At 44.9% G+C, this 71,871-nt stretch overlaps 1 protein-coding gene and 1 long non-coding RNA gene across 6 annotated transcripts; one reads left to right on the top strand and one right to left on the bottom strand.

Annotated features, from left to right (window-relative positions):
* Positions 1 to 26,375: 26,375 nt before the first annotated feature.
* FOXB1 (forkhead box B1) lies at positions 26,376 to 34,518 on the bottom strand. 2 transcript variants are annotated; one of them, XM_083712251.1, is made up of 2 exons: positions 34,490 to 34,518; positions 26,376 to 28,771 (listed from the first exon to the last, which is right to left on the bottom strand). In XM_083712251.1, the coding sequence occupies exon 2, from the start codon at positions 28,746 to 28,748 to the stop codon at positions 27,786 to 27,788; it is 963 nt and encodes a 320-aa protein (XP_083568377.1). In that variant the 5' UTR covers positions 28,749 to 28,771; positions 34,490 to 34,518; the 3' UTR covers positions 26,376 to 27,785. The 2 variants fall into 2 exon arrangements, with proteins under 2 accessions (XP_083568377.1, XP_083568376.1); XM_083712250.1 differs by lacking the exon at positions 34,490 to 34,518 and adding an exon at positions 29,687 to 30,073.
* LOC310831574 lies at positions 30,288 to 70,157 on the top strand. 4 transcript variants are annotated; one of them, XR_014557906.1, is made up of 3 exons: positions 30,288 to 30,302; positions 65,619 to 65,705; positions 69,902 to 70,157. It is a non-coding gene; the product is annotated as an uncharacterized lncRNA (long non-coding RNA). The 4 variants fall into 4 exon arrangements; XR_014557907.1 differs by lacking the exon at positions 30,288 to 30,302 and adding an exon at positions 62,821 to 62,864 and having other exon boundaries at positions 65,599 to 65,705; XR_014557908.1 differs by lacking the exon at positions 30,288 to 30,302 and adding an exon at positions 62,847 to 62,864.
* Positions 70,158 to 71,871: the final 1,714 nt, after the last annotated feature.

Here is a 71,871-nt window from a genome sequence, read left to right as displayed (position 1 = left end):
CCAGGTGCTCTACTCTACTGGCAACATTGAGGGACCTTGCCTAGAATTCTCCTTGGACCATCACAGGTTTCTACTGAACCTGCTAAATCTTGGTTTACTTGGACTGACCCTGGACTGCGTTTCCTGATCTTTGGAGTTGGCTTGCATAGATTGGCTTCTGGACTTGGCACACTGTCTGCCAGGTAGGCCAGGGGATCAGGACATGCTGTCAGAAAGTTTTTCCTGATGTTCAGTCGGAATCTCCTTTCTTGTAACTTGAAACCCTTGGTTTGAGTCCTACCCTCCAAAGCAGGGGAAAATAAGCTTGTTCCCTTTTCCATGTGACAGCCCTTGAGAGATTTGAAGAGGCTATCATATTTCCTCTCAGTATCCTCTTTTCCAGGCTAAACATACCCAGTTCCTTCAACCATTCCTCATAAGGCTTGATTTCCTGAACCTTGATCATCTTAGTTGCCCTTCTCTGGACATGTTCTAGCCTGTCAATATCCTTCCCATATCCTAGTCCTACATTTGGAGGGGTTGTGCAGGGGGAGTTCTGAGATTTACCAGTTTTCTCTACTCCTAAATGGGTAATTTGTGACACCCGTGGCTGTTGCTCAACTTTCCAGACCCAGAAAAGGCTGAGGACCCCTGGAATAAAGGATTTGATGAGTTGGCATAGGATAAATGGCTGCTTACTTTTGCAAAATAATCTACTGGCCCTTTTTCTCCTTTGAAACTTACAAGAAGGCTGCTGGCTTTGCGCACACCACAGGTTTGCTGTCACAGCCTCCTGGCACAGGCTCTGCCTGCTTTGCTTGGCAAACTCTTCCACACTGCCCATGTTGATTCTCCATTGCTTTGATCCTTGCACGTTGCCTGATTGCTCCAGGCCTCGCCTCACATGTGCTGCCTGCAGGCTGTACTCTGTGTAACATATGCTTTCGATTCTACACCATCTGGTTTGCAACAGCATCTTCTCCCCAGGGGCAGCTGCATTGTAACCTGCCTCCACCCTCCACCTTCTATTTTTCAGCAAAAGATGGGGCATGCAGAAAGGCCTTTTTCCTTCCATGTCAGCCAGGACTTGCTTCAGCTGAGAAACACCAACAGGGTCATGCACAAAGCAATGTGTGGCACGGACAGTCACAGAGGAAGGGTTTCTTGGTCAAATGAGAAGCTCTTGGTGTAGTTTGTGATTGTCTGCTTCCTTATAAGACTGTTTGAACACCTTGTGGCCAAGCTCAGTGCCAGGTTAGCAGAAGGGTCTCTGCCAACATGGCATTCTGCAAGAACATCGAGTCCCTTAGGAAGAAAGAGCCCAGTGCTGTAAGCAACTAGTAATACAGTGGAGGCTGGCCCATTAGAGTAAATAGGGCACAGACTCACCAGGCTCAGTGTGCCCCCAGCCACCCCTGACCTGCCTGCCTTCCTATTTACATACAGTTTGGAAAAGGTGGCACTGTCTGTTAGATTCCGCCCCAGTCTCAGTGTTTTGCCCTTGCAGAACTCAGCACGGAGGACAAAGCTATAGGTGTTATGTTCAGCCAGTCTTGGGCTCTGGCTGCACCAATCATTGGTTCTGGCTCTGCCTGTACTTGCCCTCTCTTTTCTGCCTTGCTAGCTCCAATGACCACCCACCACCACCACGGTCACTTCCATCTGACACATGGGCTTTCAGAAATGATTCCTTGTGCCTCTGGGTTACTGAAAAGGGCCAGAAGATTCTCTTCTCATGGGTAGCGCTGCTGTGTGGGATCCAGCAATGCCTTCCTTGTACTCCACAGTAGGGGTGAGTGGGCAAGAAATGGAGCATTTTTTTCTGCATGCAAAAGAACCCCAGGTTCAATCTTCAGCATCCTAAGTTGATGGAATCAAGTAACAAGAACTGGGAAATGTTTCTCTGGCCAAGACACTGCAGGGCTGCTATCAGTCAAAGTAGGCAACGCTCAGTAGGTGCTTTACCACTGAGCTCTGGCTTGCTCTTCCCCTTGGAGTCCAGCAACTCCCATCAACAGCAATGGTCAGGAATGATGTGAGTTGTAGTCCAGCAACATCGGGAGGACCACATGTTAGGCACCCTTGGTATATACAGGGTGAGTCCTTTAAAAGAGGCCCCGTGGATACAGAGTACCCATGTTCCATGGGGTCTCTTTTAAAAGACATCCTCATGATTTATGAACATTTTTGTTGGTCAAAGAGCTAACAAATGGCACCTTGGCCAAGATTCAAATACGCATGCACTTAATTCCAGTATTCCAAGCAGCCTCTGTTCTTATGCATCCCAAACAGCAAACCGATTTTGGAACAGAAGGCAGTTTTGTGACATGGCAAAGTAGCCCTCTCCATTGCGACACTAAGGTGCAATCCTGTGTACCCTTGTGAGCAAGGTCCATTGAACTCAGTGGGACATTTGAGTAAATGTATAGTATTAGGTCCCACGTATCAGCTTTTCACATATACTGTATTTGGCATGACAGAAATAAATGAACCAGCACAGTAAAGAGAATAGCTACCCCACCTGCAATAGCACACTCAGTGGTGTCTGGAAGTTATATATGGATCAGGATTTTTACTGCCAGTTGGTGGGGGGATGTAGTATTAAAGTTTTCAAATTAGTAACTCAACCAAAGAAAAATAGTTGGTGGAGGGATGTAGTATTAAAGTTTTCAAATTAGTAACTCAACCAAAGAAAAATAGATGAAAGACTTGAGTGTTTGAAGTTCTTTTCTTGCATAATAAGAATATCCTGCACCATCTTCAGTTGAGCTTGCATGATTTCTGTGCCTGAACAAATTGTTGAGAGAGAGATGGATATAAATGAAAGTGAATTTTTTAAAATAAAAATAAAAATGGGGAGGGGTGTTGTTATCCGGTAGTTCAGGTGACATGAGCTGCATATTTTTTCCTGTTGAGCCCAATATAGCTTGCCCGCTTCTCCTTTTTTAAATTCAAACTTCTTAAAAATTACTTTGTCTCTTGGGCAGGGTAGGTGTACCTCAAACTGTGGTGCTGGTGAGTCCCCCTCCCTCCATGCAATTGCCATTTTCCATTTTATATATACACATAAAGGAGCAGGTGAAGGTTTTACCCAGATTTGTCTCATGGACCTGTGCCCCAAAGTCCTTTAGGTACAGATCAATACCCCTGACTGTGGGAGATTGATTAGTATGGCAGTATGCAAATATTCTATTTTTTTTTAATAAAATTTTTATTAGGGTTTTTTACAGAATAGAGTACAAAGACAATAAACAACCTTACTTTTATCTCAACAGAGTTTCATAACTTTTTTGGACTTCCTCGCATCTCCCACTGCCATTTTCATCATCATAAATTTTTTCCAAGCAATTTATCATCTTGTTTGCAAATTTTATAACCACTTGTTTAAATATAGTCCTCTGAAAATTTGTTTCTCTTAGTCTCACTTTACATCCAATTCCAATCCGATTTTGTGATGGCCAATTATTTATGATCAAACATCCTACTTAACTTTCCACCAAATCACAATATTTTTGTAAATAAGTCTTAAATTTCCTCCAATCTTCTTCAACCCTCTCTTCTCCCAGGTCTCGAATTCTGCCAGTCATCTCTGCCAGTTGCATATAGTCCATCAGCTGCATCTGCCATTCTTCCAGCGTGGGTAGATCTTGAGTTTTCCACTTCTTAGCGATAAGTATCCTTGCTGCTGCTGTTGCGTACAAAAAGAATGTTCGATCCTTCTTTGGCACCATCTGGCCGACAATGCCCAAGAGGAAGGCCTCTGGTTTCTTAAGGAAGGTATACTTAAATACCTTTTTCAGCTCATTATATATCATTTCCCAGAAGGCCTTCACCCTGGGACAAGTCCACCAGAGGTGAAAGAATGTTCCTTCATTTTCCTTACATTTCCAACATTTATTGTCTGGCACATGGCATATTTTGGCAAGTTTAACTGGGGTCATGTACCACCTATATATCATTTTCATTACATTTTCCTTCAGAGCATTACATGCCGTGAAGTTCATCCCCGTGGTCCACAACCTTTCCCAATCCTCAAACATAATATTATGCCCAATATCCTGTGCCCACTTTATCATGGCCGACTTAACCATTTCATCTTGTGTATTCCATTTCAACAGCAAGTTATACATTCTTGAGAGTACTTTAGTCTTAGGTTCTAACAATTCTGTTTCCAACTTCGATTTCTCCACCTGGAATCCTAACTTTTTATCCTTTTTAAAAATTTCTTGGATCTGAGCGTAGTGTAACCAGTCTCGCACTTTGTCTTTCATTTTTTCCAAACTCTGCAATTTCCAATTATTGCCCTCTTTCTCTATTATTTCCCAATATTTCGGCCATTTGGCCTCCATATTGGGTCTTTTTCGGGCCTTGGCCTCCAGAGGTGATAGCCATCTTGGAGTTTTATTTTCCAATAGGTCTTTGTATTTTGTCCAGACATTAAACACTGCTTTCCTGACAATATGATTCTTAAAGGCCTTATTGATCTTAACTTTATCATACCATAAGTATGCATGCCAACCAAATGCATTGTTAAAACCTTCTAAATCTAACACATCAGTGTCTTCTAGAAGTAGCCAGTCTTTTAGCCAGCAGAAAGCTGCGGCTTCATAGTACAGCCTTAAGTCTGGCAGGGCAAAGCCCCCTCTTTCTTTCGCGTCAGTTAGTATCTTGAACTTAATTCTGGGCTTTTTGCCCTGCCAGACGAATTTAGAAATATCTCTCTGCCACTTCCGGAAACACTCCGTCTTGTCTACAATCTGCAATGTTTGAAACAAAAACAACATCTTTGGCAATACATTCATCTTGATAGCAGCAATTCGGCCTAACAAAGAGAGCTTCAAATTTGTCCAGCTGTCCAAGTCTCTCTTAATTTCAGACCAACATTTATCATAGTTATCCTTAAAGAGACATAAATTTTTTGCTGTTATATTTACCCCTAGGTACTTCACCCTTTTTACCAAATTTAATTCTGTTTCTCTCTGAAACCGTTCCAACTCTGTATCTGTCAAGTTTTTTCCCAACACCTTAGTTTTCTGTTTATTTAGTTTGAAACCCGCCACCCGACCAAAGTCCTGGATCAATTGTAACACTCTTTTTGTGCTAGATTCTGGCTCTTGCAATGTCAAGACAAGGTCATCTGCAAAAGCTTTAAGTTTATATTGTTTCGCTCCGATCTGAATCCCTTGCACCAACCGGTCCCCTCTAATCAAGTTCAAGAGCACCTCCAGGACAGAAATAAACAGCAAGGGGGAAATCGGGCAGCCTTGTCGTGTCCCTTTTTCAATCTTAAACTCTTCTGTAACCACATTGTTAACTATCAGTTTTGCCTTTTGTTCTGAGTAAATCGCATCAATCCCATTTTCAAAACCCCGCCCCACTCCCATTTCTTTTAAATTCCCCTTCATAAATTTCCAAGAGATGTTATCGAAGGCCTTCTCCGCGTCTATAAAAATTAAAACTGCTTTAGTGTTAATATTTGTTTGCAAAAGTTCCAAAATGTCAATAATATTCCTTGTATTAGCAAACAAGTGTCTTCCTGGGAGAAAGCCTGCCTGGTCTTTATGAATTATCTCATTTAAAACTCTTTTGAGTCTTCCTGCCAAAACATCAGCAAATATTTTATAATCCACATTTAAGAGGGAAATGGGACGGTAGTTCTTAAGTTGTGTCTTTTCAGTTTCTGATTTTGGTATCAATGTGATGAAAGCTTCCTTCCACGATTCAGGCGCCTTCTTTCCCTCCATAATTTCATTGCTGACCTCCATCAGTGGTTGAATCAAATAGTCACTTAATGTCTTATAGTACTTGGAGGTCAAGCCATCTGGCCCTGGAGACTTGCCCAGCTTCATATTCTGAATGGCATGTTCTATCTCTAATCGTGTTATTTTGCTATTCAGGAGTGATCTATTTTCTTGTGATAGTTTTTTGAGTCCATTTTTCTCCAAAAATTTTGCAATCTCCTCCTCATTTTGTGGCCCTTGAGTGTATAATTTCTTGAAATATTTCTGGGCAGTATGCAAATATTCTAAAGGGCTCAGTTGAGAATGATCTTTTCAGTGAAACAAGTTGTAGGCTCACTGGGATCTGTCCAGGGTGCTAAAAGTACTTCCTTTTCCCCCCTTTGGGCATAATCCAGGATTGAACTCTACATGTCCTGTCTGCACCCTAGAAGGTTAGTTAAATCAGGCTAACTTGGCATTTGAGAGTTTGTCCTTACAAAAGTGGCTCATTTGAAATGTTAGTGCATGTTCTTCTAGTGCATGTTATTTTTTTAGGGATATGAGATCTTGATTTATGTCTCCAAGACTTTATTTACACTTGGAAGTCAGATTAATTTTATGTAATTTTAATGGCAGAATCCAACCCTAAGGTTATAGAAAACCTAGGCAAATTTCTCATTGTAGATATCAAGACTAGGATACAGCAGTCAATGGCAAGATAAGTTCGGAGTCATAATTGTTCATACATTAAAACTATTTTTGATGGCGAATGTTATACAAGAGTGCAATATGAGTGTGTGCATTTTCTCTGCTGTAGTTGTCTTAATAAACATCAGATACAGCATAGCGTTATCATCAATAGACTGAATAAACAAAACTCATAGGTTAGGTTAGTCAGTAAGCAACCAAGGAAATGACATTCTTGATAGTTGCATCCAGACTATGAGCCTCCTCTCCGCTATCTCTCACACCAGAAACATTCACCCAGCACTTACTGTGCTAACTTTTTGGCACCAGGTGCAGGAAAACTTATTCTTTCCAGCTTTCACAGATAAATATGTAATGGTCATCCAGGGCAGGCTGAAGACATCTTGCCACCTGAGGTGAATGAGAAAATGCCACCTCACCTGGTATTCAGAGGTAGATTGCCGCTGTACCTGGTGCCTTTTTTTCTTCCCCTTTGGCACTCCAGTCCTAGAGAGTGCAGTACAGCAGTGTGTGCCTCAGAGAACCCAAGCCTAGCCAAACAGACAAGTGCATGGCTTGGCTGCCTGGTCAAGGAGGTCTCCACGTTGGCACTTGCTCATGGGCCTGCCCACCTGCCCAGTCAGTCTGCTTCAGAAAGCTTTGTGCCCTCCCCCAGGCCTTGCACCTCACTTGCCTGCCCACCTGACTCACCATGATGGCTGCCACGGCACCACCTGCCTCTGCATCCCTCTCTGCCTGGCTGGACAGTAGCTGTGCACAAGAAGAGGAGCACAGCAAGGCTCCAGTGCAGCTGGAGATGAGCAGCAAGTGGAAGGTGGGGTAATGCTTTCTCCTTCTTCTTCTTCTTGCAGGCAGCAGAGCAAGCCTTGAAGTTTTATCACCACAGGAGGGAAAGAGGAGTATACTGCTGCATGATAGAGGCTCCATACTACCATTGCCTCCTAGCGTATGGTGCCTGAGGCAATTGCCTCACCCACCCTAATGGCAGAACCAGCCCCGTGCTCATCTTCCTGCTACTTTACTATTTACTGTTTGTTTTGCTGCATCTTGGTACTTGCTTTAAACTATGGTTTTATATTTTTGTCAACTTTGGAAGGTTTCCTTTTTCTCTTTTGGTGGGGGACTGAAAAGTGAGATGAAAATCTTTTAAATAAAGAAAGATTTGAGAGCAAAAATTCCTTCCTGCATAATCTTGATGGTGTCATGTTCTCAGTTTGTCCTCTGTTGTGTTGCCCCACTTCTGACCTCCACTCAAGATGAATTCCCCTTTCTGCCTTCTGTTCTCAGTGTTGGTATTATGTAACTGGCCAATTACTTTGTGTTTCCAGGATTATAATATAGGTAATGGATAATAAAAGCTTGGTAGAGTCATCAAAGTAAGTGTTCGTTAAGTAGATGGCTGGTATGACATGTTACCGGAATTTAGTTCATTCATAAAATGACTTATTTGTTCAAAGCGACTGTCAGCTTTCCTTTGCTGTTTGATAATTAAATCAGCTACCTCCTAATTATTTATTTTCACCAATTTACATAGTGGGCCTTTTAAAAAATCCACTGAACAAATAGACCTCCTCCCTGTCCTCTCATAAAAAAAATTGAATGCAGAAATAAATCTAGGTTCAATTAGCAAAACAAAAAACACCCTAATGAAGCTTAGCGCAGCTAATATAAACTCAGAGCTGACTAAGCTATGAAGCTGGAACCAATAGTAAAACAAGGAATAAAGTGCTTTTTAAATCTTTAAAACCCTAAGCAGTCTAGGACTAGAGAAGGGACAGGGAACTGTAGCCACCCAGATGCTGTTGCACTACAACTCCCAGAATCCCTGACTATTGCCCATGCTGGCTGGGGCTGATGGGAGTCCAACAACCAACCCTGGGCTAATCAAAGGAACAGCCTCCTTCCTTATTAGTCCTGCTGGCCAAGTACTCTGAAGCCTTATTCCAAGTCCCCTTGCTGTTATATGTACAATTTTGGGAAGCCATGGATATGAGGTTGTCACAAAGAGTGCCTGCACTTCAGAATTTCCCACTACACCACAGGCTGGAGTCAAAAAATGTCAAGAGGGCCATAGGTTCACCACCTCTGGTCTAAGGGGACATGCCAAAGGCTTCATAAGAACTTAAGAAGAGCCAGTGGCTCACCCGTCCCAGCTCATCCTACCCTCACAGTCGCCAGCAAGATGCCTATGGGAACACCCCAAGCAGGACCTGAGCACAATAGCGCTCGCCTCTCTTGCAGTTTCCAGCAACTGCTGTTTAGACTCATACTGCTTCTGGTGGGCAGTGGAGGAAAAACATATCCACCATGGTCACTAGCCTTATCCTCCAGGAATTTGTCTAACCCTCTTCTAACAGCATCCACATTTATGGCCATCACCACTTCTTGTAGGAGTGTATTCCATCATTTAATTGTGTTTAAAAGCGGAGTTTGAGGAGAAAATTAAAAGAACAGAGAAGTTGCATCCATCTGCTATTCTGAAACAAGTCCTAGGCATTACATTATTGTGGCTGTCACCAGTGCTAGTGGTCTCTGGTGTTGAAATACATCTTTAATTAACATTCTTTCAATCCATGGGAACTGTGGGTCACATCTCACTTGGGATAAGTCATTAAAATAATAATAATAAGCCTTAAGATTCCTTTTGTGGGGGGAGGGAAAGGGGAGAGATCAAATTAGGCAACTATCTTGAATGATGATGTCCATCAGGCATTACATTACTGATGTACATTGGCATTATGATATATTGAAGCCACACAACCTTGGACAGCTTTGACAATCCTAGATATTTGTGAGTTGAAAGAGCATCAGATAGGTTGCAAACAGGATGTAATCCCCTGCCAATTCTTCTTATTACTATTACTATTTTATTATCTATTAAATCTGTTATCTATTAAATTTCTATACCACCCTTCATCCAAGGATCACAGGCAGTTTACAATATAAAAACACAGAAATACATAACATAGTAACAAAACAAAACAAAAACAATACCCCCCACAGTTTTAAAGGCCACAGGTTGTTTAATTAGCTAAACATCTGTGAGAAGAGAGATGTTTTTACCTGGCACCTTTACAATTTAACAAAGGTACCAGGAGATCCTCCCTGGGGAGAGCCTTCCACAAATGGGGAGCCACCACAGAAGAGGGCCGTTTTCGGGTGGCCACCCGCCAGAACACAAAGAGGGCCTCAGATGATCATTGCAATGCCCACGTTGGTTCATTTGGGGAGAGGTGGCCCTTGAGGTATTGTGGTCGCCAATGCTGTCGGGGGAGAATTTGTGTTATATGATCAAACCATCTTGCCCTGGTGAGCAACCTGGCCACTGAATTTAGCACCAGCTGAACCATCTTCAGTAACCTAACCTAGAGGTTACCAGAAGACAGACAACAGAAGTTAGGCTATCGCTGCACAGATAGGGATGCAGCTAGGCCACCAGCCCAAGCTGATGATGCCACTGAGGCCACCTGAGCCTCAATCAACAGCCGTGGATTGCTGACCGCATACTCCAAAACTCTGGATGACCCCACTCAGTGGTTTCAAGTAGATGTTAATCAGCAAGGGGGATATGTGAGATATTCAAAGGGCAGTCAAACCAACAAGTCATTGTTTGCTAGGTAGGCTAATGATAGGAGCTGAAGCTACCCGAGCTTTCCTGTAAGTTTGCTAAAAAGGACTCAGCGAGACACTCCCAGTGCACCCTGACAGGGGAGGGCCTAGCCATATACATATTCTCCTTACCTGCCTGGGCACAACCTCTCTTCTGCCTATTCTTCCACCTTCACCATCAAGCCAGAAATGTAAGAACAACATCTTAAGTTAGACTTAAGCATGTATTTGTAACTGAATAACCATTTTAAACCTGTCTGAACAAAGCTGCTATATCTGTTATTCTGCAACAGAAACTCTGAGTAAAGGAAACTTTTTTACCTTTTACAAGACTGTTTGTGTGACTGTTGTTTTAAGAGGGAGAAAAGGAAAAAATACCAGGAGAACCCAATCTGCCTTAAAGCAGCCTGGATTACTTAAACCAAAAGGCTAAACCTAGCCTATACAGTGGTACCTCGGTTTTTGAACGTAATCCATTCTGGAATACTGTTTAACTTACTTCTGGGTTTTTGGAGTTCGGAAACCAAAATGTTTGACTTCAAGAAGTTCAAAAACCGAGGTACCACTGTATAAGTTTCCCTTTTAAGTTGCAAAGGGATGCACTCTGCTGAACTCACAAATGTGAGAAAGGAAGGATAACAGCATATATATATATATATATATATATATATATATATATATATATATGTTTTCGTAGATTTTCACGGGTACAGGAATGCAGGTTTTGGTGTCCTCGGGTGTCTTCCCGTGTAAAAGTTGGGGTGTCTAGGCGACGTTTCGACGAGGTCTCACTCGTCATCTTCAGGCTGGTGCTTTCGGCTTCTATATATATATATATGCAGGTTTTGGTGTCCTCGGGTGTCTTCCCGTGTAAAAGTTGGGGTGTCTAGGCGACGTTTCGACGAGGTCTCACTCGTCATCTTCAGGCTGGTGCTTTCGGCTTCTTGTTACTGGAACAGCACCAGCCTGAAGATGACGAGTGAGACCTCGTCGAAACGTCGCCTAGACACCCCAACTTTTACACGGGAAGACACCCGAGGACACCAAAACCTGCATTCCTGTACCCGTGAAAATCTACGAAAGCATATATATATATATATATATTCTCCTAGCATCTACAGTATTCACATCCCTACCTGATAAACTCGAACCCAGAGGAACCACACCATTGAAAACTCCGCGGGGCTGAAGAGCACTCCCCAAGCATCACCCTCTGGAAATGAACATTCAAGTAGGACTAGAATCACCACAAAGCACTGCCGCTCACCCACAACTGGGGTTGCCACTCCAGGATACAATGGTCAATGGTACTGAAAGCTACTGAGACATCAAAGAGAGTTAACAGGGGCATATTTCCCCTTTCTGTCTTGTCACAGATGTGGTCATACAGTGTGACCAAAGCAGTCTCTGTGCTGAGACCAGGCTTAATCCATGATTGAAATGGATCTAGAAAATCAGTTTCCTCTAAGAGTGTCTGGATCTGGTCTGTAACCACCTACTCAAGATCCAAGTCCAAGAAGGGGAGATTGGCAACTGGCCAGTAATTACTTAGATTTTCTGAACCCAGGGAGGGTTTCTTGAGGAGTCGTAAAACCACTGCCACCTCCAAGCAGGCGAAGACCACCCCCTTTCACAAGGAGGCATTAATCACCTCCCTGGCCCAGCCAGCTGTCCCCTCCCTGCTAGTTTTTATCAGCCAAGCCTGCCTGATCCAAGCACTTTTCTTTGGGAATACATGTAGCAATATGGCTTCAGATGTTGTTTTCTTCTTTGGGCTCGTGATAAGCTTCCTGTGTTTTTACTGTCCCCCAACAACTCATCACTGAAAGAAGAAAGCTTCAAAAATAAATACATAAAATAACAAAATGAAAAAACTGAGCAGAACCTCTGTGTTATTTTTCTTGATGATATTTACTAATAAGGCCAACAAGTTTATAAAAAATTATTCCAGTTTAAAAACATGCATCTTCAACAAGCAGAAAAAATATCTGATATATATTTGATGCCAAATAAATATTCATGGCTCCAAGGCCTTAAGAACTCATTCCAAACATTGTTTTGTTTATCCTCCTTGATTATTTATTCTTTTATTTTCCTTGATCTAATCCAAGGATTCTTCCATCCTTTATGAAAAAATCAACCAAGATCTGAACAGTAAAGTTAGATCTCTTGATAGCTGTTTTCAAACTGCATGGGGAACATGTCCCCTCTACAGAATTCACATGTGTGTCTAAACAGCCATCTAGGCAAAGCAAGGGCCCAGTTCAGAAGAAGAAAAAAGCTTGTGTGCAAGACCCACTTTGATGAGCAATAGGTTGATCAGTGACCTATAAAGATATACTGGTTCAATACCCCCCCTTTCCCCTTGGAAACCCTTGGAACTGCAATTCTGTTAGGGGCCTTAGAACCTCTAATGGAGAATTCTCATTATCCTCTCCAAAAACAAATTCCCAGGATTCCCTAGGAAAGTTAAAGCAGTAACAATTTGATCCCATGCAGAACTTATCAGACTCCTTGGGATACCAAACAAATATATTGTTACAAATCTGGGATAACACACTTTGTGAGTGCAAGAGCCCCATAACTGCTAGAAATTAATAAATGTTGGAATTTAGATAAAATTTTGAGTATTGAAGGGAAGATGTGAACCGCCAGAGTTCCGGCTGAAAAAAAGCCCTGCCTGTTTAAGTTATCACTGATAGAGATGCCATTAAGAACACAAGGAGAACTACATAGTTGTTGCACAGGTGTTACAGCTTAATACTTTGGTTCTTAAACAAGGTGGCACTTTCTGTCAGTTACCCAACCTTTTAACAATCTCCTGAGGTACTTTGAATAATATAACAGCCCTAGGGGATCAACTGGTTTGGGAGTCTTCTCTTTCTAAAAGATCTCTTCCCTCCTGACTGAAATGAGACTCAAGTAGACTGGGTGGATGCGGGTGGCACTGTGGGTTAAACCACAGAGCCAAGGCCTTGCTGATCAGAAGGTTGGTGGTTCGAATCCCCACAACGGGATGAGCTCCTGTTGCTCGGTCCCTGCTCCTGCCAACCTAGCAGTTTGAAAGCACGCAGTGCAAGTAGATAAATAGGTACCGCTCTGGCGGGAAGGTAAACAGCATTTCTGTGCACTTCTCTGGTTTGCCAGAAGTGGCTTAGTCCTGCTGGCCACATGATCCGGAAGCTGTACGCCGGCTCCCTCGGCCAATAAAGCGTGATGAGCACCGCAACCCCAGAGTCAGCCACGACTGGACCTAATGTTCAGGGGTCCCTTTACCTTTACCTTTTAGACTGTATCCTTACAGCTTCTACTACTCCTGCTCAAGCTCAGTCCTCCAGTTAACTCCTGGCCTAAGTCTCACAAGACACTAAATACTGTTCTTCACACTAAGCTCAAAGACTCCTTTCTCTAGCTGTATATATTTTTCTTAGGGTGGATATTACACACAGATCAGAACCAACTCTCTCTCCTTCCTGCTCTCTCTTAAACCATCTCCCCATCTCTCTCAGAAACAGCTCCTTTTATTCTCCCTCCCAAAGTGCTGCTCCACCTCCACTCTAGCTGGCTGTCTTGGTAGCCAATCAGAGAAAGACTCCTGACCTCTGGTGGAATTCTGAGGGACTGCATCACCAGACTCTGGTCTGGCTCAACTCTCTGTCACAGGGAGGTTACAGGAGATGTGATGTCACACAAGAAAAATGTGCCCATTTTATAAAGGGGGGACTGGAGATGTGGGAAGAGCAGACAGTATGGGAAATGGATTGAGGACTAAATACAGAAAGAAAAACTGGCTGTGAAACCTTTTTAGAGAGCTTATTGAAGCTTAGGAATTAGGCAATTACACCTTTCTATCCCTTTCATTTATGGTCTGTTGACCTTCCCCCTCTTCACCTCTGTTGCAGAGAATGAATCACACATTTTTAATAAGATGATCAGAAAAAAGGTTTACTTACATTTCAGTGCAGGCAGCAAATACAGCAAAGTAGTGTGCCAAAAATACTTATAAGTTGCAGCAAAATAAAAGTTGGTAGTCTTTGCTAATGTTGTTGAAAGCAGGAGCTTTAGCCATGCACATCTGGTCAGCTTGGAGGCATGGTGGAAAGAGAATCTTCTCACAGTAAGGAGGCAATATAAAGAATTGTCTCCTTTTTTGCAGGGCTCTTGCCCAGAGGAGGCAAAGGAAGTGATCACATATAGAAGGTCCTATCTAGGCAGTTCAAAAACTCTCTATGTACAGTGGTACCTCGGGTTAAGAACTTAATTCGTTCTGGAGGTCCATTCTTAACTTGAAACTGTTCTTAACCTGAGGTACCACTTTAGCTAATGGGGCCTCCCACTGCTGCTGCGCCGCCGCTGCACAATTTCTGTTCTCATGCTGAAGCAAAGTTCTAAACCCAAGGTACTATTTCTGGGTTAGCGGAGTCTGTAACCTGAAGCGTCTGTAACCCGAGGTAGCACTGTATTAGTCCTGTGCTTGTGTAGCAAAATATGTATTTGTGATTTGGGCTGCAAACCCCATAGGCAGAAGGAGAGGTCTTGTGTTTTGCAATGTGTTCTGGGAACAAGAAGGAAGAAGGAGATTCTGCTGGGAGCTATGGATGGAAGGAATTCCACCCACAGCAGTGAAGGAACTTAGCATGCAGCAAGGGGGGGGGGCTGGCTTTCCTCATGGCATTATTTGTTTTGTGGTTATTGGCATGCAGTCATACGTGTCATAGCCTTCCATGACTGGGGCACTGGGGTGTGATTCATAGTTAGACAAGTGAGGAGGGACCATGCAGGAGGCTGACCCAACCACACTTCCAGGTTACCTGTGGGCATCACCCAGTAGGGGCTCAAACGGTAGGGCAGGGGGCTAAGGATTGTGTAACTCCTGTTCATTTTATCTCAACATTTTAGCAGAGATGGGTAATCAGCCAGTAAAGCAGGCTGCTCAATATTTGGATCCCTCTTCTATGCCATGCCAGGCTCTGTAAGTTGTAGCCAATAAAGTTGTGCTGGCTCTTACCCAGTGTTGAGCCTAGGTATGGCTATTTACCCCACCCCTTATTGCACATGGGAAGAACACACCACACCTTACTGTGCATTAGAGAAGGACCACAACTCAGTGGTAGAGCATCTTCTTTGCAAGCTGAAGGTCCCAGGTTCAATCCTCAGCATCTCCAGGTAGGATGGGGAATATTCTCTCTTTGAAACCCTGGAGAACTGCTGCCAGTTCTGAGCTAGATGGACCAAGGATCCGACCTCAGTATAAAGCAGATTCATTCTTCACAACACAACAGTATTTGAAGGCATAAAACCCGTAAGCAAATGGAAGATGAATGCATGGAGCAATTAGTTGAGTTCCCCACTCACTGCCTTGAGTGATATTTTTGAGAAGATATTCAATGTGCCAGATCAATGCAATAGCCTCTTAAGCTCTGGAAAAGTTCTTCTTGTTTACTCTAGAGATGTGGTTTGTTTCATAACTGGTTCTGGAAACTAATGCAGGGCAGAATGCACCATCATTTCTGTGTGATTCACAACCCAAGTGGCATCTTGCAAAGAAAAAGGATTGTAGTTTGCGTAGAATTTCACTGTCACCAGCAGAACTGGTTGTAAGGTTTTTATCTGATCTCTTTGTCTGTCTAATCATTCACAAAGAGTTCCCATTCTTCTTCTGCAAGATTCCCCAGTGTCTTCAGAAGACCTCATGCTTAATAAATCTAGCCAAAAGGCTAAAAAGTATTTTCAGAAGCATCCTGGAGAGGGAAATGGGGGGTGTGTGTTTTTTGTTTGTTGAAGAAATTGTATGAGCCACTTAATCAATAAATCTCAAGTGGTATACACAAAATCAGTAAAATAATTATCAACACTATACAAATAAATTTCACAGTATTTACAAATAAGTGCACATAACTAAGTTATATGGTCAGGAAAATTTACTAAAATGAAAGTTTTTTAATCAAGTGTCTAATCCAGTATCAGCCTTTAAATGAAGCAATCCAGGATGCCTTGATGCAGACTAGATTCTTCCTGGCAGTGGAAACAGGGCATGTTTTTTATGTCATTGGGCAGGTTATTAGCTAACTGATTATTCATGACCTGACCTGAGCCCTCCTCTCTATATTTAGAGAGGGGAGGATCTACCTAATTACTGTTAAACTGCTAGTCATGAAACTCCTTATAGAAGTATGGCTAGAAATTGCCAGGAACTGGAGAGAAGTGAAACATCACTCCCTTAAATCTTGGTACAATAGAGTTTGGCAACTTGGATGAAAAGTTGGCCAAGGAGACATTTGTTGACTTTTGTAATAAAACTCAATTGATTGAAAGCCAACACACCTCCCTGGCTTCTTTGCCCTCCTCTACTCCCTCCTCAGGACGCAGGTGGCGCTGTGGGTTAAAGCCTCAGCGCCTAGGACTTGCCGATCGAAAGGTCGGCGGTTCGAATCCCTGCGGCGGGGTGCGCTCCCACTGCTCGGTCCCAGCGCCTGCCAACCTAGCAGTTCGAAAGCACCTCCGGGTGCAAGTAGATAAATAGGGACCGCTTACCAGCGGGAAGGTAAACGGCGTTTCCGTGTGCGGCTCTGGCTCTGGCCAGAGCAGCGATGTCACGCTGGCCACGTGACCCGGAAGTGTCTCCGGACAGCGCTGGCCCCTGGCCTCTTGAGTGAGATGGGCGCACAACCCCAGAGTCTGTCAAGACTGGCCCGTACAGGCAGGGGTACCTTTACCTTTTACCTTTACTCCCTCCTCCAACATCCTGGACACACTAGAGGTACCATAAACATATTCCTTTCCCATTATTTCTTCTGTTATTTTAAATAATAACACTGTTGTTGTAAATTGATTGTTCTGTTTATTGAAAATGAATGTGTGTTTGTGTGTATTATAGAGATAGATCTATCTTCTATCTATATCTATCTATCTATCTATCTATCTATCTATCATCTATCATTTATCTATCATCTATCTATATCTATCTATCTATCTATCTATCTATCATCTATCTATCTATCTATCTATCATCTATCTATCTATCATCTATCATCTATCATCTATCATCTATCATCTATTCATTTAACAACAAGCTGGTGCTTACTGCAACCCACCCTGGTACTTTACACAGATATAAACTGGACTAGGGAATGATCCCAAATCTCAGATAGGTATTTTTTTATTCATCCTCTTTCACAGTCAGAGATAAAGCTGAAACAAAAAAGGTGTAAACACTATATAAATGCAAGTATGTCTGTGCTTAATTGTGAAGAAGAAGGGGGGGAAGCATTTCTAAGTCAATATTGACAAATAAACCCAGTGTGTTGGGTGGGGTTCTTTGCATTTTGTCTGTAGCAATTTTCAAAGTAGGGCATTGGAATGCTCAGAGTTCTCCTGTGGTGGAATATTATTCTTGGCTGTAATATCTCTCCAAGGAGCTGCTCTAATTAATGCAAAACAGTCTGCTTACCACTTAATAAAATACCATGCATTTTTTTATTTAGAAACAAATGACACAAAATAAACTGCTTTTATTTAGCAAAGCCTGTGGAAGGTGTGTTTTAGCCCTGCAAACACTTGAGGGAGTTTTGGCAGCCAGATAGGGCAGGGGAGGGGGCCCCACTGGCCTACAAGCCAGATGCAGCCTCGTGGGGCTTCCCACCCACAGTACAACTTACCTGCCTCACCTCTGCCCACCCCCTTGCTGCAGTGGGGAGGGGTGCTGGAGGGAAATCCCCCTATTGGAACCAGGGCTTGAGAAACCTGCATGAAATCCAGGACTGACATAGTAAGGGATAAAGGGTTTTTTGTGTCAAATGGAGATAAAGATGAGCCCTCTTCCAGGAATGAAGGGGCTGTGGAGCCGTGCCTTTAGCACACCCACTCCAACATCCTTCCAGCTTTATAAACCACAGTTCCCTAGGTTCCCGGGCACAGGGGGGTGTTAAATAATAATAATAATAATAATAATAATAATAATAATAATAATAATAATTTTAAAAAATGGCAATATTTATACCCCTCCCATCTGGCTGGGTTTCCAACGCACATAAAAACATTAAAAAGTCAAACTTCCTGATACAGGGCTGCTTTCAGAATGTCTTCTAAAATAAGTTTTGTAGTTCTTCATCTCCTTGACATTTGGCAGGAGGACATCCCACAGGGAGGGCACCACTGCCAAGATGGCCCTCTGCCTGGTTCCCTGTAACTCACTTCCTGCAGTGTGGGAACCGCCAGAAGGCCCTCAGCGTCCAGGCAGAACGATGGGGGTGGAAACATTCCTTCAGGGATATTGGGCCAAGGCTGCTTGGGGCTTTAAAGGTCAACACCAACCCCTTGAATTGTGTTCAGAAATTACTAGACGCTAGTGAATATCCTTAAGGACCAGTGTTATATGGTCCCAGCAGCCACTCCCAGCCACCAGTCTAACTGCCACATTCTGGATTAGTGTGTATGCAACCTGCAGTGGCCTGTTAACAGGAAAAGGGGTGGGAGGAAATGAAAATAAGTCAGCAGTACATATCTGTCCACCATTTGCAAATGCTAGTTGATGAATCATCTGCCATGTAGCTGATTGATGGGTTAAGCAAATAAATTTCATTCCAGTATTTGTATATTACCAAAAGATCATGATCTATGATTCCATGATCAGCAGAGATGTCTTCTGGAGATATTTGAAGGACTAACTATACCCAGAAGTAAAAACTGCTAGAGTACTGGTCTGCACCTAGTGACTCATTTCCAAATTATTAATTTTGGAGGGTCACTTTCTCATAACAATAAACTCTTTCCTTCCACCCAGCCAACAGAAAATCACAGTTCTTTTCAGATGTTGGTAACTTACACTGCCGCCACCACCCACTGCTTTAGCAAACACATCACTGTGCTCCTTTGAGCATATGGGGTCTGACTTCCAAAGTGGGCAAGCACAGGAGCTTGCTGCAAAGTTACAAAGCTGCGTCTGAAGCCGTCTCCTATTCTTCCCCATGTCCCCTTGCCTCCTCTTCCCTCCAATCCCTCCATTTTCTCCCTTCTGTCACTTTTTAGATTTTGAGCCTCTACAGCAGGGATCTGTCTCCCCTGGTAATGTGCCAAGTGCCACGTAAGAGGAAATAGTTTTATATTGTTTTATTGTTATCGTCAGTATCGTGATTTTTATTTCATTTTTCTTATCCGCCCTTCACTATAAGGTCCCAGGGCAGGTTACAACAATTTAAAACAAATTGCAGTCACAAGATAGGCTGGGTCCTAAAAATATATTTTTCTCAGGTTTCCTATAATGTTTGTGTGGAGTCCTTTTTTGGTTTAAAAAATGATGAGCTGGTACTCATATCTTGGTATGTGTTATGAGTGCCAGCACAAAATGGCTGCTGTAGGCAGCAGAAAAGAGGTGCTGGTGAGTTCTATCACCAAAAAATGCCATCTCTGGCCCACAACCAGCCCACCAGCACCTCCAAACACCTGCCATCTCAGCTACTCCTGATTCAGATGGAAGAGAGAGAGAGCGCGCTGGGCATCCTCTGCATATTGTGGACACCTTGCTCCCAATCCCCTGGTGACAGCTCCCAGCAGCTTTCTAGATGTTAAATAGCATGGGGAACAAGATGGAACCCTGCTGAGCACAACAGGACAACTCCCATGGTGCTCAGCCTCCCATAACTACATTCTGGAAATGGCCCTGGAGGTAGGAGCAGAGCGACTGAAGCACAGGGTTCCCAACCCCCACCTTCATGAGATGCTCCAAAAGGATATCATGGCGCTGAAAACTGCCCGGGAACAAGCAGGGTCACTTTCCACTTACCATCTTTCTCCCAACAACTGAAATCAACCAGGGCTACTAAGGCAGGTTCAGTGGCATGGCCAGCCCTGAAGCCAGACCAGAATGTATCCAAGTTCTCTCCAAGCAAGCCTGAACCTGGACTGTTGCCACCCTTTCTAGTGCTTTGCTCCCAAAGGGGCCATTTGCCAATGTAACAGTTTAGTTTAACTACTGGGCCCAGGGAGATCTTCTTAAGGCAGAAACACACACACACCACACCACCCCCCCCACACATCCAGAGCTACAATACCTCTCAGACAAAAAGGAACCTGTGAAATTCAGAGCTACCTAAAATCCTGTCTTGTGGGCAGATGCAAGAGTGCTGATTATCATTGTGCTGATGGTTATTATTTTTCAAATGGGGCTACTGCACCCCACCCTGGGGTCCCTTGTGAAGAAGGGGGGCTGAAAATATTTCAAGCAAATAGCTAAATGAGGAAAGCCCTGTTAAGTTTTACAGCCTAAAACAGGTCAACAATACAAAAGATTACAACTGCTTTTCTTATAATCTGCTTCTGAAGTCAGAGCGGTGAGTCGTTTTGATGGCTTCTGTTGAAAAGGGGCTTTCGTTGTACTCTTTTTGCCGCCTGCTAAAAACATTTCTGTTTACCCAGATATTGAGAATGTTGGTGTATTCTTAGTTTATTGCTGCTTCCAATTCTTTGGATGTTTTCCTTGTTTTCACTAATAATTTCATTGTATTATTCTTTCTGTAGAATGCCTTGAGGGTTTTTCGGGGGGGGGGGGTTGCAATCACTTGGTATATAAATTTAATTAAATAAATAAAAATAAATAATATGTTTAAAAACAAACAAACTCGGAGATAGCCACATTCCACTTGCAACAGAAAGCCAACCAGCTGACCTGCAAGAGGCAATTTCTCTACAAGCCTCACAGTTCTGACATGATTTGGAAAAGCTCTATTGAAATCAGTGCAGCTCCACTCCAGAATTGTACACCTACTTCTCTAGGCGTAAGCTCCATTGTGCTCAGTGGTGCTTACTTCTGAGTAGGCTTAAACTGTTGTGCTGCAATCCTCTGCTGCAGCCTAACAGTGCTATCCTTAGCACTCCTGTCCTGAAATATGCACATTTACCTGGGAGTAAGCTCCAATTGAGACTGCTAAGGGTTAGCTTCCCACCCTCCTGCCTTTTTGTCAAATCGAACAGCTCAGCCCTATCTAGGCTTGTTACTCGTAAGTAAGTCCTACAGTGGGCCTTACTTCCTAGGACTGGGGTTGCTCTGGATTATCAGAAAACTGCAGGTGCTTCCTAGAGTTTTTGCACCCTCTCCTACATAGTTCCTTATTTATTTTTATTTTTATTTTATTTTAATGAAGGCATCTACCGACTCCACCCAATACCCTGGCGGTAAATCTTCCCGAGTCCTGGCACCCCTTCTGTTGCCTCACAAACAGGATGCCAACGAAACTTACACTAGAGTGCAAACAGAAGCCCTGCTCCCCCCCCCCCACTTTCACCCACTTCTTAAAAGGGAAGGAAAAGAGAAGTGGGGAGAGAGGGAGAGACAGAGAAAGAAAGAAAATGCATTTAAATTCCAAAGCAGTTTCAGGAGTGGTTTCCTAGTCTCTGAGTCAGAAATGTGTTTGTGAAAATGCAGGCTTTTTGTCCCAGGAAGGGAAGAGGAGGAGGAGGAGGAAGGTGGGGGAGGGAGAGGGGCCTAAATCTACATCGGTGGCCCGGCCTCGCTTTACCATTCTCTGCATTTTTCTATTCAAGTCAATGAAGTGCCCTGGGACCCGGGTTTTGATCTAGTCAATTGGAGAAAGTGACAGAATTCTAATATATTTGTTTAATGCTTTTCAATGGGGCCCTTTCACACGTCGGAGGGCTTTTTGCGGGGGAGGGGGAAATGAAGCCCCGAGCTGAAGAGAGAAAGCCAAAAAGAAAGAAAGAAAAAGGTTTTGTGCCCTTTCTCTCCTTCCTGGTCGTTTTTCTTTCTTTCGCACGCCCCCATCCTCCGAACAGCCTTCGAATCTGGCACAACGACATATTCCATAACTTCTTGAGCGCCGGTTTCAAGTGATCTTGGAGAGGAGACGGCATTTTTCTTTTTCTTTATCCCCCCCTCCTCTTTTCTTTTTTCCTTCCTCCTCCCGCTCCTCCCCATGCCTCGAAAAGTAGGGGAAGTAAAAGAAACAGCTGTGAAGTTATTGTCAGCTCCTAGAGTTGGACTCAGAGGCTATTGTCAGCCCACGGCAGGCGGTCCAAAGCCTCCTTTTTACAGGCTGTAATTGAAACATATTAATTAGATAATTTGTTGTTGGTTTAAAAGAAACAAATACAGCCCCTTCAAGGCTTCGCAGACTGGCATTTCTTCTCATGCGGCCCCACCCCGCGCCTCGCACCGAAAAACACCCTCCACTTGCCTTCTCGATGTGTGCGTGAGTGCACATATATGCACACTAAGAATTTAATAACTCTTCCTTTGAAATTGAGCAGAATACAAACAAACAAACAAACAAACCTCTTTATTATTCCTTATTAAGAGGCACCCGCTTCTCTGCGCATCCTCCCTTTGGACAAAGACTTGGAAGGCTGGATGTCAAAACCTACCTGGGTTGAAAACACAAGGACGAACCAGCAAACTTCCCAGAAAGTAGGCTCGCTTGCAGTGTCAAATTACTGCTGCTTTGGGTTGCAATTGGTTCTTTTCTACTGGGTGGAACCGGCCAAGCTGTTGTTGAGGTCGCCGTTGTTGTTGTTGTTACCACTATTACCATTTTATTATTAAGGAGGGGGGGGGACAGCCCGAGCTTATTCAGTGGAATTAGACAAGGGGGGGGAGAGGAAAAGGAATGGAAAAAGTAGTTTCCTTCAGGTGCGCTATTGCAAGGAAGGCATACTGAAAAAGTACACTAGAACCGGGATGCGCAAGAACTGCACGCTGTTGCGCATCCTTCCTTGCGCCAGGAAACTCTCTGGGTCCTGCGAGCGCTTGACTGTACAGCTTTACCTCATCGCGCTGCATTTCCAAGCATGTTCCCACCCAACTTAAACCAAATTCTGTTTGGCATTTGAGTTCCATCACATCCTCCTATACAGCTAACGGACGAAATATACTTGTGACATGTACCTAATCCTTTGCGGGTTTACTCGGAGGTCACCCCCCCCCCATACACAAAATAAATCACAGCTTGATATAATCCGGTGGCAACTTTGCATGGACGTTTAGCGTGACTTTATTTAATTTTAATGGATCTCTCTTAAACCCATCCGCCTTTGGGTGGTGACTTTTTGGAGCCCAGCCACATCGGACAGTTTGTGTGGTGCTTTGAAGCCGACAAAAAGCGAGTGGGGGGGGGTTGGGGTCCTGGACTCCTTCCGCTTTTTACGTTCACCAAGACAAAGAGTAGAAGAGTTCCTAAAATCCACATTCTCGGCCATTCCTGCTCTGCGGGTGCTCCTCCATCCCGCTTATAGATGAAATTGATTCAAACGACAGCGCAAGTATTTAGCTACACAGAGTGAAACGGGGGTCGGGATTTTGTGGTTAGTGGTGGGTGATTTTTGCTGCTCTTTGGCTGCTCCTGTTGCGTGAGACTCCTCAGTCTCATGCTCTCCACTTTTCACGGCAGGCCAACACGGAAGCTTTTCCGAACCCTAAACCATGGGGGTAGCTGGGGGCGGGGGGAGCTCCCCCCCAACTAGAAAATAAATAAAAATAAGTAAATAACCAATCTCGTCGCAGATAACTCGGTTCTCCCTCCCCCCCCCCAACATAAATCGTGGCTACGCCCATGCCCTAAACCTGAAGTTTTAAAACAATTCGACGGTTAAAATCGCAGCCTGAGTTTCTGGAGTGCGGGGAAACAGCAGAGGACTCACTCAGGCTGGATCCTACACACACTTACCTAGAACTTAGTCAAGCCTATTGATTTGCTTACTCCCAAATGCGCGCTGTGCTGAAATATCGCCGCTTCTCTGCCCGTTTACTCGGAAGTAAAGTCCTACTCAGTGTTGCGCGAGGATACGACTTACTCCCAAGTAAATGCGTGTGGGATTGCATCCCTGTGCAGACTTTTAGCTTGGAATTCTCCATGGAACTAAGTGGAACTTACTTTCAAGTAAATAGGCACAAGAGCGGCTTGCAAAATCGCTTTCGGCTTAACGATTTAGGGATCGGGAGATGTAAGCGTCTCTCGTCGCTTGCGTCCCGATTGGAAGTTAAACCCCACTGATTAATGTGGAAGAGGCTCTCGCCCTACCCAGACCTGGGCCGTGGCTTGTTTGGGAAAACTTTGTGGCGTGAGGCGGGGAGAGCCCGTTGATCCAGTGACGCGTCTTGAATGCTTTCCCCCGAGGCTGATCGTGGCGATAGAATCGTGGGTTGGGTTTGATGAATGGGGCGCGTTGTCTCCATTCTGACAGCCTTTAGCAGCTCGGCGCATTTTAATCAACCCAGTGGATTTGCACACGCGCACACCCCGGCATCTCTCCACTTGGAAGATCCAATTTGGAGAAGTCCCTTTGGCGAATGGATCCCTGGGATCCGCCGCACGAGAAGTTCAACATTCTCGCTTTCCCCTCTTCTCCGCTGCCCCCGAAAGCACCGCGTTACATTTTGGATGGGAAATTATCCATCCCTTGCCCTCAACCCTCCAGTGCCTCCCAGCTGCAGATTCAAAAGATTGGGGGGGGGATGGTCATTTAAAATTGAAATGTTGAGAAGAATTCTCCCAAACTGAGGTCTCACCAGACTGTCGCTTTTTAAGCACTTCGGAATCTCTGTGGTGCCATCCACAGTCTACATACTCCGAAGCTGGTTCGGCTAAGATCGATAGGTCTGCTCCAAAACTGCTCTGAATTATCTAGACAGATCCAGATTCAAATTATATCGTTTAAACGAACCGATTTCAAAGGCTATGGGTTTTTTCAAGAGAAAGCATTAAAATCTACTGCTTGAAAGTTCTGCCAAATAAGAATATTTGATTGTCACTGTGTGTATTCCATCACACACATACACATTCTGATGGAAATTAATCATAGCTATGGTATGCACACTACCCCGAGAATAAGTAAAAAGTATGGCCAACGTCCGAGTAACTATTCAAAGGATTGGGCTCCACGTGAATTTGACATGGAGGAGGATGACAATGCACAGATGCATGCAGATGCATCGTTTCTAGCAGAGGCAAATAAGGAAAGAAACACGCATTAGTTTGGCAGGCGGGCGCTGCCATCCCGGGAGGTGTCTGGCGAAAAGGTAAAACTGGAAGGAATCCAGAGGATGGAATCCTCACTCCCACAAAGGGGAAAACGCATCTGGGCTTTTATGAGAAAGAACTGCAGTCCGATAGTGTAGCATTCTGCAAAAATTAGTCATGACTAATTCCCATCGAATGCAATAAGATGGGATCTATTCACGCCAAAGCTACTCGGATGAGATCTCTGTGGCAATTCTGCTGATTCAGACGTCAAGTCCCTTTGAGTTTGGTGGGTTTTACTTCCTCTTCTGCATGTGCTTTAGGATAGCAGCCTTAACTGAGCATCTTTGGCTGAATTGTGCCCAAGACTCGTAATGTTTTGCTTATACCGTCTTTAGCAAACATATTCCTTTCAAAGTTCGTTACGAGGCATATCATGACGTGTGAATCAGAATCAAGAATCACACGCATATTTCCTACTAATTAAACCTTTTCATTTGTGCTTTGTATCAGTAATATCTTGAGAATATATGAACGAATGCATTATGAAGGATTAGAGGAAAGTAGGAAGTCGTCCCCACTTCCATTAATTGCCGCTTAATCTATGTCAAACCCATGGATTTCAAAGGAAATGTGATTACACACACACACACACACACACACACACACACACACACACTCACACTTGTTCTTCAGGCTGTTTCCTTCTTCTCCCGGGAGAGCTTCTATCTCTCCTCCGCCCCCGCTTGTTTATTTATGTCCTATCCACGTTGAAACAGCGCAATTCTGCAATGCATCAAATAAGGGACTTTTCTGCTGAAAAAGACGACCAATGAGGTCCCATCCTGGCTTTACATATTTTAATGAGAAAATATTATTTGGACGGCTAGTTTCATAATTTAACGTAGAGACTTTAAAAAATAAAAAACCCAAACAATTGTCCGAAAACAGGCATGCTGGGAGGGAAACAGGAACATTAATATTTTAAATATCATGCTCGGTTCTGTACAGGAATTAAACAAAAACAAAAACCCAACAACGACACATGGCCCGATCCAGCGGGAAGTTCTCTTGCAAAAGCCCCCTTGAAATTGCGGGTGCGCAAGAAGAGAGCACACCCGTGAGCATTTTTTCTTTCCCCCGCTGCTCTCGCGCCTGCTTCCTTCCTGCCAGATCGGGCCATCGGGTTCTTACAGCTTCTGCACCTCGTTTTGCTTTTCGCCTTTTAACTTAAGCGGTTCAAAAACGGACGGATTCCAGCAAACTACCTACAGCTAGGAAAGGGTTACATCGAACGAAAGTGCATTTTACACAGTTGGTCATCATTCCTATTCACAGACATGTACAGTTTATCCCTCCTAGTTCCCCCTCCCCTCCTCAGTTTTTCTCAGTACAGTAGTTCCGACAGAAAAGAAGGGTATTTTTAATGGGCGTTCCTCTTAGGCCTCTCAGTTGCCACGTTTAAAACTCAAACTGGAAGTCTGAATCTCATTTGGTACTGGATCTGGTTTCCCTCGTTAAAAACATAATCCATGACTTAAGAAAAATCATCGAAACAGTCAAAAGATTAGAAAATCACTCCCCTTCTCAACTCGGAAAGTAAACTTTCACATTATAAGAGTTATAGAAAACGGGCCAGGGTATGGGGGTTCAGGGTGGCGTTTAAACGACTTCGTAAACATAACGGACCCGATCCAGCCAAAGTTATGCACTTCAGTAAACAGCGCAGTCCTATGGGCGTTTCCTCAGAAGTACGTCTCGCTGTAGTCAGCAGAGGCTGTACGTACGCGCGGATAGGATCGCATCTAAATTAGCTCTTAGTTTGTGTGCGTATTCCCCAAAGAAAAGTTAACAGCAGCCGGATCCAAAGTCATGCTTAATCGGAGATAAATCTCACAGGGTTGAAAAAGTATTTACTCCCGAAAACCTCAGGCCTAAGGCTGCAATCTTCTGCAGATTTACCTGGGAGTAAGTCTCATTTGGAAACGCACACAGAATTGCTCTGAAAATGTCCCATTAAAATAAATGGGACTTTTTTTTTAAGCAGTTGACTTTGGTTCGATCGGGCATCCTCTTTTTTCACAGGGACATCCTCCTCTGCCTCGGAGCCTGTCCCCCACCTTTGCCGGAGCACAATTTTTGCGGGAAAGGCCGGAGTTGGGATGGGGGTGTCTTAAAAAAAGCCTTAAATGGAAAGCAAGGGCATGGGGTTTGGAGGTTTCAGAGAGAGCGAGAGAGCGACCCTTTCAGTGCATGGCGTCCCCCTGCCCAAAGAACCTTTTAAAAGTTGGACAACAAACCTTGTGGAGAAGTCTCCAAAGTGAAACCAATTTGTGGGGGAAAGAGGGGGAGGGGAGGGGGGAGAGGGAAGAAGCATCTGTGTGATAGCTGTGGATTTTTATCTCCATTCTTCCCCAAGAGAAATCCTGCCCGGGCTGCGGGGTGGGGGAGGATGGAGGAGAGACAGAAATGAACAAACAAATTTGATTTTGCCTTTCTCCAGCATGGGCCTGCAATTGCGTTGAGACGCACCGAGTTCTTCTGGAAGCCGAGTGCCCAGGAGTGGGAGGGAGATGGTAAAGTCTTTTTCTTTTTTGCAGGGGGGGCGGTATTTAAACCCAAAGCACGCACCGCTCAGTCCCTTCCGACGAATAAATATAGCAGGCGGGTGGACCAGGAAATTTGAGGAGGGTCAAAATAAAGGAAAACGTCGTCGCCTTGGGGGTTTGACGGGTGGGATGAGGGGTTTTCCTTTCCTGCTGTCTCCCCCACTCCGCCAGCCTCCCTCCCTCAGACCCGGGTGTCAGTGGACGGCGACCACAGCGTGGAGGGCGGAGGGCGGGCTGGTCAGGGTCTCGCTGGGAGTGGCGGGGCTGCTTTGGCTGGTGGCCGTCTGCGAGGACGTGGGACTGAGCGAAGGCGGCGAGTTCGAGAGGATGGTGGGGATGGGCGCGGGCAAGGCGGGCAAGGCGGGCACTGCGGCGGCCGGCGTGGGTTTAATGGGCACCGGGATGGCCGGCAAAGTCTGCCCGGCGCCGTGGCACAGCGGCTTGAGGGGGACCCCGTAGGCGGCGCTGTAATCGCCGCTGGCCATGGAGATGGGGGTCGCCGTCTCGAGCATGCCGGAGCCGTACACGTGGGGCCAGCCGGTGCCCACCGTCGTCAGCTGGTTGGGGAGCGGGTAGGCGCCGGGCATGGGCTGCATGGTGGAGAAGGCCAGCCCGCCAGGCATCTTGTACTCGCGGGCGATGATGTTTTCGATGGCGAAGGGGTGCTTGAAGCCCGACGGCTGGGAGACGCCCAGGTTGTAGGGCGGCATCTGGGGCAGGTGGGAGCCACCGGCGGCCAGGGCGCTGAGGCGCAGCTTGGCTTGCTGCTGGAGGTACTGGGCGGCTTCCGACGGTTTGGAGGGCGCCAGCGGGTCGGACTTGAGGACCTTGAAGCGCTTGCGGCGCCGCAGGAAGCTGCCGTTCTCGAACATGTCCCCGCAGCTGGGGTGCAGCGCCCAGAAGCTGCCTTTGCCCGGCTGGTCCGGCCGTCGAGGGATTTTGATGAAGCAGTCGTTGAAGGAGAGGTTGTGGCGCAGCGAGTTCTGCCAGCGCTGCGTGTTCTCCCGGTAGTAGGGGAAGCGGTCCATGATGAACTTGTAGATCTCGCTCAGCGGCAGCATCTTCTCCGGGGAGCTCTGGATGGCCATGGCCGTCAGCGAGATGTACGAGTAAGGAGGCTTCTGGTCACTGTACGTGTTGCGGCCCGGCCGAGGCATGGTGGCGGCGGCTCGGAAGAGATCTGCAGAGGCGGGGGGGGGGATGATTGAGGAGAGGGGCGGTAAGAGAGCTCGCGTTAAGCAAATAGATCTCTATATCTATAGCGGGGTGGGGCAGAAAGTAGTTTACAGGTGAAAGCGGGGATTTTCTAGGCTTCTGTCTCCTTGCTTTTCGCGGCGAGAGCCTTCAGGAGTGGGCAGTCTGCTAGGGTAATATCTGAGAAAAGCCCCCCCCCCCACGCGCACAAGAGAACGGGAGGGGGGCTTCACCTCCAACTCAAGAAGTTATACTGACAGACCAAAACCACCGCCCCTCCTCAGAAACTGTAGCTCGGGGCATTAGGAGTGATCCATCCCTCATTTTCCACCAAAATAAATGCATCATTGTTGATGATAATAATCGGTTTCACGGCGCTTTCCCGGTGCTTGCCCTGTAGGAATTCTTACAAACCGATCCTCCTTTCTTTTTTTAAAAAAAACACAAAAAACCCTCCATTACTCGTGAGTAAACGCTGAGGAGTTCAAAGGGACTTGCTTCCTCGCCACTGTTGGAGAGACAGGTTCCCTCCTCCTCCGACCATTATAGCGATGGTTTCAAAGTACAAAAATTTATTCCGATTCGCCCCCACCCAGCCCCCATGAAAGCATAAACTCCCTTCCAGAGTCCATCTCTCCCTCCATCTCTCCCTCCCTCACTCACAAACACCATCACACCATCCGGACCGCAACTCATAAAAGTTCACTCCCTCCCCCTGCCGTCAGGTACGAGGGACGCAACGGGACAGCAACCCACGCGGGAGCGGGGGCACATTTCTTCCCAGTTTCCCTCCCCGTTTCCAAACTTCCTCCTCGGCGGAGCCTCTGACCCGCGCAGCTGAAGAGCCATCCGAGAGGAGCAAGAGCTCCTCCGCTCGCCCCCTCTAACATCTCCGGCTCACCTTAACGCTGCCTCCAGCCGAGAGTCCGCATCCGGGGCCCGCTCCTCACCGACGCCTGCCCGCTGCTGTCCCCCGGACCAGCTCGCTGCTTCCCTGGGCTCCGACGGAGGGGCTGAGGGAAAACCTGGAGGTCCGTTCCCCGCGCAAGCCGGCGTGGAGCGGGGCTGGTCCGGCTGTGGGCAGCCCCGGAGGAGAGATCGAGGCGAGCCGATCGAGGGCTAGCCAGGCGCTCCTTCTCGGCGGGCTCAGCAGCCCGAGCTAAGTAGCTGCTGCCGCCGCCGCCGCTTCCTCCATCTCCTGCCTCCCAATCATCTGCTGGTTGCATGCGGCGACTGGAGCAGAAAAGACCCCTGTCGGGGCGCTTCATTAGCGTGCCACTTCTTCTCTATCATATGACAATCGCCTTGGGAGGAGGGAGGAGGGGAGGGGGGAGGGAGGATGAAGGAGAAGCCAGGAGGAGGAGGAGGGGGGGGAGAGGAGGGGGGAGAGAGAGGCGCAAGAGGGCTGGCGGAAAGGCATAATCTGGTTCCATTGACACCTATTTACACGGACACCTTGGGCCAATGGGAAGCAGTGCCATCGGAAGCCAAAGCGCAGCCGCCGGAATGGAAAAGGGGTGAGGACCGCAGCCCGCGAAGGATGTGTGCGAGGGAGACGCAGAGAGGGGTGGGGGAGAGGGGGCGCGAGCAACCGTGCGAGTCAGCCAGCCCGGGTTGTGTGCATGCGGAGTATTTGGGCGCAGGGACTTGGCGGGGCGCTTCGCCCGCAATTCACACTTACAAATGAAGCAACTGAGAGGCTGGAGGGGGAGAGAAGGGGGCGGCGGATGGGGAAGCCGGAGGAGGGATGTTTGACGTGGCAATTGCTTGCCTGGCCTATTCTGCTTGTTCGACATTGTTCCCTGATTTGTATTGTTAGCTAGCTTCAGGCTGGGCCCCCTGTCCCGTCCCGCGCCGCCCCCCACCCCGCCCCCCGTTCCCGGCGAGGGCTCCCCTTCCCCCTCCCTCCCCCCCCCCGCTGGAAAGGCCTTTCTCTCGCCCAAATCCGAGCCAGCTCTTGTCTTGGCGTTTCTAAGGACTCTTTTTAAGAAAAGGGGAAACTCTCTTGTGTTGGGTGCGCGCTCGGAGTTTGGCGGCGTTTGGGTCTGTTTGTTTTCGAAGCGCAATCGCTTTCCAGCCCTGTCTTTCCGTGGTGGAATAAATCACGCTCTGGGTCGGGGGATGAGTTATTTATTTAAGGGCGGATTTATTTATTTGCTTGGGAGACGGTCCAGCCACATGTTAAGCCACTTTGAAGTCCCCCCCCCCCGTGGATTGCCAGGGAGGAGGGAGAGCTTAAGCACATGCACGCTGCCGAAATCGGGCCGGAGAGTGGGGAGAGAGAGACTTAGAACTGTGTTCGGATCCCTCCCGTGTTTTGTTTTATTATTTGAGGGGTTGGGAATGTTCTCTTTTTTTCTTTTTTGGAATCTTCCTCGCTAAGAAAGGCCAACTTTTCATCCCCATTGAGAGACCCATCACTTTTAAAAGCAGCGAAGATCTCCCTCGCTGCTTTCTTCCTCCTTTCTGGCAATTTGCCCTCTAAGGAGGCATGAGGAGCGGAGAGAGATAGGAGATCGCCTATCTCTGCTGCTGCTTCATCTTCTTCAAATTAATGTTGGTGCCTGCTAAACAGTTAAGGAGGTTTCAGGTAGGCTCGGGAATTGCATGTGCACGATCCTGCCTAATCAAAGTACTTGTTGCAGTGGATGAGATTTTAGGCCATTTCACCATTTCACTGAAATTAAGGGAACTTGAAAAGTGGCTGGATCGTGAGTTATGTGCATGCACGCATGAATGAATAATCTTATGATCCTATGAAAAACGGATCCGCTGAATTGGTCTACCTTACCTAACTGGCATTTCTTGTTTACGTGTAAAGAAGGCACTCGGGTATGTTTACAGCGCGTCTATAACAGCAAACTATTTAACAACGCGATCCTGTGTATGTCTACTCAATGGGATTTACTCCTAGGTAAGTATAGATCTTAGTACATAAAGTCTCAATTGTATTGTTGGGACTAGGATCGGGACGTTATTTCACCTGTTCCGTGCGATCCAGTAGCAGGTTAAGCTGAAGTATCTAGATATCAGCAGATTTTTGTCGCGATCAAAAATGTATTACATTCAGTAGGCACCCCAGGTAAAGTAAGTGCCGTGGATTCTCGTGAAACTTCCCACAAGCGTAATTAGGATTAGATCCTTTCGCACGTTCCTTCTTTATTGTGTACACCAGGATCGTAACGCGTGGGGAATACATGTGAGTCCTCTGAGACTCGGGATTGGCCTCGACTCCGTTAAATGCTTGTGGCAAACCTGGTTTCGTAGTTCAGTAACGTGTGAAAGGACAACCTACATGTACACTGCGTCTCACCCGAGTTGTGGAGCTCTCCAGCGTCTCCACGACATCCGCCAAGGCTCTGGTCCTCGCCGGGGGAGGGGGAGGATCAAAAGGATCGCTCAAATCTAAATAAAGACTTTACACTCTTGAGGTGGTGACCTACTTCTGTATTCCCGTGTAAATCACTTACACACCTCTTGTGTGACTGTTGATACGACGCGGCGAAAGTGACAGGTGAGCAGTTCAACACGTAGAGCAACGGGTTTAAAAGTCGTGCGAAAGCGATATTCTAAGAAGAGATTGCAGAACAAAAACAACAAACCCACCGCACCCCAAATCCTCCCCTCTAATGTAGCTGCAGACTTCGGAAAAGGCGAACGCGCCACGCTTGGAAGGGATGCTTGAGAAAGGACTCAGGCAGCGCCCAGCGTGGAACCTCGACATGCCCTGGGGTTGGGATCTGGGGGCATCCGACTTTCAGAGGACAGCGCAGTCGCCGCCGTCTTACATGCCCACCTTCCTTTAGCGCCCAAGTTCTCCGAGACATTCCATTAAAAGCGAACCAAACGTCCGGCTGGAAAAGGGCAAGGAAAATGACGAGAGTGCGGAGTTACCTCTCTTACCAACAAACCCCAGAACCTCTCCTTTTCACGAAATATGCCCCCAGTATAATTAAGAAACAGTTTTTAATACTCTTGGGCAGATTTTATTCTTACAACGAGCCTATAGAGTAGGCCAGTAATATCTTCAGCACAGGAAGACGAACAGGGCCTTTTTGGGTTTTTTAACTCAGGGGAAACAGGTGCAAAGAGGACCGATGGGGCCCGCAGGAAACTTATTAAACGGTCAAACGAAGTGGCAGCGAACAGCTGAAATCATTCTTAAAAATTGTCTTTGGTGACCCAGGTTTCAAAATATACATTTTAAAAAACAACATATGGGAGGCAATAGAGGTTTAAGACACGCCGAAGGAGGTATAGGTCTTTCCCCTAACTCATAATGATCCGGTGGAACGCCTTGCCACTTGACAGTTCCATCGGCATCCACGCAAATTTAAGACGAGGCAAAAATGGGCGGGGGTCAGGGTTGCTGTCATAAATGCAGCTTTTTGGAATACCTCATCCTGTAGGATGCGAGCCAGAGAGATCAGCAGATGAGACCTAATTAGGAAACCCTGAAGGTGGTACCACGTAGCTGCTGGTTCGCTATTCTAGAAGGAAGATCCGGACCGAAACGACTCCGAGCGGGTTCAACGTGACAATTCCAGACTGTCCCTTCACCTCTGTCTCGCACCTAAAGGCTCCAAACCTAGACGCAGTTCTTTGGGAGTGAACATCAGGAACTCGCCCCTGCACACTCTCCACACCACACTGTCTTATTTTTATTTTATTTCTAAATGACATTGAGTTTTTTTAAAAGAAAAGGAAAGGAAAGAAAAGAGAGTGGATCGTTTATTATAAACTCTCTTCTCTCTCTCTCTCTCTCTCTCTCTCTCTCACACACACACACACACACACACACACACACACACACACACCACATTAACTGCATTTTCGTTGCTGGTCAATAACTCACCAAAACGTAACTTAAACACGACGAATTTAGGAGATTAAACAATTTCATTAATATTGAAATGGCGGCGGAGCCGGAGCGCGGCCGCTTGAGATGCACACACACGTTTTTCAATATTAACAGAAGTACTTGAAGAGAAGAATAATGTCACCTTCTTAATTCAGGAAAAATAAAGCGTCGTCGTGGGGCTGGGGGCGGGGTGGGGGGGTGCGACGAGAGCGAGAAGAAAGAAGAGAAGAAAGGGACCCTAAGCCCAAATTTCTTGCGCAACGTTGTATCTACGGATTCTTAAATTGCATCTTGAAAGAGATCTTTCTTATAGATCCTGCCGTACTTGGGTGGAGTACCGCATTGTTTTTGTATGTGTGTGTAATTGGGACACACGCGCACGCGCGCACCTTTATCCAAACTGGACCAGAGCAGTAAACACTCTGCATCTCTACGGGAGAAGGAGCGCAAAATTATTTATCCAAGTCCGAAACCACCTTGGGAAGATTCATTGCGGTTATTGCATAGGATAAGTCCCTCTCCTATTTAAAGCTTCCATCCCATGGACACTGCGCTGGACACAGTAAGCTGCCCACTGAGCACTGTGGGACTTGCTTCCTGGTGACCACGCACAGGGTTGAGCTCAAAGGGAAGCAACGGTTCTGACAGCAAGAGGGAATGCTTTGCGCACGTGCCGAGGAAGGGGCGCAGACACCGCCCTGGCGAACGTCTTTTTGGCTTTCCCCGGGAAAGACGGGCGCCCTCGATGGGGGCTGAGCTGCTTCCGCGGCGCTGTAGAACCTCCACATGCCAAGCAGTGCACCTCTGAATGCCGGGGACAGAAAACGAAAGCATGGCCATTACCTTGACGCCCTCCCTGAGCGCTGCAGGACATCTGGTTAGGCCAGATGGACTTTTTTGGTCTGATCCAGCCGGGTAATTGTTGGGTTGCTCTTGGAAGTAAAAGGAACCAAAGCTTTAAAGGAGTTCCTTTTGTTTCACGGTTTATATGCTAACCTCCCCAAGCAGCGCTTCCGCTCTTTTCTCGTAAAGGTCCAGGGTTTTGTTCCTAGGACATTTCTCTAGTGGAGCAACGGAGTCCCAAAATTATTCCAGTGTCCTAAACAGCAGAAATCTAAATTGCGAAGTTGGTGGGGGTGGGGGGTTCTTCCTGCATCCAGAGTTTGGGATTCTCTTTTGGGGTGTGTGGGAGACCCATGGACGTAAATAAGTTTATACACACAGTCATACAAGCTATTAAGGCTATACCTCTCTTCCCCAGACCTAACAGCATGTCCCAATCTATGAACTAATTATGAGTAAAAATGTCGTAGTGCTTCAGTCCGCCTTAAGAAACCCACATTAGTTCTGCGGGTAGTCACGCATTATCGCTTCAAAAATTCAGATCCACAAACCACTTAAGCCTACTGCCGGGCTTTTCACGTGATCCATGCTTCCCCCCAACGCACACACAAATAAAGAGTTAATACATTAATTTACTAATCATTACTGTAAAACCACATGCTGTACTTCGGACAAGTTATGAATAAAAGAGAGAAAGCATCGCGATCCGGAAAGCTGTTGACTTGTCTGCAGAACCCATCAGCCCAGCCTGACTGTTGGTGTATTTACCCCGAAGCAAAGTAGCAGCCAAATGGTCACTTTATTTGAGAATATAACTCAATAAGAAATAACTGGGAATTACTTCTGAGTAAATTTGCACGAGGCTTCCGGAGATCATGAGTACGTTTTTTGTTTGTTTGTTTTTTTAAAAAAGAATTTCCCATTAATTTCCGGGGCTTTCTTCCGAGTAACAGTGCCCTCCTTCCTCAGAATTGCACGGATTTTAATAGGGCTCTTCCCCACCCTAAGAAGGGGTACAGATTCTAAAGCACGTTGCCACTGCATTCAGGAAACCTTTACGCGTAAAAATGTATAGGGTTGAGGCTCAGGGTTCTGTGCGTCACTTTGGAAACGGAGAAGAATTTTCCTGATTGTCTCTCAAACTCCTTTCACTCATTAAAAATATATATATATATTTTCCCAAATCCATCCTCTCAGTTTTAAAATGTTAAGCGAACGCCTCAAATGTTATTTTGGGTTTGGAGACACGAAGGAATCACTCGCCAAAGGGGGAATCAACCTCTATTCTGTAGGAAATCAAAACAAATAGACTTGGAGGTGGGGTGAAGAATGTGGGTGGGAGGGTGGGAGGAAAGAAATCTTATTCAAATAAGGAGCTCAGGGGAAGTGTTGGGAAAACTGTATAAAAACCCACATAAGTCAATTATATCCAATGGAAATCCGTCGGGCGCAGGGAGCATTCAAGGCGCTCCCGCGGACCACCTTTCTGCATGCATGGAGAGTTCGCTTTAAGCCTCCTTTCCCACAAGTTAGACCACACACGTTTTCCAGATTTGGCAATAATTTATGCTAATTTCCCCTCCATAAATCCACAATTCGCTTCAGTGGCGAGCCGGGGAGGGAGGGACGGAAGGCGAGGCGAGGCGAGGCGAGGCAAGGCAAGGCAAGGCAAGGACAAAAAAGTGACAAGCACCACAATATTGATTTTTGGGGATGTGTTTACACGCAGATGCGTTGCTGGGGGGGATGCCCCTCAACTTTTGCACGGATTATTTACACACACACGTTTCAAAACTCCAAAAGAACCTAAAAGCTTTGTTTATGAAAGTGAGGGCTCATACCAGCTTGTTAATATTTACAAAACAGTGGGAAGAGGGCTGAAAGGAAGGCGAGGAATTGGGGACGGGTGCGGGGGAGAGATGTCCCAGCTTCTTAAGGTCTCCTAGGCGGCCACTGCCAGCAACAATAATCCAGTCCTCTCTGAACCCCTCTTACTTTGTGGTGGGGGCGAGCGGAGCGGAGAGGAATTATCTGCGGGCGAAGGCGAGAGCCAGGACCCCCACCTGATGCTCCGTCTCTCCGCCACCGTTTCCTGAGAAAAGGATACACTTTTTTTAAAAAAAAAAATTAATGCTTGAAGTTGGGGTTAATTTGCGCATTTAAATGTTTTTTTTACGCAGGACGCGGGGGAAATGCGGTGACCACACGAAGGTGTGGGTTTCTTCCATTGTGCCTTTTGCCAAGCGATCTGGCTACTTTGTGGGAACTGGGGGCTTTAAAGGCATCAAGGCGCGCGGGCCTTTGAGCTCTCTCGCATTAGGCATTCTTTCGCCAAATCTGCCACTTTGGTGGCGTGGAACTACTTAGGGTCTCCCTCCCTCCCTCCCCCGAATGATTCTGTTTCCTTTGCCTGATCAGCGCTAAAACAAATTCTCCGTGCCTGTCATTTAAAAATATAAAACCTCTACTGGGTCTAAAACACACACACAAACCTTCCTCTCTAATCGATATTTGGAAGAAGAAGAAGAAGAAGAAGAAGAAGAAGAAGAAGAAGAAGAAGAAGAAGAAGAAGAAGAAGAAGAGGAGGAGGAAGAGGAAGAAGAAGAAGAAGAAGAAGAAGAAGAGGAGGAGGAAGAGGAAGAAGAAGAAGAGGAAGAAGAAGAAGAGGAAGAAGAGGAAGAAGAAGAGAAAGGTAGAGTTGGTAGCCGCTGTTAACCGAGGCACGCGTTTTACCAGAAAGCAAACTACTGAATTCAAATGGGACTTCTTTCCCGGGCGGCAGTTGTATTTGAACGTGTGGGAAGCTGCAGAGGTCTGGCCGAATCCTATGCATGCACCGCTGAAAAGAAGTCCCAGCGTGATAAAAGTGGTTTACTGTCTGGTCAATGAGCATAGGATCACAACCAACCTAGACATGTGATGAGTCGGGCAAAATTCCTCCTGGCTTGAGAGGATCATGGGTGTCGACTAAATAAATCTTGACTAGGCAGCAAGGCTGCAACCTGAGGCTCTTCGGACCCGTGGGCCAAGGTAACTACTCTCTTGCTTAGGAGAACGTCTGGATGGTGCGCTTAAAATAGACTCAGTGAGCGGAGGAAGGCAAAGCGTGCGAGACCAAACACGCACCATTGATTCCACCCTTCGTTTGCGATTGCTTTTTTTGGGGGGGGGGACACCACCGAGCAGCCAGATCCTATGCGTGTTTATTTCTTATTCAATGGCTGTGGCTCTTTTGCACAGGGAACCCCTCTGAACTCCCTTTCCAGTAGTAATCTCGCCCCACACTTGCAGAAAATGGCACCCTCGCAGCCCGATCCTATGCGTGCCAGTTTCATGGGACTTACTTGCGTTTAAAGTGTGCGTAGGACTCTAGCCTGTCTCGAATTTTAATTAGCCAATGAGTAAAATACCTTTCAGTTGAGTTTTCCTGAAAATTCTATAATTATTTTGGGTGGGGCACATTAATGAATTAAATTAATATCCTTCCCGCCCCAACCCTTCTATGTCACGTCAGCAGCGTTAGCAATAAAAGCAATTTCTATTTTAAAATGTAGACGATCGGATCTTAACCTGCTCAGAGAGTTTGTACCTGCTTAAGTATGTTAATGTTTGCAGCCCTTCAGCTCAATCTTATGTCTCTTTCTGCCGAAGTAGGTCCCAATGGGCTTACTCCTTCACACCTGGGAGTAAGTCTCACTTCAGTTACTGGGGATTTACTTCTGAGTAGACTTGCGCTGCCGCTCTTTAAAGAAGGTCAGCTGAAGAGCGCGAGCGGATAGCGCGAGAAGTTTTGCCTCCCAACTCTCGCTCCGCCGCTCTTTGCTGCTAGAGGAAACAGCATCTGACCGCGTGGCGCGAACTGAAATGGAAAAAGAAGTTCCTTTTTGCTGCAACCAACGTGCAACCCTTGCGACTGTTCCCGGCCCAACATCAGCTACACAGATTTGATAATCTCAAGATCGGGGCAGTTAAACGGAGATCGCAGAATCCGAAAGTCTGCACGAAGCCTGTTGAAAGGGCTTGCTCACAAAAGGTTCCTTTTATGTGCTCCTGATTGCTCGTACCTTTGAGTTGAATATGTGACTCGATTCCCGAGGAAAGCACTGCTCTCTGGAGGAGAGTTAGAGATGTCACAGGAAGACATCGCGCGACGTGGCATGTACATGTGAACCTCCTCCCACCCCAAGTCATCCGCGCATGGCCAGGGCTGGACGCAGAGGGCGACGGGCTAACAGCTACTCGTCATCAGGAGGTGAGAACCAGGACGATCCCAAACAAGCAAAAAGTAAACTCTAGTCGGCATCACCTTCACCCCCACGTGTCCCATTCCTGAAATAAAAGTACCTGCTCTGTCCACGGCGCGGTGTCTTTCCTCCTCACCCTTAACCCACGCAGGGATCGCCCAGGTACAGAAAGAAAGAGCTGTCAAACCGAATGCCCTTAGATAATCAAGACAAGATTATACACGTGCATATACATACCATTCTTTCTGTAAGTGGCCTTTAAGACTGACAAATACGCGCGCCCACTACCCGGGCGGAAAGGCTGCAATTATTATTTCTAAGAAAAGTAGAAGAGCAAATGTTTTTCCTCTTGGTTTTAATGTATCTATGTGAGGCTTTTTTCTTCGTCTATTTGTTTGTAAGTCGTTTTGGGTTGCTTTGAGCAAGATAAAAAGACTAACAAATTCAATAAATAATGTTTTCTCCCGTCTCTGGAGTGTGATAAACGAGCCATGTGGCTGGTTTTAGGGATGGTGGGTGGACACGACTAGTCTCAAGCTCCACTACTCAGGGGTCCTCACACAGCACCAGCTGCCCTGTGTGTGGACTAAGGCTGTGCGTGCTGGTGGGTTGAGTTGCTTCCGCTTATTTCCTGGATGCCAAGCCATATCTTGGCGCAAGAGGCTGGCACCTACTCCTTGCCCTCCGGTCCCAATCCACGTCCTGCCGCGGGGAGCTGCCTTACAGAAATTCACCTGTCTGGATAAATTATAAAAGTCAAGCAAGTGAATGAATGCGTTGCTCCGAGCTCGCTTTATGGTGGAGGGGAAAAAACGGGCGGGGATGGAGGTAAACCGCCTGGCCTAGTATAGTGGATGTTGTCCTAGGAAATCCCAGTAACGCAGAGCGATCCTAATCAAAGCAAATCCCGCTTTCCTTAAAGCGGAGCCGACCCCTTAGTGCATTTAGTGCATTTAGATGGGAGTCTTACTTTTACGGAAGGGCGTAACTGCAGGCGTGAACCCGGCAGGGACAGCTTGGAGAGCCACCATCAAACTGGACGGCAGTTTCTGTTTAACAAAACTACCTGCGTGGTGGGTTTCGATTACCCCTCTGGAGATGGAAAGAACTGGTAGCCGGGAACCAGACCTTTCTCTGTCGCCAGGGAGACCTAAGATTACGTCCCCTGTTAGCTCCAGAACGCGCTGCATCTACCCATCCCCTGCTCCTTCCTCACTGCTCAAACTGCATCTCTGACTGGGCACTGAAATCCCAATGTTAAAACGAGGGTCACCCCCTCTCTTTTCCACCCTCACCGCTTTGCTTGAGTTTTCCAAACACAGTTTTGGGGAAGTGGGATTTCCCTCATTGGTCAATCTTAGCAGGGGTCGTTGGGAACAGGAAAGTGGCCCTTCTAGAGAACCCCCGGGGTCTTGCCCACAGTTTTATTCTGGGACGCAGCGGATGGTCCGTGGAGAACGAGGGGTTGTGTGCGTGATTCCATATTTTTTAAACAGATGTAGTCTTTCCAAAATCCACCCTTGGTCTCTCTCTCTCTCTCTCTCTCTCTCTCTCTCTCTCTCTCTCTCTCTCTCCCGCTCTTTGTAGGAAATATTGCGAATGCCACCTTAGCCCCCGAGGAGGGATTAACTCGCCTTTTTCTCCCAGCTTCTAACTCTGGTGTTAAGGCAGAAGCAGATCGACTATATAATGTGGGCAGTGTTTGGTCATTTGTTCAAGGCGAACAAAGGTTGCGCCTAAGCCAAACTGCATTGCACTTGTGAACCGGGTCCCCCAATCTGAAGTATCTTTTACAGCAGGGGGAAAGAGAACAATTTCGTGTATGTCTAAAAAGGCTCGAACAAAGCCACTTTCCCGAGCATCTCAAAGTGAAGTAGTGAGGCGTGACATTCCCAGGGTGAAAGCGGACAAAGGCGGGGTCAGGGGGAAGAAAAAAGAGAATCAAACAGGCACTTTCACATGTCTGCCCTCAACTGCTGCACCTCTCCATAATAGGAAACAAATGTTGTAAAAAGGAGGATGGCGCCCATTCATTCAAAATAGCAAATGATAGCTAAACAGCATTGTCAAAACTGAAGCAACTTCGGTGGGGTCCCACCCAGAAAAAGGGTTTTGTGTGGTGGTTAATGGATGGGTGGACGAAACTCTTTCGCTCGCCTTAAGATAAATATCTCATTAGACACACACACATATGCATAGATACACACTGGTTGTTAAAAGTGCCTTGTCCTCTCATTCCAACACCCCTTTCGAATATTTCTCTCTCTCTCTCTCTCTCTCTCTCTCTCTCTCTCTCTCTCTCTCTTTTCTTGGCTTTAAAATTTCTCCCACATCTTCTGCTATTGGAAGTGCGAAACTGAAATGCGTTTGGGCCCGTTAGAAAAAAATACTGCCAACACAGGTGCTAGATACGTTTACTCGGAAGTAAGCCCCATCTTGTTCAACAGGAGTGGTTGCCAAGGAAGGGAAGTGGGCACGGGTCAGTAGCGGTGCAGATTCTGATCCTGTGCGCGTCTGTTCCAGAAGCCAGTCCCTCTCAAGGCGATGGGTTAACTCATAGGTAAGACGAGACAGGGAGATAGCATTAAACGCTCCTGTTTCCCGGCTCAGAAATAAATAGTCGGCATCTATCGAAGAACAGATCAGATCAGTCTGCTTCTTGATTCAGCAATTAGCCTTTACTGCGCATGCACGGGGGATAAAATTGTAATTACTGTGCATCATGTTCGAAAGCACCGAGAATGATACACTCACCCGGGAAAAACCCCTCAAACGCGGATTATTTCTGAACCGTTGGAATTCTCAGAAAGTAACGGGGGGGAAGCTTTTTAAAAACTATGCTTGTTTATTTTAAATGCATATATTTCCTGAGAGTCCCTGTAGTCCCACCCCTTCGCTCATAAAACAAGATTAAAACCGCATTTTAACACACACACACACACACACACACATGCATAAATGCTAAATTTGGCATGTATGGGAGTGATGAGAAGCAGGGTTCAAAGCTTTGATTGTTGTGAGCTTCGTGGTTTCTTCAGCTTCTTCCTCCCGCCCCCTTCCACTGAGTTGCCACCTACAGAGATGACATTTTAAAGACCTAAAAGTGATCACCAAACCCCCTGCATACACCCCCGCACCAAATTCTTCCCTTAATTTCCGGCACTTAAAAAAAAATAGGTCACTTTGCATCTCTATGGCTAGAAAGCGATTCCTCTGCCTTTGCCAGTGAATTCCCACTCGTGACTGTCTCTCACACATGCACACAGGGCACAAATCCCGCAAGAACGGAAGCTCCCCTGTGGGCATGGAGAGGATCTGTGCAAGAGCAGAAAAGCAAGCGGTCCCACTGACACACACACAAATATTTTCTGGTTCTAAGATAGCAGCGGGTTTAAGAAAACACAATGATAATAACTGAACTGAATCAGTACAACATGGCAGCATCTTGTTTGGTGTGTGGGTGTGGGTGTGTTCCTGATCTACAACCAGTTTCCACTGCAGCTCTTCGTTTTAAATCAACTGGTTCTGACAATTTTTAAATAAACCTAATTTAGGAGAAAATTAAGGATACAACTTTATTTGAGTAGTAGATTAACCCAAGGATTTTTTAAAAAACCCTTCTGACTCATTTAAGGACATTTAAGTCAAATACAAGCCTTGGTGGTTACACTGTAAAGGTTCAAACTGTGCAATAGCATTTAAATTTTTTATTCTTTTCTCAAGATTTATATCCAGCTTGATTGTAATCAAAACTTTAAGTGGTTTGCAAAAAGGATTAAACAACGAAATTTTTAGTAAGAACACGCAGTTAACAACACTATTTAAAACACTAAAAAATAATTAAAATCAACAATTAAAACACAAGTCAGCATTCTACATATCTGGGGAGACTTCCCTGAACAAAAATGCTTTTAGCAGGCTCTGAAAAGACTACACTGAAGGTGTCTGCCTGGTGTCCATAGGCAGGGAGTTCCAAAGTGTGGGTGCTGCAACCCAAAAGGATTGGTTTTTGAAAATTGCAGAATTGACTTTTTTTTTTTAAAAAAAGAATCTATACAATTGCAGATTAGAGTCTCTCTCTCTCTCTCTCTCTCTCACACACACACACACACACACACAAACAACAGAGAGAGAGAGAGAGAGAGAGAGAGAGAGAGAGAGAGAGAGAGAGAGAGAGAGAGAGAGATTCCTCTTAGGAATGAAAATGCCCAGGGCATTTTGCTGCTTGAAGTGGGATCCCAGTGGTGCCTCCTCACACTTTAAAAGGAGGTTGGGAAACCTGGTGCCCCCCCCCCCAGACTTTGTTGGATTCTTCAACTCCCATCAACTCCAGCCAGCATAGCCAGTTGTCAGGGTTGATTATTGGGGTCGTAAGAGCTTTTTCTGCTGGGGCTGATGGATATATAATTAGGAAAATAATATGGAAGACTATTGCAATATATGATCACAGCCACAAGACTGTTATATGCACAAAGATGGAAGTACTCATTATTACCTACTATGGAAAAATGGTTATTGGAATTAGTGGATTTGGCTGCAACGTTGCTGATGGTCTGAAAATATGAAGCTGCCTTATGCCAAGGAAAACAATTGATCCATCTCATCCAGTAAAATCTATTCTGAACAGCTCTCCTGATATTTTGAAACAGACTTTTTTTTGCAACTCTGCTAGGAGTTTTTTTTTTAAAATGGGAGATGCTGGGGTTTTAACTTGTTTGATGCATATGCTCTATCGCAAACTTATGGTCCCTCCTAGAGACATTGGACCCTGGACTGAGCAGGAGAACATCCTGGTGGATGGTACTAAATGGGTTCAGTTGGCTGCCCTCCATGGTACCCATCAGCCAGCACCAGAGACAGCCACCTTGTGGTAGAGCACCTATGACCCTCCAGATGTTGTTGGACTTCAATCACTTGGGCACCATCAGCCAAGCATGTATGATGGTCAGTGATGATGGGAGTTTGAGTCCAACGATGTCTAGAGGGTCACAAGTTCTCCATCTCTGTGGTAGAACAACTTCTGGGATTCCTTCCTCCTTCCTATCATTGTGTTCCTCTGGTTTTGTGAATGACTTCTCCTCACAGATGAAGCACAGATCTCAGCTGGGTAGAAATACACATGGCTTGTGTATTTCACATTATCATCCATGCTATCTGGAGGCAATGTAGATTTTCTAAAGACCTAATGAATAAACAAGCACAGAGTGCTGGCGGTGTAATTTACATTGTTAATGCAGATATGTGTATAATAAATATGCATTTGTGTGTCTTCAAATAAACTCTTGTGCATTCTTAACCTGCTCTCTCTCTCTCTCTCTCTCTCTCTCTCTCTCTCTCTCTCTCTCTGTGTGTGTGTGTGTGTGAGAGAGAGAGAGAGAGAGAGAGCATTTCAAGGCTGTCTTTAACAATAATGCCACTTTTTTTAGTTTCAAGGGACAAAAAAGATGGGAGAGTCTCGGCTTCTTAAATCAACCATCCACTACCCCTGAAGCCATCTAAGAAGCACTGAAGGCTGCATACAGGATGTCACACTGGTTCACTTCAGATCAAGAGTGTAACACCATTCCCTTTTAACACCCTTTAAACTTGATGCTCTCCAGATGTTGCTGGACTCCACAGCACCTGTCAGCCCCAGCCAGCATTGACAGTGCTCAGGGGTGACAGTGGGGTCACAGTCCAGCAACTTCTGGAGAGCCACCAGGACAAATTCATCCTGGATGGGTCTTCCCTCACTCGATGGCTGCTACCTATGATGGATGAGCTTTCCCTCCATGGCTGGAAGCAGTCATGCTTCTGAATATCACTTGCTGGAAGCCACAGGAGGAGAGAGGGCTCTTGTGCTTGAATCCTGCTTGCTGGTTTCCAAAAGGCACCTGGTTGGCTACTATGAGAAGGTAAGGTAGGTAAAGGTAAAGGACCCCTGGACAGTTAAGTCCAGTCAAATGTGATTATGGGGTGCAATGCTCGTCTCACTTTTAGGCCCAGGGAGCCAGCATTTGTCCACAAACAGCTTTCCAGGTCATGTGGCCAGCATGACTAAACTGCTTCTGGCACAACAGAACATGGTGACGGAAGCCAGAGCACACAGAAACGCCATTTACCTTCCCGCCGCAGCGGTACCTATTTATCTACTTGCACTGGTGTGATTTCAAACTGCTAGGTTGGCAGCAGCTGGGACAGAGCAACAGGAGCTCATCACTGTCAAGTGGATTTGAACTGCTGACCTTCCGATCGGCAAGCCCAAGAGGCTCAGTGGTTTAGACTACAGCGCCACCCGCTCCCCTAGCTACTGTGAGAACAGGATGTTGGGATACATGGACCATTGGCCTGATTCAACGGGCTCTTCTTATGTACTTAAGCTCTTAATAACACCACCCATTTCTCAATGTGTGGGTACATCTTCCAGTAATGATGGTGTACATGTGTGAGTGAGGAACTGTCATGATTCCCTCCTTCAGGGGATGAAGCCAGGCATTCAGAGTGGGAGTGGGGATTGTTTACCAGGCAATCCCAGATATCCATAGTACACAGGAAGCACTTGTGCAAGAATACTTTTCCACCCTGAGGAGGTTTGTTGTGCGCGCACACACACACACACACACACACACACTGTATATATATAATTTAGTATGGAAGAACAGTATGACAACAGATCATCAAGGACAAAATGTAGTGTATTACAGCAAAACATATGCATTGAAAAGTATCATAATCATCAACAATAATAAAGTGTTAATAAATAAAACAAAATAAAAAGTATGCAAAAGGAGCTTTACATGCAATTGTAAATATAATCATGCCAAGCCAATAATTTGGTTTAGAAATGTAACAAAAGAGAATATTCCAAGAAAAATGTTACCATACACTATTATATAGCCCTGTATTTTCATTGACAAGAATGGGCAAAAGAAATAAGAGTACACTATTTTTTGCTTCCCTGTACTGCCTTGCAATCTGCTTTTGGGACCAATTTTGCATTTTTGTGTGGCTTTCTCTAATCATGGAAAGCTTACTAAGTATGGATTGAATCAGTCTTTCCCTCCATATATTTTTGACTACAACTACCATGAGCCACACATGTGCTGGCTGAAGCTGGTTTGGATGAATGCTGTGGTTTAATTTTATTTGAGGCCATGAAGAAGCACCAAATGTGCTCAGTGCAAAATTCAGCTCTCTGAGAAATTTCAAGTTTGATGACTTCAAAAAAAGAAAACAAGTTTCCTGCCCACAGCATTACAAATGAGCAATACCTGCTAAGATCTCAGAAGCAGAAGAGCTGGCAGAAACAGATGCCCAGCAGAGGTGGCAGAAAGAGGCTTCATCCTGTTTCACAGTTCCTTCCCCCTTCCCACATGATGAGCAAAACTGGGATAAGTTATGCAAACTAGTCAGAATAGCTGCATATAAATTAGGCTACCTAAGAGAAGCGGTTCAAATTTACACAATTTATTTAGGGTGCATAATCTAGCCTTGGAGAGTTTTGGTTGCCTAGTCACAGAAGTGTACATCTTTCAGTGTGCATGGTGTTTGCTTGTTCTTTTAAAAAAGAGAACCTAATTTGTTACTGTCTTATCAAATGAATTTTATTCTAATGAGTACACGTGTAAGCCAGTCTGGGTTCATTTATGATGAGTAAACTTAGCAAGCAGAATATTTTACTAGTTATCACTCTCTCCTTTCAGCTCTGACAAAGCGATTTTCCCCAAATATTTCTGTAGAGGGCATCCCTGACCAGATTTCCTCCAAATTTAGCACAGTCAAATTCTGGAGTCCTTAGCATATGTGTTAGAAATCTAGCCTGTAATGCAGCAGCAGGAAGATGAACAAGTCAGACCTGGAGGCTCTTGCAATCTTTGAATGAACTCAGAATGCTCTTTTGGTTTCTGGAAAGTATTCCAGTCCAGACACGTGCCTTTCATTCCCTGATTTGAGTGATGAGCTTTCCCACCCCTGTTTTTAAATAAACCTTCCCTCACTCGATGGCAAACATCTCACAGCTTCAACATGCTGGTTCTGGCATATATTATTTTAATTAAGTCAATGGCGATCTTCCCTTCCTGGGAGATCCATTCCATGCTGCAATTAGGAACGTATTGGTGCTAGCACATATGAATATTCAGGAGAGTGTCAATTAATTAGCAGACAGTGGAATCTCATTACGATGCTCAAAACCCTTTTAGTGCTAAGCGGAATTAAAGGGGCATTTGGCAATGCACTGGATTAGGGAATATTTTACTGTGCACTCATTTAACTTCATTATCGTTGCACTTACACTACCCTCTGATTTTTATTAATTAAATTGCTCATTAATTTGTCCAGAAAGAAGAGATAAAAGTTTTATGATGCCACAGCACTCGTGCTGGGATCGTTTTCAAAAGTGTACTTCTGCCTCACTCTGTTGGCCCAAGGAAGGTAATTTGCCATGCTTAGTAAGGAACTGAACATACAGTCCTTCACATGAATCTACTTGTGGAGTACCCTCATTCATAAACACTCTTTCTTAAGCTCTCCAGAAAAAAGTCTAAACCGAGATCTGGGTCCCTCAATGTGGTACCCCCGGGCACAGAGGAGGCTCCACATCTTTGCTTAAACGTTTTGCTGAAATGTTTCACAACTTGTGTGTAATCTTTGACATTTGCTGTGGCAATAATCAAATAATCAACGAAGGCAAGGTAAGAAAATTGTCCATTATTACACTTGGTGTACAAACATTTGTCGGCATGGCCTTGTTTGTACTCAAGCTGTGTTGATATTTTATGTAGCTTCTGATTCCAGGCCCTAGCAGCCTGTTTCAGTCCATAAAGTCCTTTTTGTAGTTTGCAAACTAAATGACTCTCATGCATTCTTACATGGCTGTATCGGACAGTTGGATCAAAAACTTCATCATAGTCTTTGCAATATCGGTGACTGAAACCTTGAACCACAGTCTGGCTTTGTAGCACTGCACTTTGCCTTCTGTCCCTTGTTTAATTTAAAAAACCCCACTTAGTTCCTATCACCTTCTTCCCAGGAGGTAGATTAGTAAGAATCCAGATGTTGTTTTGATACAATGCATCCCTCTCCTCCTCTGCAACCTCCCTCCCTAGACAGGCTTCTGTAGCTGGTGCCTCCTTCCTCTCCTCCCATGTGGAAGGTTCCCGAAGTAACGCTGATGCTGTGAAGTAGGACAGCTGTAATGATGGAACACCTCTACTGGTTCTGGAAATGCATCAGCTTCCTCCTCTTCCTCCAGCGCAGGCATGTCCGCATAAAGCTGCTCCAATTCATCTCTGGTGCTGCTGCTAGGAGTCTGGTCCTCTGTCATCTTCTTGTGCATCGCCTGTAGAGGGGGCTATGACACTGGAAGGCAGATCTGGACATTGAAAAGTTAGTGAGGGGAAGTGTATAAGGTCACTGGCTTCTTCTGATTTATCAGAAAAGTCCACAACACTATTCCTTGTGTCAACTCTGTTGTGCTCATCAAAATAAACTACATGTCCTGTGCTGCTTTTTTCCTGTTCCAGGTCCATAACTTTGTAACCTTTTCCTCCAGTGGTGTATCCCACAAAGATACCTGCTTGCACTCTGAAGTCAAGCTTGTGTCTATGTTCTCTGGGAACGTGGCTGAAGCCTAGGCTTCCAAATACATGAATGTGTGACAGATTGGGAGTTCTCCCATGCCAAAGCTCAAGAGGTGTGTGTTGGCAGTCTGTTCTGGAGATCCACTGCAGTTGTTTCTGCGTCTCTCCACATGCGTTGAGGTAGAGAAGCATCTGTTAACATGCACCTTGTCATCTCCATGATGGTTCTGAACTTTCTTTTCAGCTACTTAGTTCTGTGGTGGGATATAAGGAACAGTGGTTACATGTTCAATCCCCTCTTTTTCTACAAGGGATTACAAGTCGCGAGAGCAAAAAACTCACCCCCATTATCCATCTTCAGGAGAGCTGGTGCTCTCTGCAATTTGTTCTTCACCATGGCAAGATATTTCTGGAACATTTCCAGTGTTTGACTCTTTTCCTTGAGAAAATATGCTACACAAAATGGCATCAAGTAATATCAGTATGTAATTATTCTCCAATGAGGGAACAAACATTAGACCATGTAAGCACTGCAGACCATGTCAAGCACTTTGGTGCTTCTTTGTTCAGTGTGAGGAAAAAAGGAAGGTTCAACACCTTCTCAGAGACACAACTTACATGTTTTGTTGGTGCTGAAGTGTTCTGTGTTGGAAGCGCATTATCAATGGGTCCCATATGAGGAATGTTTGCGTCCCTGTGGAGATCAGGAATTTGAAACTGTGGGTCACATCTTTTTCAAATATGATCTTTGTAGAGAGGAGCATAACAGGGTATTTTGCCCCATTATGAGGAAACACCTCGAAGGACATCTGGAATCTGGAATAGTTCATGGCTGATGCAAACAATTTAATAACAGAGCTAGTGGCCAGGTTCCTCTTCCCTGCTCAAAGGACTAATAAGTTGATACTTTCACTCTCTTGGCAGTTTGGATCTCATGTTTTTATCCTTTGTATCACATTGTATTTTAAATATGTGTATGTTTTAATGATTATGATTTCATTTCTTGTTTGTTTTCTTACAATGGGTCTGTGACCATGTAATACATGATTGATTGATATCTGGTGCTTGGATCTGATATTTGCTTTAGTGCCCATTGTATCTCTTCTAGGGAGGAAGATGGGGAGAAAACCAGAATCATTTGACTCCATCTTCAGGGACTCCTGCCACTCTCTCCAATTAGCTGCTCCCACTGCCACCCACCAAGACCTGCTGCTCATCCCAATTTGTTAAAAGTCTTGTGGTGCAGCAGAGCCCTTTCTCATGAGTTAGCTTCTCCATGAAACTATGTAGAGCCTTTTTGTACCACACATTTAGCGTAAAAGTCAAAGCATCCTTCCAGCCCTGAGTTAGAGGAGGAGCAGCTTTTTCTACTACTATACTAGCAAGGAGTGCTCTGCCAGGGAATATTCTGAAACAAAACAAAAAAACAAAAAAAAACACATGTGATTTTTTAAATGGGTAGTGTAATGTGTGAATTTTGATCTGCCATGACAAAAATCAGGGGAAATCATGCCCAAGCCAAGTCCCAATCTACCATCTTGGTTCAAAATGGTGCCCAGTGTCCAAACATTTAGAAACACTATCATCTCCACCTTGAAAAGCCTTGTGTCATGTTGAGTGATGATATCTCAAGAGGCATCTGAATGCATAGAGAACAAGAAGACAAACCATTTTTGAAAATATATACAGTAGTAGATATCTCTCTAGGACAGTGGGGGTAACTTATGCCCCCCCATTCAGTGTTGTGCTACAACTCCCATCATCATTGGTCTTTCCCAGCAATGACCATCCAACAGCATCTGAAGGACACAAGTTTGGCAGAGATCAGGGCATCTGACCCTTCAGATGTTGCTGGAATGCAACTCCTGTCGTATTTGACAATTGGTCACTCTGGATGGGACTGGAGGGCCACAGGGTGCCCACCACTCCTCCAGGATCTGAACAACTCAATTGGTTGCAGACAGAGAAGCTTCTGCCTCTGTATGTAACCAGCTGAGATGTCTCTGTGACATCAAGGCAACTCAGGCAATCACTGCAAAGGTTTAATCACCAAAACTATCTCAATATCTCTTAGTGCTTTACTACACCAATATTTGTAGTGCAAACAATGGATTAGCATCAATGAGCAGAAAGCCCAAAGGTGGGGAGAACTCACATCTTAACAAAAATATAATAAAATGGTCTTGAATGTGCCACAAGTCTTCACTTTTCTTTTTCCTCTAACAGCCTGACTCTTCAGGAATCTATTCACTCTCTAATTAAATGGCAATACTTAAATTTTCATAACCCCCCTCCCCGATCATTGTATTAATAAGATCTATTTTAAAGAAAGAAAGAAATGTCTGCAGGATATTGTGATTTAGAAAAAACAAACAAAAATTCCCTTGGAAATGTTTTATATTAAATATTCATAGCATTCAAATTCTATAGGCGTGTCATTCCATGGAATGGAAGAGCATAATGCAACCAGAAAGCCCACAATGAAAAGGCAGCTAAGGCAGAAAACCTCCTCACAGGAGGGAGCCGAATGATGGAGATATGAGGGAAAGTCACGTTTATTTTGACATCCAGCAAATGATTGGTTAGCCAACTCCCACCATCCCAACAAACAAAAAAAGTTAGAAAGACAGACATTAAATCCACCTCACAAAAAGGAGCTGCTAAATATGAATTTAAAGTTAATATGTATGTAAAATCAATTAGTTGCATTTGGTGACATCAAAATAAGTTCGAGGGAAGGGGTGGGAAAAAGCAGAACAGAGAGAGAAAGAGAGAGAGAGAGAACCAACCTTCTGGGCATTTGGAACCATATGCTGGAATTAGAGTTAATTGACTAATTACATAAATTAGACATTAATTTTACAGCACATCAAGTATAAAAGACATCTCAATTAATTGTGCATAAACTACAAGGTTAAAAGGGGGGATCAGTGTCGACAACAGGAAAATGTCACTTGGGGTGTTTCTTTATGCAGTTGGGATGAGACTAAGCTGTGGTCCTTTTTGGTAGTGACCCATCATTGAAATGCAGGGAACCATCAGGGATGGCAAAGCTAGTGAAAAATGCAGTGGGTGCCCAGATTTTGCTGCTGTCTCTAGGCAATCATTAATGCAAGGATCAAAGACGGGGGTTGGGGAGCCTCCATTTCATTAAAATCAATTATACATCTTGAGATTGATTAGTTTTTGTCAGGAACAAAAGGCGAATCTCTAACTGATCTCTGATGTTTATTGATCCAGCCATTAGCCATGCACTTGATGTTGGACGACAGTCTGTGAGGACTCCATGATAAATCTTACTCAGGGTATCAGTGCTGGGCCATAGGTAGTCAACCACATGAAGAGCTGGAGGTGTGAATACCAAAGGTATGTCCAAAGCCACATGAGGCTACCATGATTCTGAAGCTAAACAGGTCAGTGCCTGGATGGTTAACCACTTGAGAACCACAAGTATATTGAGCTCTCTAGAAGAAAGGCAGCATGTGGATGCCAGAAGATAGGTAAATACATAAATCACAGGCAGTATTGAGAACAGACACAAGGACATTGAGGAACCATCTTGCTCAATTTTGTCTACACTGACTCCAGGATTTCAAGCAGGGTTCTCTCCCAGCCCTACCTCCAGATACTGGGGATTGAACATTGGACCTTCTGCATGTCACGCAGGTGCTCTACCACTGAGCTATAGCCTTGAGGTAGACTCATTGGAAAGACAATCCAAAGGCAGAGTCAGCTGTGGTGGTGCTCCATTGTGGTGTAGCGATTAGAGGGTCCAACTAGGACATGGGAGGCCAGGGTTCAGATCACCACTTGGCCACAACACTCACTGGGTGATCTTGGGCCAGTCACTGCCTCTCAACCTGATCTTCCTCATGGGGTTGTTGTGGGGACTAATGGAAGAGAGGGATAAACCTGTATATCAGCTTGAGCTCCTTGGAGAAAAACATGGAATATAAATACAGTAAACAACAAGGGTCCATCTAGTCCAGCATCTCTTCTCACACCAGCAAGCAGGACCCAAGAAGAAGAGCACCCACAGCTCAGCTTTGAAATGGGGTTGGGGTGACATTTACATGTTTGTTTATTTTGTAAAATTTATGCACCACTTGATTGTTTAAAAAAACAACAACACACCCTCAAAACAGTTTACAAAACAGTAAAAATAAAATTATCACTAAGAAAATAGCAGCAATAATTCAAGATGTTTGAAAAGTTAAAATGACAACTAAAAGCAAATGATAACTCACATCAACAAATTAAAGCTTACATCTGAGAGTAAGATCCATTGGAAGAAAAGACCTACTTAAGATTCCACTCCAAATTAGCTGGGAACAATTCTAAGCAGGTTTTTTTTTTAAAGTGAAACGCCAAGATGTGGTCATCCACCAAGTCCTATTAATGCAAAAAGACATCTTGGTACAAGCAAGTTCATAAGACTCAGAACATAAGACTCAGAACCAGGAGCAGCAACGCAGCATAAAGTACCAACCAGCATTTAAGCAAACAGACTGACAAAGAATCATACATTCTATTCTGTTTGTTACCAATATTCAGCAGAGTTCAGCTACTTAAGGACGGTGCCACACAATGCAGTGTGACAGTGTTAGGGGGTTAGGCACAATAAGGAGCTAAAAGGGTTTATAGGGTGTGGTATTTAGTCCCCCACCCCAGCCACAGGCAATAAATTGTCCTGAGAGAGCTCCATGGTAGATTGCTAGGACCACCTGCTAGGTTTTCAATTACTTCTAGAAGTGAATTATGCCTCTGTTGCATTGGTAGACTTGCAGCCACCAAGTGGCGAATGCTGTCATTGCCTTTTCAATGCAACCCAAAGATGAAATGTCTGTTAACAGTGATTTCATTCTATTTGGACCACATGGAGATTCAGCCACCTGTCCTCTGGCAGACTATCTAAAATGTCTCTAGTTGCTGAGCATTCAACTTTTTTTGTAAAAACTTCCAATAAAAGAAAGTCTACACGAGTCATAGGCTGATGATTCAATTATGATGTGATTTAGGGACAGTGGTAGAGGGCGTGTTTTGAGTGCAGAATGTCCCATATTGGATCCACCACGTCTCCAGTTGAAAGTAGCAGGTGATGGGACTTATGAGATTGTGGAGAGCCACTGACAGCCGGGGAGATAAAGGCAGGACTAAAGAGGCAAATAGTGTGGCCTGGGAAAGCATAAGGCAGCATCCTGTTCTACAATCCCAGCTGCCTTCTAGGATGTTTAGAACAAGCCCTCCAAGTGAAAACCAAGGAATGGACATGGGCCACAGGGCCAAAGGGGGCTTGCAGAAGGTGAAAGGTCCAAAGGACTCCAGCAAACGTGATGGCTGGGGATAAAACCTCAAGGTTTCATTCTTAATTTAATAAAAACAATTACCGGTAAACAACAACAAATTAATGCTATTGTTTGCATTTATTTGTGTATTTGAAGAGGTGAGTCAAAAAAGCCTATACAGATTTTTCTCTTGTGAGAAAAACGATTTAGCTCTTGTGAGGCACGATTTATCAGGGTGCTGAGCCAGGGTTGAAGATTACAGGATGTCTCCCCGCCCCCCTACCCCTCCCAAAAGCATGCTTGCACTCACACATCCATCCTGGATTACTTAAACTAAAAGGCTAAAGCTTGTCAACAGCTTCCTTATTTTTGCTGCAAGGGGTGTATTCTGCTGAACTCTCAAACGTGAGTAAGGAAGAATAATACCTGGCTGATACGTCACCTCCTGGTTTCTATACACGTGTTGCATTTGCAAAGACATATTTTGGGTTGTTTTTGTTTTTATTATGTATTTTGTGTTTTTATATTGTGATTTTATCTTCTGAACTGCCCTGAGACCTGTGGGTGTAGGGCAGTGTACAAATTTAATAAATAATAATAATTTGCATTTGAAAGAAAAGGGAGGGAGAAGAAGAGGGAGAAAGGTAGGGTATTGTTCTTTTGTTCTATTTTGTTCTATTATTAGTGTCTAGAGTTTTTGCCAGCATCACGTGGGTAGGTTTGTTGTTTATGTATTTATTTATTTTTATTGATAATGCCAGAGGTTAGACGAGTTTGGCTGGCTGCGTCCAATTGATTGCAGCGTGGCTTGTTTGTGTGTGTGGGGGGGGGTGTAGCAGAGATTGTTGGGTCAGGGTAGCCATATTGATTCATATGCTGTTGGGGGGATACATCTTCGTCCTGCTGTGCTGTGTATGTGATGAAGGAGAGCCATACCGGGGTTAAGGATTGAACATGCACATGTGGAAGTATGTGTCAATGGAGGTGCAGCCTTTCCAGCATTTAGATGAGGTTCCTGGGTGTATCGGGACACTAGTGGTCTAAACCACCGCCGATCGGAAGGTCAGCGGTTTGAATCCCCATGACGGGGTGAGCTCCCGTTGCTCGGTCCCTGCTCCTGCCAACCTAGCAGTTCGAAAGCACGTCAAAGTGCAAGTAGATAAATAGGTACCGCTCCGGCGGGAAGGTAAACGGTGTTTCCATGCGCTGCTCTGGTTTGCCAGAAATGGCTTAGTCATGCTGGCCACATGATCCAGAAGCTGTACGCCGGCTCCCTTGGCCAGTAAAGCAGATGAGCGCCACAACCCCAGAGTTGTTCACGACTGGACTTAACTGTCAGGGGTCCTTTACCTTTTACCTGGGTGTATCAGCACCAGCTTCCATGATGTTAGGTAATATATATCTATACTGTATACAGTGGTACCTCGGATTAAGTACTTAATTCGTTCCAGAGGTCGGTTCTTAACCTGAAACTGTTCTTAACCTGAAGACCACTTTAGCTAATGGGGCCTCCCACTGTTGCCGCGCTGCTGCAGCACGATTTCTGTTCTCATCCTGAAGCAAAGTTCTTAACCCGAGGTACTATTTCTGGGTTAGTGGAGTCTGTAACCTGAAGCGTATGTAACCCGAGGTACCACTGTATACGTTTTAGGGTGAGTTCTCTTATTTTGGCTGAGATGGATTTAAATGGGTTTATTTTGTATCCCATGTCCTGCTCCCATTGGTTTTTAACAATGGTAAAGCAGTTTGTCTTGGAGTAGTATTTTACACATGGTAGAGGCCACCCATTTATTGTGTCCCACTGCTGTTAGGAGGAGTTTCCCAAAGCTAGTCAGTGGCCTGGTGGCTGATGTTTTTGTTGCTGGGTTGTTTAGGAAGGTTTGTAGTTGGTGGTGGGGCAGCCTGTATTGGGGTGTCCCCCAGTTTATCTTGTATTTCCCATGTTGATATAGGGTTGTCATTTTTGTAGAAGTCGGTTAGGCGATATTGGCCTTTAGTTTGCCAGGTTTTTATTTGGATGCTTTGGGGTGCAAGGTGGAATAGTGGGTGTTGGGCCAGGAGAATTAGTAGGGATGGGGCCAGTTCCCCTGCTTTTTCCTTTCATGCTTGAAGCGTGGATTGTGTGAACCTGTTTAGAATTCTGGGATTTTTCCTTAGTTTGCTTTGGAGGAATGGATTCACTGTGGTGGGGGTGTTTCCTGCTTTACCTATCTCCATGTGCGCACATTGTTTCATCTCATTTTCCAGGATATATAGTATTATGTGGTGCACTTGGTTGGCAATGTACTATAATTCTATTCTGGGAATTCCCCCTCCTCCTGATGATGGGTGGTGCCGAAATTTGGAGCTAACTTGTGAAATGTACGGTTCTGCTCTTAGGCAAGAACCAGGATGGGGGACACCTGGCTTACTAGCAGCGCATGTGAAAAGGATCTAGGGAGTCTTGGTGGACCACAAGCTTAACATTAGTCAACAGTGTGATGCAGCAGCAAAAAAAGAGCTAGTGCTATTCTTGGCTGCATCTGCAGAAGTGTCCAGATCAAGGGAAGTAATAGTCCCACTCTATTCTGCCTTAATCAGACCACACCTGGAATACTGTGTCCAATTCTCGGCACCACAATTTAAGAAGGCTGCTGGAGGGCAGGACTCAAACCAATGGCTTCAAGTTACAAGAAATGAGGTTCTAATTAAACATTCGGAAAAACTTTCTAACAGTAAGAGTTGTTTGACAGTGGAACGGACTCCCACGAGAGGTGGTGGACTCTTCTTCCTTGGAGGTTTTTAAGCAGAGTTTGGATGTCCATCTGTCATGGATGCTTTAGCTGAGATCCCTGCATTGCAGGGGATTGGACCCGATGACCCTCGGGGTCCCTTCCAACTCTAAGATTCTATTACTTTTTGTGCGAGAAGAGAAATGAATGTAGGGTTCCCCCTCCCCCCGTTTATAGAGTTGGATTGAGCGAATCCAGAATGGAAGAGTTTGAAATAGGTAGGTTAGCTTTGGGAGGGTACGCTTTTTAATCAAGGCTATTTTGTCTTAGAGGGTGAAGCTGGTTGTACTCCTTTTCTTCCAGTCTTTGTTTTAATAATATGACTGATGTTGAACAGGAGTCAACAAGAAGCGAGAAGCACAATGCAAGTGCAGATTTGATGGGAGGCAAAGTTCTGCAGGACTCAGGACAGCTCCAAAGGGGTAAGCGGCACTCCCCCCCCCCCCCCGAGCTCTTGCAGGGTTATAACACTTTTTTGGGGAGGGGGTGCTTTAAATCAGGAAAATAACATCGTGGGTAGGGATAACCCGTTCCCCAGCACTGGTGCTCTAATCAGATTTGGGACCCCTGTGGCGAATTCAAATGTAAAATTGGGAGATACAATGCTAAATCATTGGGAGCGCCATCACATTTTGAGACTTCTGATTCTCCTAGAGAATGGGTAGTCAAACTAAGGCCCGGGGGCCGGATCCGGCCCAATCGCCTTCTAAATCCGGCCTGCAGATGGTCCGGGAATCAGTGTGTTTTTACGTGAGTAGAATGTGTCCTTTTATTTTAAATGCATCTCTGGCTTATTTGTGGGGCATAGGAATTCATTCATATATTTTTTTCAAAATATAGTCCGGCCCCCCACAAGGTCTGAGGGACAGTGGACCCTGCTGAAAAAGTTTGCTGACCCCTGTCCTAGAGTCAAGTCACCCCCCCCCCCAGCTTGCCTTTCGACGGTTTTGAAAATGGATGGGAAGCTGCGACATGGATGTCTTTCAACTGAGGCAAAACGATCATTTTGATGGAGTTCCCTTTTGAAAGTAAAAAATAAAATAAAAATTATTTACCGTTGCCAGATGCTAGAGGTACTTGAGGGAGAAGCTGACAAGTGGATAATTGTCAGCGGAACTAAAACAGACACTGTTTACAGTGGTGCATGATTAATTGTGAGCAAATAAAACAGAAGCTACCTATGCTAGTAAATTCTTTCAAGTTCAACACACACGAGAGAGAGAGAGAGAGAGAGAGAGAGAGAGAGAGGAAAAGGGATGAGATGTACTCATAGTAGCTTTCAAGATAAATGCTGCACAAGAAGATCAGGGCAATTAAAGCAGCCTTCCCCAACCTGATACCCTCCAGATATTTTTGACTACAACTCCCATGAACCACAGCTGTGCTGGCTGGAGCTTATGGGGCGTGTAGTCCATTGAAGAAACCAGAGGCCTTTCTCCTGGGCATGGTCGGCCAATTGGTGCCAAAGAAGGATAGAACTTTCTTTATGTATGCTACAACAGCAGCAAGAATACTCATCGCAAAGTATTGGAAGACACAAGATCTACCCACCCGGGAAGAATGGCAGATGAAGTTGATGGACCACATGGAACTGGTGGAAATGACTGGCAGAATCCGAGACCAGGGAGAAGAGTCGGTGGAAGAAGATTGGAAGAAATTTAAAGACTATTTACAGAAACACTGTAAAATTAAGGAATGTTAGAGGGATGCTGGAATGAAGTTATGTGGTTTTAGCAATAATGTTATTAAGGGGTATATAAAAATGGATTGTTACCAGGTGATAATGTAAAGTTACAATATATTAAGATAAAATATCAAGATAAAAGCAAAAAGGGTAAGGACTTGCTGAAACAACTATTGAACTAGAATACAAAAAAGGGAGGTGTGAGGAGGTCAGGGAAACAAGCAAATGAAAGACAAGACATGGAAAGACTGGTTTGTTTTTAATTGTTTTTTATTGTTCTGTATTTTGTATTTTTTTCTTCTTCTTTTCATTTTTGTAATCTCTTTGAAACTTTAATAAATATTATTCAAAAAAATATATATGGGGTGTGTAGTCCAAAACCTGGAGAGCACCAGGTTGGCAAAGGCTGAATTAAATTATGCAGTGTTGAAGGACATCCAAGGCTTGCAGGAAGTGGAAGCATGAATCTAGGCAGGATTGGGACCCAAGAGGGACTGAGTGATGGAAGAGACCCACTGGAGAAGCAGCCCACTTGAGGGAAGCTATGGCTCAGTGGCAAAGCCCCTGTTTTGCATGCAAAAAACATCCCAAATTCAATCCCTGGTATTTCCAGTAAGGTAATAGGTGATGTGGAAAAAATTCTGCCAGAGACTTGGAGAGCTCAGAGGAGACAATATTGGTCACAATGACTTGAACAGCTTCAAAAGTTCAGAGACAAAGTTCATAACTGGGTGAGATCCACGCTGATAAGTCCCCCTAGAGGCATGTAGAAGAGAAAGGATGTGGACAGGGAAGCTAGCAGGCTGGGAAGGAAAGGGACAAGGACAGGAAGCCCTTGAAGGCAGGGTGAGAGTGTGGCCATTGCCCAAAGAAAGAGTCATGCCTCATCTGGAAGAGCTGGTAGCCAAGCCATGAAAACAGGTAGTCGATATGTGAAATTGTAAGTCTGAGGAAAAGAGCTGGATTACCCAGTAGGCAGACTAAGCACATGCTTAGGGTACCAAGAAAGGCTGGACCTTCCAGAGGCTGCAGAGGCCCCGGTTTCACAGTAAGGTCATGCATGGCAGTAGTGGCAGCAGGGTAGTGGTGTCAGTGGGGGGTGGCAGTTGTAGGGCACACAGCAGGGGGGTTTGAGCTCCCACAACAAAAAAATGTGACTGCTAGGGCCTTCAAGGCCCCCTGGAGTTGGCGCCACTGGTAATACCCATTCCCTGCTTGTAAGATCTTGATCTTTTAATGTGGCGGCATCTACACTTTGGAGCTCCCTGCTCATGGATGTCAGGCAGGCGCCTTCACTGTGCTCTTTTCAGTGCCTGCTCAAAACATTATTGCTTAAACAAGACTTCTCAGATGTTTAGAAAAGTGGTGCAGTTTTTAATTTGCATTTAGTCTGTCATTATTTCAACTTTTCAGAAGTTTTAAATTATTCTTAATTTTTTGTTTTATATTTTTTGTAAACCACCTTGAAGTGTATTCTTTCAATGAAGCCGTGTATAAATTCTGTGAAATAAATAAATGAAATGTAACTGTCTGAAGCTGAGCGACAGACACCTTGTTCAGAGGAAACAGCAGTTAGTGCCTGTAGTTGTGGAGGACGCTGCTTGGGTGCCTGGGGCGCTGCGCCCAGGGGAAGGCCAGCCACCCAAAGGGGCAGGGCAGACTGTGGGGCCTCCAAAGAATCTGCCTGCCTCCTCCCACTCAGCCGCCCTACAGCTTGGGGGGTGGGAGAGGCAGCAGGCGGGCAGTTTTGGCAACGTGGAGCCTGTGGGCGCCCAAGCTGCCGCGTCACTCCCAGGAGAGAGGCGTGGCGGGGGCGAGCTGCAGGCCCCATGGTGAGTGCTGCCCAGCATTTTGTTACCCCCCTCAGTGGTGACACCCGGGGCAAACCGCACCCCCGCACCCCTTTCCTCTGCCCCTGTGTGCCTGTTTTGAGGAGAAAATATGGAAGTACACTAAAAGAGGAAGTTATAAAAATGGAGATGGGAACAAAGGGTTCCGTTCCATTCTACCAATCTGTCATGCTTTAAATGTGACCAAGAAACAGATCACAGGGCAGGGCAACTGTGCAAATGGGCTATGCAAAGGCTAGAAGTGCGAAAGAGCAGCAAAGGGTGTGGAGGCAGGAACTGGCTGATGCTGATGTCTCAAGATGAAATGCGGGAGGAGGCAGCAGACATTCCACGGAGGCTCAGCTAGGTGAGAAGGAGCATTTTTGAAATGCCACCCCCCCCCCAATTATCCAGATCCATCTCATTTTTAAGCAGGTTCCCTGGCAGGTGGAAAACAGAAACAAGAGAAGCTAGGCAGATTTTATAGTACTAAAGCTGGATATTAATTTTAGTTGTGCTGGGTAAAAATAAATATATCTAAATAATTTTTCCTGAAGAATCCTTTCCTGTAATAATTGATTATGATGGCGATAATAATAATCATTAATAGATTCTGCCCCCCCCAAATCTAACTGGCACCAAGGAAACAAGCAGGGAGCCCAAAAAGCATGTTATCTAAATGTGTATAATAGAGTAAAAGAGAATAAAATAAAATAAAGTAGATGAAATATAACACAGAGTAAATAAGATGGACACCAGCAATTTAATTTCCTGGAAAAATTGTGTATTTTCAGACGTTGGACAAGCCAGTCAAATGAGTTGTTGTGCTACCAAAGTTGATTTACAGAGCTCAGATGCCCAACACTGTTTTCTAGCCCTCTCAAGCAACCCTTCATTGACGAGTCGCCTTTGAACAAAGCATGTGGCCAAGCCTAGTAGGGATTTAGTCAATGTTTACAAGGAATGCATAGAGAGAAGAAAGCACGTTGAAAAATACACCTTTATACAGTACCTTCATCAAATGGTTCACAGGAGTCTTGGACAGGGCATTGCAACCAAAGATTTGATAATAATACATCTCAAATTTTAATTTTGTCCCTAACATTTAAATCTAAAATGCAATTCTGTCTCGTAGGAAAGCCACACAGTAAATAAAATTCAAGAAGTGTGTGGATGCTCCTCATGAAACAAATGGAATTCCTTTGCTGATAGACAGTGCTCCCAGCCAAACAAAACAAAACAAAAAACTGCTGTCCTACAAAAGATAGCTGACATCATTAGTGGCTTAAAATATCAATAGTGGTGCTTTTTTTTTTTAATCTAGAGGATAACCTTGTGTGTCCTTAAAGAATAAAAGAGAAAACTTAAAACCCCAAGGATGAGAGAGAGAGATGAAAGGATATGGAAGCCTTTTATTACAATATTTTGAATGTCTGTTAATATATTTACATAATTTAATGTCTGGTATAGAAAGTGGTAGATGATCTAAAACTCCTTGTGTAGCAAAGTTCCAGATGCCGCTGAATGTGTCTGTTCACTTTATCTGTATGCAATTCTCTGAGTGTCACCAGGCCTCATGGAGCAAACCCAGCACCATCCCTGCTCAAGGAGGCTGGAGGTAACTCCAGAAAATATTGTTTAAAGAAAATTCTTAAGCCGTGGAAACAAAAAGTAAAGAAAGCTGTGTTGGTCCATAAGACAAAGACATTCCGAATCCACAATCAGGCAATACATGTACAAGAACAAGCAAAGCACCACTAAACCACAACCAAGCTTTGGACTTCTCCAGAACTCTTCATCAGCGCGAGAGCCTGACCACTGTAGCCCATGTGTTGGTAAACTTTGAGGCTGGATTACTGCAATGTGCTCAGTTGATTAGAGCATGGTGCAGATAATGCCAAGGTTGGAGGTTTGATCCCTGTATATTCCTGCATTGCAGGCAGGTGGACTAGATCAGGGTTTCCAAAACTTGGGTCGCCACCTGTTTTTGGACTGCAACTCCCATCATACCTAGCAAGCAGGACCAGTGAACAGGAATGATGGAAACTGTAGTCCATAAACAGTTGGAGACCCAAGTTTGGGAAGCCCATGGCTCAATGATCCTCAGGGTCCTTTCCAACTCTACAGTTCTATGTGGGGTTGCCCTTGGGCTTGTTTCAGAAGCTCCAGCTGGTGCAGAATGTGGCGGCCAGATTGCTGAACATCTGGTCAGCAGCAACACAATTTTAAAGCATTTGTGCTGGCTGAAGGTTCAAGGTCTTTGAATTAATTAACAAAGCCCTGAACAACTTAGGTCCTGAACCTTTATATCAATCATTGAGATCAAGTGCAGGAGCTGGTGATGCTCATTTGACACTCACAATAAACCAAGCCTTTGGTATCATCATGGTAGAGCATGGTGCAATGCTCTACCCACAGAGATTCAGAAAATGTTGTTTCAACTTTTCAACTTCTGCTGAAAACTTTTCTACTCAGTCAGGCCTATGCAGGCATCTTTCCACAACAGCTTGCTCATTTGTGATTTTAGCTTTTAAAAACCTGTTTTTAATGGTATGGTTTTATGTCTAATTGTTGTAAACCTCTTTGATATTCATTTTAATGAATAGCAGTATATAAACAATATTAAGCAAAGGAGGAGGAAGGGAGAGAGAAAAAGCTTGCTTGATACTGAAGCAACAAAGTCCATCCTTAGTCAAAGTCTTAAGATAAAATGTGGAAGAAGATAGTGGCGGCTGCAACAAAGTGCTGCTGTTTAGTGTTCCAGTCATTCCCTCTTTCAGAATATTCCATTTCACCCTCCCCTGAAAAAGCCAGTCAGTATTTCATGTATAAAGTCACTGTTAAGGGGATGAGGCTCAAGACTAAATGCTGTGTGAGCTTCAGTTGTCTCATCTGAAGAGACAAAGGGCATTGATGATGATGACGATGTCAGTGACCATAACATTTTCCCAAAGCACAAGAAACTAGTCCAGTGTGAGGTTCCATATGCCCCTGAGTAGCAGGTGATGTATCTCAAATCCCTGCCTGTTTTCAAATACTGGAGCACCTGTACTTCCTTCACCACATCTGTCGACTTCTCTTACATCTCCATTTTCTTCCTCTGTCAGCAGTTGGCAACCAGATGAGTGGGAGATGAATTGCATTCACCTCCCTCCCTCGTTGTTTTATGATGCCAGTTAGATGGAATAGCTCCAGCAGCCACACTCGATAAGCTAAAGGCCTCTAACGTCTGCAGTTCATTGAACCCATATGGATAAGAACAGCTGGAAAGATAGGTTTCCTACCTGAGGCCAATGTTTGTGTTGCCAACCGCGACTCCAGTGAGCTGACCCTTGTATAATTCATTGCAGTTGAGGAAATGTTGCTCACTCTGTTCTGTTTTGTGATGGATGGCATTACTTAAAACTGATCGTCTTTTAAAGCAGTGGTGACTTTTCACGGCTGACGGATGTGAACAGGCGGGTTAGACAATAAATATTGCCATGTTCCAAAGAAAGAGCTGCCATTTCCCACTGGATTGTTGAGTTGTGGCAGACACAGGGCTGGAACAGATGACAAAGGCTTTGATTTTAAATGAGTCACACCTCTGTGTGGATTTTGACTTGCCACATCATGGTCTTCTTCATCACTCCTGATTATTTGTTTTATTTACATCCCACCCTCCCTCCACAATGGAACTGACAATGGCACACTGTGCCCACCCCCTGCTTCTCAGAGGGTCTTCCGTCCAGGTACCAACATGACTCAGATCTATTTGAGCTGGACCAGGGGAGGCGAACCTGTGGCCCTCCAGGTGTTGCTGGACCACTACTCCAATCACCCCAGCCACTGGCCATATGACCATCCCAAGCCCACCATCTAATGGGATCTGGAGCCCATAGATTCCCCATTCCTAATGCAGACCTTGCCCTTGGATAACCCCTGAAAATATGGGTTGTTATGAAACTAGAAGTGACATGGAGCATCTTCTCTGATGTCAAGGCAGGCAAAACGAAAGTCTTAGTCACCCATTTTATAGCTAAACTATGGAATATACTATCACAGTATATTGTGATTGATACCATATTGGGCAGCTTTAAAATGGGGGTTGACCAACTCATGTAGAATAAGGCTATCAGTGGGTCGTGGCAGACCTGATGACTGTGCGCTATCTCTAGTATCATAGGTAATATGTATCAGGGCTCATCCACACTTCTGTTTCGTCTGTGACTTCCAGGCATGGGCCCAAGAGGTTCTTCTTTAGTCCCATTGCTTTCCCTGGGAAAACCAGCTGTTTACTCTTGATTCGGAAAAAAACAAGTGTTTTTCTCAGGTTGTTGTTTGTGGATTTCCCTGTAGAAAATGCTGGGACAAATTAAAAACCTCTTGGACCCATGCCTAAAAGTCATAGACTAAATGGAAGAAATTGTGGGACAATGGGAAATGTGGACGATCAGTTTTGGGGGAACAGGTGGGGAGAGGAGCAGTAATGCCTTGGTTGTGGGCTTTGTGTAGGCATCTGCTTGGTCACTGTGGGAACAGGATGCTGGACTGGATGGACCTTTGGTCTGATCCAGAAGCCAGCTCTTCTTACGCCCCCATGGACTATAGCATCTCCCATGAGTGATTTAGGGCTTATGCCAAGTCTGGCCATTGGTCCACCTGGTTTAGGGTTGCACCTGGATGCCAGTTGCTGGAGATCATGAATTGGAAGAGCACCGTTGTACTCAGGTCCTGCTTGCAAGCTTCTGATAGGCATCTGGTTGATTACTATGAGAGCAGGATGCTGGACAAGAAGGGCCTTTGTCCTGATCCAGCTGTGCTCTTCTGATGTTCTCTGGTTCTACAGAGGACTGAAGAGAAAGAACATACAGAAGCTGATGGATTGGTTGACTCCTATAATTTCTATTCCGCTGAGCTATGCCTCTACTTCGTTGCTTGGACAACAGGAGGCATGTGGCCTGGTGACAAGGTCTGTTGAATACATGTAGGTGAAGTCAGCACCAGTGGACACAATCCCAACCCCTTCTACACATCAGGCTGCTTAAAGCAAAGCCTCCTTTTGCTCAGCCAATGGCAGGGACTTCCCTATATGCTAATGCACCCAATCTGAGTGCAGATTTTGGCAGTCTCCTGCGTGAATATTTAGGGTTTTTGCACTGACTAAGCTCCAGAAAGCAGCAGAAAGCCAGCAATAATCCAAGGAAATGAGGGATATGGGGTAGGCATTGATTTTGTGTCACAATAAGGTAGGTAGAAAGATCTCAGTGCCGAATAATGTTCCCAGGGCACTTTCCCTCCACGACCAGCTGAAGCGGAAGAGCACGATATATTTAATGATCTGTACAACATGGCCTCCTCAGGGTCAATCATACATACTTAACCTTTAGGCTTTCCACATTGTCTTGCTTGTCCAGCTGGTTTATGGAGTGCATGTTAACTTGATTGGGGATTTAAGGCAGTGATGGTGATCTCTGAGACATTTTCTGTTGCCGTTGAGCAGAAATTTTGAAGAAATCCAATGTAGGCTTCTCCAAAACCACTTGTAGCAACAATTACTAAAATTGAACTGACACTATTCACAGCTTTTTTTTGGAAAACATTTTTTTTGGGGGGGGGGGAGTTGAAAAAAGATCCTTCCTTCCTTCCTTCCTTCCTTTTCAATCACTCCCAGTTGATCTCACTTAGCATCCATGACAGCATATTGTAGCTAAATGTAATATTCTGCCTAGCATTGTGACATCATTCTAATTGCAGCATAACCTCTGTTTGGGCAGAATCACAGGAAGAGGGCTGTAGAAGCACCAGCACCAGAGAGCAGCATCACTGGAGAACCAGGAATCATTCCACACCATCTTCTAAGAGTGAGTATTCACACAGCCCAAGTGCTAATCTGGGGGTGGGGGTGGGGAATTGCTCTCACCAAAATTGCTAGTTTCTACCCAACAATCAAAACTGGAAAATATTCAGTATAGCTCTAATGTTTTTTACTTTTTAAAGAACTGGCCTAGTTTGAGAAATTTGTGGGGAGGGGGGTGTTAATGGAATAAGAAAAAAGTTGTTCTTTTTTAATCTCTCTGGTTAAGTTAGAATCTTATTGTGAATGTGAATAATACTTTTATGAGTTCACCCAAAATAGTGGAAGCCTTCACAGAAGTGGCTTGCTGCATTCTTTTTTTTTAAATAATTTTTTATTGATTTTCCAATTTTATCGACACAACAACACTAAATAATACATACAACAACAGACACACACAAAAAACATAAATCCTACTTTCTTAACCTCCTTTCCGTAAGCCTCTTTTCTCGGACTTCCCCATACCTTCCCCTTTTTGCATCCGAGTTTCATAATTTTTCAGCAACTCTTTTAGCCAATTAAAGTTTAAACTTATTCTCCTATTCAATATCACATTAAATCAAAAAGAATAAATATAGCTGTAATTATACATCTTCCTTTCCCTTCACACTTTAACACTCCTCAATTTTATAGCGATTTTTAAGATATACTTTAAACTTCTTCCAATCTTCCTCCACAGCTTCTTTCTCCTGGTCACGGATTCTGCCGGTCATTTCTGCCAGTCCCATAAAGTCGATCACTTTCGCCTGCCATTCTTCCAGCGTGGGTAGCTCTTGTGTCTTCCAATACTTTGCTAGTAGAATCCTTGCTGCCGTTGTGGAATACATAAAAAAGATCTTGTCCCTCCTTGGCACCAGTTGGCCCACCATACCCAAAAGAAATGCCTCTGGTTTCTTATGAAAAGTACATTTAAGTACTTTCTTAATTTCATTATAAATCATTTCCCAGAAAGCTTTAATCTTCGGGCAGGTCCATCAAAGGTGAAAGAAGGTACCTTCAGTCTCATTACATTTCCAGCATTTATTATTGGGCAAATGATAAATCTTAGCAAGCTTGACTGGGTCATGTACCACCTATAAATCATTTTCATAATGTTTTCTCTTAAGGCATTACAAGCCGTAAATTTTATACCTGTGGTCCACAACTGTTCCCAGTCAGCAAACATGATGTCATGTCCTAGGTCCTGTGCCCATCTAACCATTGCTGATTTAACAGTTTCATCAATTGTATTCCACTTCAACAGCAAGTTATACATCTTTGATAGGTTCTTAGTATTGGATTCTAACAATTCAGTTTCTAACTTCGATTTTTCCACCCGGAACCCAATTTTCCTGTCTTGTTTAAAGGCCTCCATTATTTGATAATAATGGAGCCAATCTCGTACCTTGGACTTTATCTTCTCAAAGCTCTGTAATTTAAATTCGCCACTTTCTATTTCTAAAATCTCAGAATATTTTGGCCAATTAATTCTCGTGTTTAGCTTCTTCACCTCTTTAGCCTCCATTGGTGATAACCACCTGGGAGTTTTGTTTTCCAACAAATCCTTATACCGAGTCCAAACATTATATAATGCTTTCCTGACAATATGGTTTTTGAAACCCTTGTGCACTTTAACCTTGCCATACCAGATATATGCATGCCAACCAAACATGTTATTAAAACCTTCCAAATCCAGAATGTCTGCGTTTTCAAGTAGTAGCCAGTCTTTCAACCAGCAGAAAGCTGCCGATTCATAGTACAGTCTTAAGTAGTACAGTCTTCCCCCCTCCCCAAATAGAGAACTTCACATTCATCTCTTCTGAATTTCACTTAATTGGGTTCAGGGCAGTATCCCACTCTATCAAGGTCGTTTTAGATTTTGTTCCTGTCTTCTGAAGTGCTAATTCTCCCTCCTAGTTTTGCGTCATTGGCATATTCCTCCTGACTCTTCAGAATGTTGACGAGTCCAGGTAAACTACTCACCTATCCCAGATGGCACAAACCAAAGACCCATCTAGTTCAGCATCCTGTGACATACAGTGAACAGCCATATGCCTCCCTGAAGCCCACAAATAGAGCCTGAAAGCAACAGCTCTCCTTTGTTCCGCTGCAACTGGTATTTTGTGGTAGACTGCCTCTGAACAAGGAGATACCATACAGTCCAGCAAAGAAGCTGCTGAGAAGCCAAGTCAGAAGTAATGTGGTTTGTGACTTCTCCAAAGCTGGTTGCTGTAGTACCACCCTCTGGCCACTATCTATGGTTAGGTGGCCCAGGAAGTAATAAATTTGGATATGGGTTCTAAAACCCAAGATTTTGACCCCCAAGAGTTCTGGTTCTAGCTTTCAAGTGCAGGCAGAAGGAGTAATTGGGAAGGTTTTAAGAAACATGAGGAAAGGGTTCTCTCTGCTTGGAGTTGATTCTTTTAAAGTCTATCTCAGCCAGCTGCCTCCAGTAAATTGATTGCCTCCATAATTAAAAGTATAAATGTCCCCAACAAAATACATCCTATTATAAGAGTTTTCTTTCTCTCTCTTTTTTTAGGGGAAAAAATAATTTATTCACATTCGATATGGTCTGTAAATGCCACCATTAGATGCTTTCCTCCAGCCTTTGATTAGCTATGGATTAATAAAACTTTTATACCTTCTTTGTCAGCCTCATTTTGAACTCCTGTTTTTGCATATGGCTTCTATTAAATAAATGAATTAGTGTCTAGAAATGTGTCATGCATATTACCTAGCAGCAGGCAGCGTAATACACTGGTCAGCTCCCTGGGAGCACGATAAATCTGAACAGGCTCACTAACCTGAACACGCGGACCCATTAAGAGCTCCATGATTTACTGGAGCAGCATTTGTGCTTAACAATGGAATTTTAGCTAATTCAAAACAATGTAAATCATCTCCAATTACAGTATTTGAATATTCACGGGAGCTACACATGGACTATGGAGCATTGTGCGAGGGGGAGAGGGAGGGGGAGGGAGGAGGGGGGAAATAGTGGAAAGGTTGCCTGGAGTTTAGCATTCAGGTAGGTAGAGGTAGCCCTGGCTTTAAAAGTTAGAATACTGGCTTTCAAGCCATCAGGGAACACTTTCCACATCAGTCTGTCTGCCATGCAACCCTGTTATATTACAAAAGGTTCTGGAGCACATCCTTCTGCTGGGGTGGGAATCCCCTTGCAGCCTAAGGGACAGACAGACAGCCCTTGGAGCAATCATCTGGAGATTGCATGGCAGTGCTGCGTGGGGTCAGAACTAAAAGCGTTCTTGCCCAGGTTGTTGTTGTTGTTAAATAATGATATGCTTTATTAATCCAAGCTAATCAAAGGCTGGCAGAAGTCTAATAATGGCATTTTTGTGAGTTTTGTAAGAGGATCTTACTAATAGGATATATTCAGTTTGGAATATTTAGTGAGCAAAGGGGATATATAATAAAGGTACAATGGTACTTTGGTTTATGAACTTAATCCGTTCTGGAAGTCCGTTCTTAAACTGAGGTGCGCTTTCCCTAATGAGGCCTCTCTCTGCCGGTGCTCTTTCACCGTTCGGATTCCGTTCTTAGACCGAGGTAAAGTTTGCAAGCCAGGACACTACCGGTTTTGCGGAGTTTGTAAACCGAATAGTTCATAAACAGGTCTGTTCTTAAACCTAGGTACCGTTGTACATAAAATTAAACATGATTTGGAGAAAGCAGACAGAGAGGCGATTTTTATTTCTTCTCCCATAACACTGGGATCTGGTGGGGTCATCACATGAAGTCGAATAAATTCAGTTCAGACAAAAGGCAGTGCATCTTCAGTGCTTCATTGTTAGAAAAAGGTAGTGATGGTCACCCACTGGGATGGCTTTAAAGCAGGATTAGACAAATTCACAGAGAAAACGGCTGTCAATGGCAACTAGCTGTACATTACCTCCCCTGTCAGAGGCAGAACACCTCAGAATGTTGGCTTCTGGGATTCCCAATTGGGAAGAGCCCTGTTGCCCCCATGTCTCGCTTGTGGGCTTCCCAGGGATGGGGAATCTGTGGTGCTCCAGATGTTGCTGGACCAAGATCAATGGCCATGCTAGCTGGGGATGCCACTACCAGAGGCATCCGTTGGTCACACAGTGAGAACAAGATGCTGGGCTTTTGTAGGGCTCTTCATAAGTTCTTCTGCTAACACCTCTCTCTCTCTCTCTCTCTCTCTCTCTGTGTGTGTGTGTGTGTGTGTGTGTGTCCTAGGCAGTAACATCAGGCCAGTAAAACATTCCTGTGACAGCTTTCAAGCAAGCATGTTTTTGCCTCAGTTCAGTCACAGCATGAAGTGGAGGCAAACACCACCGCAGTTTAATGCATATTTACAAGGAAACCCCCTCTCCTGTGCTGGGTAATGAGTGCCCAATGGGTAGTTTGCAACCCTGTTAAGAGCACCATTGGCAAAAGAAGAAGAAAGGAGGGGGAATCAAATAACTCGAACATGATAAAAAAATGTAATCTATTCTGTTGGGTCCTGTTTTTCCCCCTCTCCTTTTCCTAGGGCTCATTGCTTAGACTGCCTCCTCTCCAGAAAATGATATTCATATGATAGCCCTCAAGGGAGTGGGGGAGGACTATTGAAAAGGTGGGATTGCTTTGAACATGCCGATCTGGTCTAAAAGACAAGATGCAATCCTGGAAAAAAAATCTGTTTGGTGCATATTACTCTCTAATATTAGGGCAGAAATAGAAGGCTCTTTACAGAACAACAGACTTAATATTGTCACCTCAGTTTGATCATTAGGTCACTGTGAATTGGAAGCATTCAAACAACCCAGATACAACTGGGTGACAACATCGTCACTTCTTCCTAGTAGAAATTAAAAATGCACCAAATGTTGGCTGTGTCTTGTCAATTTAAATAATAATAATAGCAGTATGTTGTTGCTAGAGTCCAATGTGTTCATTTCTGTCCTTTACAAGGCCCCATCAGATTCTAAGTCAGCGTGATAAAATGCAGACAATAAAAGGGCAATTCTGAGCTCAATAGGGCTTCATCCCTAGTAACTGTGTTTTAGGATTGCAACCATATATGTCCACTTGGGTACTTCAGTCTGTGGAACTGGCACTGCTACGGCCACCACATAATAGCCTTCTTCATTTGCAAGAAATCAATGCAACTCTGCACTCGGTTCCTGCACTCTGGAACTCCCTGCCTCTTGACACCAGACAGCCACCGTCACTGCACTCTTTTTGGCACCTGCTAAAAACATTTTTTGGGACGCAGGTGGCGCTGTGGGTTAAAGCCTCAGCGCCTAGGACTTGCCGATCGAAAGGTCGGTGGTTCGAATCCCTGCGGCAGGGTGCGCTCCCGCTGCTCGGTCCCAGCGCCTGCCAACCTAGCAGTTCGAAAGCACCTCCGGGTGCAAGTAGATAAATAGGGACCGCTTACCAGCGGGAAGGTAAACGGCGTTTCCGTGTGCGGCTCTGGCTCGCCAGAGCAGCGATGTCACGCTGGCCACGTGACCCGGAAGTGTCTCCGGACAGCGCTGGCCCCTGGCCTCTTGAGTGAGATGGGCGCACAACCCCAGAGTCTGTCAAGACTGGCCCGTACGGGCAGGGGTACCTTTACCTTTACCTTTAAAAACATTTTTATGTAGACATGCCTACTCATATATGTAGACAGTTGACATACATTTTAATCTGTTCTTGGTTTATAACTGATTTTATTTTATTTTAAAATTGTTTTTAACTGTTTTTATGAATAATTCTATTGTTTTCTTCTTTTGTAAATTGCCTTCAGGGTTGTTGTTGTTTTTACAATAAAGTGGTGGATTAATTTTATTAAATAAATAAATAAATGAAAATATATGGTTTGGTGGAATGGGGACTTCTTTTCTTCACATCATCAGTACTTGAAATTCTTCAGAGAGAAGTGGTGTGGAATGGTAGTGCTAAGAGCAAGTGAGGGGCTCTGATCCTGCCCACCACAAACATGGCCCTTGTGGTGGGATAAAGGTTGCCCACTCCTGATGTAGACACTATTGAGCTACAGGGACTGTTGCTGTGGCTTGTTGTGACTCGTCCCTAAGGGGAGGCCTCCTGTGGCTCAGTGGATGGCACAGCCTGTGCCCACAGTGTTGGACTAGTAAAGGTTAATGGTCCCCTGGGGGCGACTCTGGGGTTGCGGCGCTCATCTCGCTTTATTGGCTGAGGGAGCCAGCTTACAGCTTCCA

Source organism: Podarcis gaigeae (assembly GCF_964106915.1).
Source record: "Podarcis gaigeae genome assembly, chromosome: 14".
In the NCBI taxonomy this organism is placed as follows: Eukaryota; Metazoa; Chordata; class Lepidosauria; order Squamata; family Lacertidae; genus Podarcis; species Podarcis gaigeae.
This window is presented reverse-complemented; position numbering and strand designations above follow the sequence as displayed.

Bases quoted from the DNA above. Each gene is read 5' to 3' on its own strand.
- FOXB1 (XM_083712251.1), bottom strand. From the start codon at position 28,748: ATGCCTCGGCCGGGCCGCAACACGTACAGTGACCAGAAGCCTCCTTAC.